At 40.2% G+C, this 71473-nt stretch overlaps 4 protein-coding genes across 6 annotated transcripts in view; 2 read left to right on the top strand and 2 right to left on the bottom strand.

Annotated features, from left to right (window-relative positions):
- LOC311588761 (C-type lectin domain family 2 member F-like) overlaps positions 1-1393 on the bottom strand; it is a 9483-nt gene extending 8090 nt beyond the window's left edge. Inside the window, exons 1-2 of the mRNA XM_084766694.1 lie at positions 1054-1393; positions 490-576 (exon numbers count right to left, since the gene is read on the bottom strand). Of these exons, the coding sequence (XP_084622820.1) occupies positions 490-576; positions 1054-1129 (163 nt within the window). The 5' untranslated portion in view covers positions 1130-1393. The remainder of the gene's footprint in view (positions 1-489; positions 577-1053) is intronic.
- A 7155-nt stretch (positions 1394-8548) lies between these two features.
- CLEC12A (C-type lectin domain family 12 member A) lies at positions 8549-22976 on the top strand. 2 transcript variants are annotated; one of them, XM_084765573.1, is made up of 6 exons: positions 8549-8836; positions 11631-11729; positions 12446-12634; positions 13458-13609; positions 19541-19647; positions 22454-22976. In XM_084765573.1, the coding sequence occupies exons 1-6, from the start codon at positions 8734-8736 to the stop codon at positions 22620-22622; spliced, it is 819 nt and encodes a 272-aa protein (XP_084621699.1). In that variant the 5' UTR covers positions 8549-8733; the 3' UTR covers positions 22623-22976. The 2 variants fall into 2 exon arrangements, with proteins under 2 accessions (XP_084621699.1, XP_084621700.1); XM_084765574.1 differs by lacking the exon at positions 8549-8836 and having other exon boundaries at positions 11629-11729; positions 12532-12634.
- Positions 22977-38571: 15595 nt separating this feature from the next.
- On the bottom strand, positions 38572-48805 carry CLEC12B (C-type lectin domain family 12 member B). Its single transcript, XM_084765559.1, has 6 exons — positions 48426-48805; positions 46748-46846; positions 44661-44876; positions 44038-44192; positions 43639-43754; positions 38572-38952 (listed from the first exon to the last, which is right to left on the bottom strand). The coding sequence occupies exons 1-6, from the start codon at positions 48514-48516 to the stop codon at positions 38802-38804; spliced, it is 828 nt and encodes a 275-aa protein (XP_084621685.1). The 5' UTR covers positions 48517-48805; the 3' UTR covers positions 38572-38801.
- A 12494-nt stretch (positions 48806-61299) lies between these two features.
- CLEC1B (C-type lectin domain family 1 member B) lies at positions 61300-70214 on the top strand. 2 transcript variants are annotated; one of them, XM_084765919.1, is made up of 7 exons: positions 61300-61419; positions 62359-62634; positions 63891-63986; positions 65282-65407; positions 65553-65704; positions 67324-67430; positions 69169-70214. In XM_084765919.1, the coding sequence occupies exons 2-7, from the start codon at positions 62571-62573 to the stop codon at positions 69311-69313; spliced, it is 690 nt and encodes a 229-aa protein (XP_084622045.1). In that variant the 5' UTR covers positions 61300-61419; positions 62359-62570; the 3' UTR covers positions 69314-70214. The 2 variants fall into 2 exon arrangements, with proteins under 2 accessions (XP_084622045.1, XP_084622044.1); XM_084765918.1 differs by lacking the exon at positions 61300-61419 and having other exon boundaries at positions 62347-62634.
- The last annotated feature ends 1259 nt before the right edge of the window (positions 70215-71473 follow it).

The raw sequence follows: 71473 nt of genomic DNA, 5'->3' as shown, positions 1-71473 counted from the left end.
ACTGAGTTAACACACTCTGGAAATGCCACAGAGCTTAAGCCCACTTTGCTTTTTACCTCCACCACCATTATAGCTAGTATGATTTTTCTGACACAAATATCATGCCTACTAAGTTTTCCCTTTGAGTACATGGTATCCAGCCCTTTGTAAAGCTTTTCCTGAGCACCCTGACTCATAGCTCCTTGCCTCCTTCTTCAAACTATATGAGCTTCTGCACATCAATTACTCTACTCTTCCATGGCTGTTTACTTATGATCGTCTATGTCCAGTTAGAGAAAAATTCCTTCCAGGCAGCACATCCCATTTTTGAATGAGGCAGCAGCAGCTGGCACTCTGTCTGAATGCAACAATATTGATTAAAGACTGATCTTGTAGGAGGTAAAGCAGCTGGCGGGCTCAGGCTGGATGGCTAATACTGCTATCATTGTTTTGTTGTTATTTTTGTTTTGTTTTTGTTTTGTTTTGTTTTAGCAGAAACTGATCACTTACATTTTCTAGGAAAACTGAAAAGTCCCCAAAGAAGGACGGCAACAACACCAATTATCAGGAACCAGAGGGACATCATTTTCTTTCCATCTGTACAAGGCAAACAGACAGGTCACTATTTACCAGAGAAAAACAACTAGCAAACAAAACCCACATAATCTCTGTGCCCTACTCTGCGCCCTATTTTCACAACTCAGCCGTTGATCTATTGGGGAAAAGGGAAATTGCACTCAGGTGTGACTTCATCTTCTATTAGAAGGAAGTACTTTGAATCTACCCGTGTCATTTCCAAGAGCTATGCGAAACATTCTCCAGCAAGGCTTGCAGAACTAAAAACCCAGTGCCTGCCTTTTCTGAGTTTGTTCGGCTTGGTTTTAAATGAAATGTCTCCTTTGGCAGGGAGAGTGGGGCGGATCTGATGGAGGAGAAATGTATCTTCTTCATTTTTCCTTTTAGTTTTGAGTCTTTGTTTTGTTGATGATGACCGCTTTCGTTTCCACACCCTCTAATACACAGGCTAAGCAAACACCAGTCTTAGGCTGCAAACAAACCTTGTCATTCCCTTACCAAATGGTATCCTGCGTCGGCCATGACTGGGCGCTTGGTTTGTCTGGGATTCTCTGTGTGTATTTTCGGTGATCATAGAAATGGCTCTCTAGTGACTACAGAAGCTGAGAAAATTCTTAGGATGAAAGGAGAACTGACAAATATATCCGTTGCTTTCAAACGTCTGGACTCTGAGGGCTGAGTTTCTCTGGGATCAGGGCCAGACCAAGACCGGTAGGCGGATGAGATGGCACCCCTCCAGCATGATGATTCAGCATGAAGGCCGCACTTGTATTTGATGGGCTAAAAGACATCTCACTGGCAGTGTCCTCGCTCCTCTGCTGTGAGTAACGGCAGCGGGACACGCCCCAACGGTGTCCTGCAGACAGCCCCGGATTGGCTGGCGGTCACCATGGGGAAGCCTGATTGGCACCCTCTCTCCCTTCTGTTAGCCAGTCAAAGCTGATCACAGCTTTCCAGTCCTGGGTCTGTGTATAGTCTTCCCTAAATCACAAATCTGATAACACTGTGTAATGTCGGAGGTATTTGGACTAATTATAAATCTCACTTATTCTCCTTTAGTCTTTTAGCCCTGCCCCCATTTTTGTTTTGTTTTTAATCTCTCCCTCTATTTCCAACTGTCCCGTGAATCGCATAGAGAAATTTGACAAAGTAAACACAGGCGCTATCCTCCGCACAGAAGCAAAGAATAATAGATTCCTGCAGAAGCTGGAATCTCACCAAAAGATTTCAGTAATCGAGGGGAATTATAACTTTTGTTGACTTTTAGTCCCCCCCCCCAAACACTGAAACTATTTTTCATAAGTGCACTGGGGGCATTTAAAGACAAGTACAGGGTATATATTAAACCCACTGTAACTCAAACATTAGGAACATCGAGACCGCCTGTGTTTTGTACGTGGTGGCTCACATCTGTAATCCTATAGAAGACTGTTAGCTGTCTACATTTGCTTTTCTGCTGCCGTGATAAAACACTCTGACCAAAAACCTTCTCGGGGGAGGGAAAGGTTTATCCTACTCACACTTTCAGGCCGCTGGTCCATTATTAAGGGAAGTCTGGGCAGGAAATCAGGCAGGATTCTGGAGGCAGGAACTATAGAGGACTGTTCCTTCCTAGCTAACTCTTGGCTGGTTTACAGGCTCACATTCACCTGGCTTTCTTATACAGCTCCTGTTCCCCTTGCCTACTGAAGATGTGATTCCCAGTGGGATGTGTTCCTCCACCTCAGTCATTAAGACACTCTCTCCTTGACATGGTCCTAGAGTTCTGCTCTGGGCAATCCCTCACTTGAGACCCCATCAGATGACTATACGATGTGTTAAGATGACAACTGAGGCTACCTGGAGTTGTAGGTGATGACATTCTAAGAATGAAAGTTCATAGGACTCTAAAAGCTAAATGACAACTGTGAGGAAGACAGTGATAAGAGTGTGTAAGTTGCAGCTCTGAAGGGACAGGCTACAGCTCTGCTTAGCTGCTGAGAAGGTTCCCCCACGCGAGTGTTCTGCTCAGGCAGGGGAGTACTTCCCCAGCTTAGAGCTTTGCTTTGAGAGAGGTAACCTCTCACCCCAGAGCCAAGGAATACCACAAAGCCACACCCCACAACAAACTTCACACAAGAGATTTATTGGAAAGGGAAAACCCAGGAAGTTGGCTGCCTCTTCTGCTCTTGTGAGGAAGCAGCAGGGAACTGAACAGAAGGTAGTGGTGGGGAAACAGAAATTTCCAGAGTTATTAAAGATATTTTTTATAAAACAATGTTTGTCTCTTAGTTTATTTCTTAAACTGGCTATCACACAAATAATTGAGACTCTATTATATTTGTTTAGTAATGAGCTTCACAGCACAAGAACAGTGTTTAACCCTCTAAACTAATTCGGCTTCTCCCAGAGTATATCCCAGATATATTTGCACCTTGTAGCTTTCCTGCTCCAGCTCCTCTCCTGATGTTTCTAGGACCTCTTCCAAGGCTTAATCCCTCACTTCCTCCTCTAAATCTTCCTCCTCTGGATGGCAGAAAGTCCAGCCCTATTCTCTCCCTTGCTCTGCGACTGGCTGTAGGATCCTTTACTGTCATATCAGAAAGCAATTGAGGAGCAGTGCTTACACAACACCGAGACACCAAATTTTCAGAATAAGGATTGCCACCAGATCTGGGGGTGGGGGTACAAAAATCAGCATTTGAATTACACAATAATCTTATGCCTACACAAGTTAAAAAAATTCCTTGTTGGAAAAGGGGGAAAATAAAATAAAAATAAAAATAAAAATATATTTCAGTGTCACAAACAACTTTTAAAAATAAAGTGATGTTTTCTATAGATTTTTGCTCATTTATCCAATAAAGGGATGTTTTGTGATTAAACATATATATTATTTTAAGCCTTTATGTCATTCATCTCCTATGCCATAATCATTTCATTTGGCTTATGTTTTACTACAATCAGATCTTGAAATTACTTTGGAATGAATCTTTAAATGTTTTATACACAAGGTAGAGATAGCTTGTTGTTGATAGATACACTGTATGAGATCCATTTTATAATCCCATTTCCTGGAGGTGCAGTAACTAAATGTATGTGATATAATATTCTAACAGGGTCTGCAATAGCTTGTGACAATGATTGGAACTTGGCCTGGAGTAAACTTAAGTGCCTGGGGACATCCTCTTAATTGTCCCCACATCTGAGTACCATTTCACAGTTGGTGGCACATTTGTTCCCATCACATTTCTAGTTTTGTTGTTATTGTTGTTTGCTTTGGTTTTGTTTTTGGGTTCTGTTGGGTTTTTTTGCCTTTTGAAAAGGCAGAGATGATTACAGCTTCACCAAGTGTTTTTTGTATAAAGAACACACATGTTCATGTTGCTATGGCATTGTTAGTTCATCCAACACTGTGGTTTAGATTGTGAATGCCTCTGAAAGGTTTGTGTGTTGAAGCCTTAAGTCCTCAGGGTGGCATGAGTGACAGGCAGTGGGACGCATGAGACAAGCCCTTAGCAGGCAGAGAGACAGTATCCAAATTAACAAAATCAAAAATGAAAAAGGGAGACAGAACAACAGAAACTGAAGAAATTCAGTATATCATTAGGTCTTAATTCAAAAGCTTGTTTTCCACAAAATTGGAAAATCTAAAGGAAAGGAACAATTTCTTGGTAGACTTAACTTACCAGAGTTAAATCAAGATCAGAAATCTATTTCTAAGGAAATTGAAGCAGTCATCAAAAGTCTCCCAAGCCCCCCCCCAAAAAAAAGCCCAGGGTCAGATATTTTAAGGCAGAATTCTATCAAACTTTCAAAGAAAAGCTAATAGCATATCAGTACTTCTCAAACTATATCACAAATTGGAAATGGAAGGAATATTGCCAAATTCATTATATGAAGCCACAGTCACCATGACAGCACACAAAAACGCAACAATGAAATCAAATTTCAGACCAAGATCCCTTATGAACATTGATGCGATAGTACTAGATAAAATTCATGCCAACTGAATCCATGGACACACCAAATACATCATCTACTATGATCAAGTAGGCTTCATACTAGGGATGCAGGGATGGTTCAACATATGAAAATCCATCAATGTAATCCACCATATAAACAACCTGAAAGAAGATCACATGATCATCTTATTAGATGCAGAAAAAGCCTTTGACAAAATCCAACTCCTCTTCATGAAAAAAAAATCTTGGAGAGATCAGGGATACAAGGCATATACCTAAACGTAATAAATGCTATATACAGCAAGCTGATAGGCAACATCTAACTAAATGAAGAGAAACTCAAAGCAATTTTACCAAAATCAGGGACAATACAAGGCTGTCCATTTTCTCCACATCTCTTCAATATAGTACTTGAAGCCCTAGCCACAGCAATAAGACAATTAAAGGAGATCAAGGGGATATAAATTTGCAAGCAAGAAGTCAAAGTATCACTGTTCAGAGATGATGTTATAGTGTACTTTAGTGACCCCAAAATTCTACCAGAGAACTCTTACAGCTGATAAACACCTTCAGCTAAGTGGCTGGATACAAAATTAAAAGAAAAATCAGTAGCCATCTTGTATAAAATAAGGGCCATCTTGTATAAAAACCGCAACTGGGATAAGAAAGAAACAACACCCTTCAAAATAACTGCAAATAATATAAAGTTTATTGGTGTAACTCTAACAAAGCAAGTCAACATCTTATATGACAAGAACTTCAAGTCTCTGAAGAAAGAAATTGAAGAAGGTAATGGAAGATGGAAAGATTTCCCATGCTCATGGATTGGCGGGATTAACATAGTAAACATGGTCATGTTACCAAAGCAATCTACATATTCAATACAATTTGCATCAAAATAACCGCATGATTATTTACAGGCCTTGAAAGAACCATTCTCAACTTCATATGGAAGAACAAACAAACAAGCAAGCAAACAACAACAACAACAACAACAAAAAACAGAATAGCTAAAACAATCTTATACAATATAAGAACTTCTGGAGGTATCTTCATCCCTCATTTCAAGCTGTACTACAGAGCAACAGTAATAAAAACTGTATGGTACTGGCATAGAAACAGACTGATCGATCAATGGAATCAATCTGAAAACCAAGAAATAATCCTACATGCCTACAGACGCTTGATTTTTGACAAAGAAGCCAAAAAACATACATGGAAAAAAGAAACCATCTTCAACAACAGGAAAGATCTTCACCAACCTTATATCTTACAAAGGGATAATATCCAAAATACATAAAGAATTCAAGAAATTAAACACCACCAAACTCAATTAAAATAACCCAATTAAAAATGAGGTATGGGTCTAAATAGAAAAATCTCAACAGAGGAATCTCAAACACCAAGAAGCACTTAAAGAAGTGTTCAATGTCTTTATTCATCAGGGAAATGCAAATTAAAATGACTCTGAGATTTTGTCTTATGCCCATCAGAATAGCTAAGATAAAAAACACAAGTGATAACACATTCTGACAAGGGTTTGGAGAAAGGAGAACACTCCTCCATTGTTGGTGGGAGGACAAACTTATACAACTGCTCTGGAAATCAAGCTGGTGCTTCCTCAGGATATTAGGAACAGCTCTACCTCAGGACTATACAACTCCTGGGCATATATACCCATCAGACAACAACAAGGACATTTACTCAACTACTTCCATAGCTGTTTTATTCATAATAGCCAGAAACTGGAACCAAGTCAGATGTCCCTCAAATTGGAATACCACTCAACTATTAAAAACCAGGAAACCATGGAATTTTCAGGCAAATGGATGGAACCAGAAAATATCACCCTGAGTGAGGTAACCCACACCCAGAAAGACACACATGTAAGTACTCACTTATATGTGTATTTTAGCCATATAGGACAGGATAACCACACTATAATTCACAGACCCAAAGAAGCTAAGTAACAAGGAGGACCCAAGGGAGGATGCTTAAATTGCACTCAGAAGTCAAAATAGAATAGACAGCAGAAGTGGTCAAGGAGAGGGAACATGATAAAAGAGGGAGCATGAAGAAAAATCAGAGTCGATATCAGACCTGGTGAGAGTGGAGGCAGGAGGACAGAGAGGGAAAAAAACTGTGGGCAGGGGCTTCTCTGTGACAAACTGGAGACCTATGACAGGGTAGGATCCAGGGAGAAAATGAGGGTGACTTTAGCTGAGACTCCTGGTAGTGGGGGTCATGAAGACTGAAGAGGCCACCCTCTAACTAGACAGGAATCCTAGTGGAAGGAAGGGAACAGGAACACATCCACAAAAACTTTAACTCCAAACTTATCCTGCCTTCCAGATGTTCAGGAACAAAAATAAAGCAGAGATTGAGGAAATGTCCAATAAATGCTGATCCAACCTAAGACCCACCAATGGGAGACAGCCAACCCCTGACACTATTGCTAATACTCTGCGACATTTGCAGATGGGAGCTAGCATAGCTGCCCTCTGACTGGCTCCACACAGCAACTGACAGAAACACATGCAGAGACCCACATCCATACATTGGGTTGAGTGCAGGTAGTCTTGGCGAAGAGTAAGAGGATAGAAGACTCAGAGGGGATGGGAGCACCACAAGAAGACCAACAAAGACAACTAACCAGGGCCCAGGGGATCCTGTGGAGGCTGAGGCTCCAACCAAGGACCATACATAGGCTGGGCCTAAGCCCCTTACACAGATGTAGCCAACGAGCAACTCAGTCCTCCTATGGATGCTCTAGTAAGGCGAATGGGGCCTTACTCTGATATAGATTCTACTGCCTGCTTTTTGATCATTTTCCTCTGGGGGGTCTACTTCGCCATGCCACAGGAGAAGAGGATGGCCTCAGTCCTGATGCAACTTGATATTCTGGGGTGGGTAGGGTAGGGCTCCCATTCTCTGAAGAGTAGGGGAAGGGGGCTAGGGGAAACAGGCACTGGGAAGAGAGGAGGGAGGAGGCCATGACCAGGATGTAAAGTGGATAATTAATAAAAATACAAACTGCCAACCTACTTAACATGATTTACATGTGTCAATATCAGTAAAAAAAAAAAAAACTCAAAGAAATATTAGGAGAAGGTATTTAAAGAATAGATCTGCCCTCTGAAGCTGCTCAGGCTCTTATTCATGGTCTCAAACCATGGAAACATTTAGTTTCCCTGAACAACAAAAGAAGTGTTTATGAGCCAGGATCACTGAACCATACTGGGAGTTTTCCTGCTTACAGCAGAATCTGTGTTTGATGGCTCTGTATATAGCTCTACAGGCCAGGGAACCCGAAGCCAGACTTTTCTTTTCACAGGAAGGGCTCAATCCACACAAAGTGCTTCAACAAGCCATTGAAAACTGGAAGGAAGTTAGTATCAGCGCGACCCAGGTTAGGTCTTAAATTGTTCACTCGGTAATACCAGTTTTGAGCTCATACATTTACCAGCTACACAAGTAGTGGTGGTAGCATTTCATTTTTTAAATTTACTTACTTACTTATTGGGAATATGGTTTGGGACGATGCCTCTTTATGTAGCCACGGCTGCCCTGAACCCAACTATGTGGACCTGTCTAGCCTGGAACTCACAGACATTACTTGCCTCTGCCTCTCTAGTGCTGAGAGCAAAGCTCCTGTTAGTCCAACCAGAACCTTCGCAGTAGAGAGGAAACATGGTCCCTCCCTCATCTCTCACTCCTCGCATGTCCTCCTTGTGAATGTGCGGTCCAGACAAGTCAGTCTTTCGCTGTGGACCTTGACTGTTCTGTGCTCAGGGCAGCGGCGGCAGTCCACTGTGGGAACATTTGAGATCCGAAGCATTCCAAGTGTTTCCCTGCTGGAGAGTTTAATGTTGTGCTGCATCTGTGCTATGTAGTAGCAGCGAGTTGTGCAACTTGTATGATATTTATATCGTCCAAGCACAAGTTCAAAAATTACTTTGTATAGAAATGAGAAAAAGGAAGAAATATGAGGAAGGAAGATGTTTCCTCTTTCGACCCTTTTCTGTTCTTATCTGAGGTCACAGACTGACTGTGGCTCATGGGCACATACTTGAGAAACTGGCACAGCGGGGGTTTTTAAAAAAGAAATCCTAGCTTGTGAGGTTAGCTTCCACTTACAAGCAGAAGATTAAAGTTCTAGATAAATCCATTCAGCTGCCGTCCCTCTCACCTTCTTCAAAGTAAAATTTGTGGAGCTCTCTTTGAATATTCATCAATGTCTGAAGAAATTGTTGAAGAAATTGTTTATGCAAATCTCAAATTTGAGGACTCTGATAAGAAAGAAAAAACCCAGAAGTCTGACAAATGTGGGGGAAAAGGTAAGATTTTGAGCCATGCCTTAAATATTGTAATTATGCAGTGTGAATTTTTAATTAAGCCTTTCATTTGAACCCAAAGTAACATGGTGATTATGAAGATGCTTCTTTTCTTTAAGGCATAAATCACTGCCTTAGACGTGTATTTTACATTAATGTGATTGTTTTTTATATTAAACTCAGGTATGTGGGAAAGGGTGGTATTTCTAAATGCTGGTGTTTTATTGTAAAGCATGTGTGTGTGTGTGTGTGTGTATGTTCATTATATGAAACAATGACATTAGGGCTATATATTGTTCAGGAAAATAAAGCACTTGTATGTTCCTCTTTTTAGAGTTTTAAAAAGTAAAATGCTTTAAGAGTAGGAGAAAAAAAAAAGGAGGGCAGAACACTTTATGGGGTTTCTTTCCTCATTGCTCATGAAGTTTGCTCTGGTCCAGGTTTCCTTGTTTTATCCTAGCATTCAGATCTCTATTCTTGGCTTTACATTTAGTTTAAAGTTAATTTGTGTATGTGTGTGCATGCATTTAAATATGTGGGGGTGTGTGTGCATGTGTGCGTATGTGTGCATGTATGTATGTGTGCACATGCCACAGCGCATGTGTGGAGGCCTGAGGCCATCTTGAGGAGTCAGTCCTCTCCTTCCACTATGTGAATCACCAAGGATTTAGCTTAGGTTGTCAGGCTTGCACAGCAAATGCCTTGAGCCCCTGAGCTACCTCGTGGCCTCTTATCTCTGTTCTTTCACTGCCTTGCTGTTTTAATAATGTTGAACAGTCCCTTTTAAAGTTACCTTTTTTTTTTTTTTTTTTGCTAGATCACAGGGAGACGTTCTCTAACCTCAGCTACTTGGGATGAGGTAGGAGGATTGAAGGTTCAAGCCCTTCCTGGGCTGCAGAGTTAGTTCAAAGTCAATCCAGTCAGTTAGTGTAGTGAACCTGTCCGAAAAGAAGAAGGAAGAAGAGAGTTGAGGGTACAGCTCAGTGTTGGAGCTCATGGTCAGCATGCGTGAGGCTCGGCTCTCAGTACAGCATTACACAGCGTGGCACACTCAACCCAACACCCACCAATTCTAAGTGAAATTCCTTCACACTGTGCATTCTCTGGGATACATCTGTTTTCCCCTACTCATGGCTGAGCTGGCCTTGTTCTTCTGCTTGTCCTGACTTCTTGTTTGTGTTATTTCATGGAGCACTCCAGGGCTTGGTCCAGGACTCTTGCTCTTGTCTAAGTTTCAAATTCTTATCTATCTATCTATTTATCTATCTATCTATCTATCTACCATCTATCAATCAATCATTTAACAATTTGTTTCTTGTCACTTTAAAATGCATATAAATCACAACATAAACACACACCTTACCACTTTGTTTTATTAGCAGCCACAACAGTGTCTAGTATCTAAATGATACATATTTGATAATTTTTAAACGATTAAATACATACATAAATGAGAAAATAATTATGAAAAAGATAGCCTATGAGTTTTTATTTCAAACTTCAGATAAAGACTGGAACATTTATAGTATTTTCGTTAACAACAATTTTTCTTTTTTTAAAATATATTTTATTAATTTATTCATATTGCAATTTTTCAAAAATTTCTCACAGACCTAGGGGAGGGGAAAGGTTGAAAGAGGGAGGGAGGGGTGAACAGGAAGATGCAAGTAAGGAGATAACAATTGAGATGTAATCTCACTAAATTAGTTAAATTAAAAAAAGAAATCAAGTTTTATATTTTAAATGTAACGTGAGATTTTGCAACACTGTTATGCTATCATCGATTAGTATAAGACACATTTTAAGAACAGAGTAAGAATATTGGATTATTATTCTTGAATTACTTTCTTAAAACATTCTTTTCATAGGTCCATACATGGTGATAATTTAAATCATGTTACACCTTAACAATAATTCACAATATAAATCTTGTAACATTTTTAGGAAAAGGATCTAGTCTGTGACTCATTACTCAGAAAATAATAAAAGCATTCCATCAGCATGTTTTGCTAAGAAATCATAGGAAATATTGGGAAAGTTGTAATGAGGAATACAGATCCAGACTAAGTAAGACACAGAGATGGTGAGGGACACCAGGACACAGTCAAGAAGAGCCTGCATTGGTGTGCAGTAGCCCCACTTTTGGCTTTAGGGGGGTACATAAACAGCTGAAATTGCTTCATTTGTTAAACATCACCTCTACATTCCAAAAGGCTCCTCAGAAAGCTTCCCTAAGTCTCCAGAAACTTACTTACCCCAAATACATCCAAGGGCACAGTCTACTCTATTCACCATTTCCCTCCCTTAGTTTATCAGGCTCTTCCCCGCCCTCTCTCTCTCTCATTTCATTTGTCCTTCCTTCCTTCCTTCCTTCCTTCCTTCCTTCCTTCCTTCCTTCCTTCCTTCCTTCTTTCCTTTCTGTTTTACTTCTTTGTATCTCTTATCAGCCTAAGAGTTAATGTCTTTGCCTACGAGACTCATTTCTCCTTTAAAAGAACTTACTGAATATTTCTTATCCTTTTAAAAATCATTGCCTTGGTATCATTGGTAGGAAATTTAAGACATTTCATGTAAAACGAAAATCTGGTGTAGCATAGTCAAATACCTGAAACTAAGCCTGTGTCTTAGTTATGGTTTCCTATCTGATAATTCTTGGGGAAAAAATAGTCTGTGAGTTTTTAGCAAGATGAATAAAAGAAAAGAAGTGAGGGGGAGGATGAATTAAATAAGTGTATGAAATTTAGGCGGGAGCTATTTCTAAGACACTGTGGGTTTTTTTTTTTCCTTCTTTCTACAGTACCTTCTGCTCCTTCCCATTCTCAGCATAAAAGAGTCTTGACTCTGACTCTTCTATGCCTTCTGCTGTTTGCTGGACTGGGGGTCCTAGGCGGCGTCTGTACGTATCACCCCATCCTTTAAAAAGGAATTTTAAATTTATTTAAAATGTAGTTTCATAGGGTATCAGGGGGAGGTAATCCCCCTCAGGAACAGTCATAGGAGAGGGGAATAAGGGGAAAATGGGAGGGAGGGAAGAATGGGAGGATACAAGGGATGGATAACCATTGAGATGTAACAAGAATAAATTAATAAAGGTGAAAAAAATAAAATAAAATAAAATAAAATATAGTTTCACTATTCCTCCCTTTCCCCCATAATCCTTCTCATCCTCCTGCCTTCTCCCTCTCAAACTCGTAGCTTCTTAGTCTGTAATTATTATTATCATATAGATATGTACATAAATTTATAAATGCAGCCTGCTGGGTCTATTAGATGTTGTATTTATTTACATATTACATGTGTATGTATCTATATAGATATTTTCAGGCTGATTGGGGCTTTAGAACACCATGAGTTGTTGAACCAGTGCTTATTCTTGAAATAAGGCTTTATAATAATAAGCCTCAAAGAAGGCCTTAATCTGTGGGCAATAGACATACACTTGGTCTTGCCCATCACTCCTCTAGAGAAGCCTTTTCATGCCACTTTAATATGTCAATACTAAGAGAAAAACCTCACGAAATTTCCAAAGATGATAGGATAACTGAGAATTTATAAGTTTTAGTCACTACTATGTCTTCTCTACTTTTGTCTTAAAAAAAAAAAAACCTGGAGTTTATACAACTTTGGAAACAGAAATGATAAAATCAAGTCAACTACAAAGCATTAAGGAAGAACTTCAGGGAAATATTTCCCTACAGATGATGCATAATCTCATCAGTTCCAAGAAGATCGGGAATCTCTCCACCATGCTGCAGAACATAGCCACCCAGCTGTGCCGTGAGCTGTATGGAAAAGAACCAGGTAACCCAGTGTGCTCTCAAAGCCATTTCCCGGGCAGCAAATAAGCCTCGGAGCCCTTTAAGAACCACTTTCTTACAGGAGCCAATATTAAATGTGAAATTAAATGCATTTGGTAAATGAGTCATTGCTATTTCCCCAGTTAGAGAAAAAAAAAAAAACAGGAAAGCAGTAAAAACTACAGAGTGTCAACTTGCAAGTTCCGACAGTTACATAACGTGAAACACCTGTCATTACACAGAGTTTCTCTAATATGCAGTTTATTACCATTGTCCTGGGCACAGACCTCAAGAGGTGATGACCAGGGAAGGATGCCTCTTTGCAGTTGTCTTCATTCCTAAATTCCAGCTAGTGCTAGAGGAGTAAGAGGTCCTGGCAAAGAAATGAAGTCTCTGTGATGTAACAAACCAGGGAAATATGTGTTAGCTACAAGTGCTTTTCTAGATTTTGTGGCTAAACCATGTTCCTGTGCTTCTGAGATGCCTCTTCAATAATCCAGGAGCTGAAAGCCAGAGAGACACCTGCTGGGAAAGCCAGACTGATGTGGTTGTGTAAGCCTGGTTTTTATTGGATGGCACATTTGTTGTGATTTTTTTTTAGAGTCCTGAGTGAGATCTCTAATGATAGACAATATGTTGGAAGCTGGCCAGGTACTTGGACTTTTCTGTTTGTCTACATTTTATGTTAGGTTTCTAAGGTGATAGACAGGGATGTAGAGGGCTTATTTTCTTTCTTGTTGACACAAAGAGAAGAAACACTAAATCTGGTCAAGGCCACACGGACAGTAATCGAATAGTTTTCAGCCTGTAAAACTGTGTCTTTCTAGAGCACAAATGCAAACCTTGCCCAAAGGGTTCAGAATGGTACGAGAACAGCTGTTATTCTCAGCTTAGTGGGCTTGAAACATGGCAGAAGAGTGAAATGCTCTGCTCTGCTCGGAATGCCAGCCTGCTGAAGATTAAGAACAAGAACGTGCTGGTAAGTGTCCACGTCTCTGTTCCTTCCCGAAAGGAATCAGTTTCACAGCATAAAATATGGGGTAAAGAGGGGCATACTGGGAAGACATACAGTGACCCAGTCGTGAGTCAAGATTGTTTTCATTGCAAGTGGAGGGGACTGGGACTTCTGCGTTTGTCCCAAGGAAATCACAGCCAAGCTAAAACACACAAGGCTTTAACTTAAGTAGAATCTTAGAAGCTGCAAGATACATGGGTAGATCAGGAATGCCCAGAGTCTTCAGGTCTGCGTATTTCCAAGTTGATGGGTAGAAGCAGGGTTCAGTATGTGCCTTCCTAATAGTTATCCGAGGACAGGATGTGTGATGATCGAGGCTAAGGTTCATCACGCTTAAAAAAAAAACACATAGGAAGATATTGTTTATTGTCATTATATCTTTTATTGAGTAAACAAAAAAAATCTAGGTTAAGCAAGATAGAATGATATATGTGTAATTAAGTGGGCTGGGCTGATAAGAGAGCAAGCAAATGCAAAACAGAAATATTGCACAGAGTTATTAGGACCAATGGAAAGTGAGTTCGAGCATTTATTTGCTTATGTCTAAAATAAGTGGTTCCTCTTAGCCTTCTTAATGCTGTGACCCTTTAATACAGCTCCTCGTGTTGTGGCAACCCTCAACTATAAAATTATTTTTGTTGTTACGTCAATAGCTGTAATTGTACTATTGTAATAACCTCTAGTTATAAATATCTAAATATTTCCTATGGTCTTGGGTGAGCGCAGTGAAAGAGTCATTCAGCTCCCGGTGAGATAGGGACAAACAGGTTGAGAATCGCTAGTCTAAATAATGTCTTTGTATTTCACTCATTAGTCAATAGTTCTGGTCCTTCACGTTGTAATCCTTTATTAGTCTCTGGGTTTTGTTTGTTTTGTTTTGTTTTGTTTGTTTGTTTGTTTGTTTTGAGTCACTCAGTAGCCCTGGCTAACCTTAAGTCATACTAATCCTCCTGCCTCAGCCTTCTAAGTGCTGGAATTACCAGTGTGGCCTGCAGATACTAGATTGTAGTCATCATTCATTTTGAAGTAAAAATATAGCATCTCTGTGAGTTCGAGGCCAGCCTGGTCTACAAAGTGAGTCCAGGATGGCCAAGGCTACACAGAGAAACCCTGTCCCGAAAAAACAAAACAAAAACAAAAACAAAAACAAAACAAAACAAAAATATATAGCCTCTTAATGGCTCAGCTTCTCTACCATAAGAAACATGGCATCTTTTATAGGATAGAAGAATAAAATTGATTATTCTGTCTCACAGACCTTTCTCAAATGACCATTCATAATTAGTTACTTAAAAGACACATCTGGCTTAACATGAAATAGAAAACACCCCTTCTTTCTCTCCTCCCGGTCTCACTTGCCCTCCCTCTTCTCCAATCTCTCCTCCTCTGTTGCTCAGAAAAGAGGATTCCTCTACCTACCCACCCCAGTTCATCGAGTCCCACCTGGACTGGGCACATCCTCTTCCCCTATGGCCTGTTGAGGCAGCCCCACCAGGAGTGGGGGAGTGATAAAAAATCAGGCAAGCAAGTCCATGTCAGAGACAACCCTTGCTCCCCTTACTAGGGGGCCCACATAAAGCCTGAGCTGCCCATCTGCTGCCTCTATTTAGGGAACCTAGGTCCAGTCTATGTGTGGTCCTTGGTTGGTGCTTTAGTCTCCACAAGCACCTCTGGCCCTGGTTAGTTGGCTCTGTTGGTCTTCTTGTGGAGCTTTCATCATTTCCAGATCCTTCTAACCTTTCCCCCACTTTTCCCACAAGACTCCCTATGCTTCCCAGTGCCCAATGTTTTTGTCTATGAGTCTTGATATCTGTTTGGATCCGGTGCTGGATGTAACCTCTCAGAGGAGCTATGCTAGGCTCCTGTCTGTGAGTAGAACAGTGTATTGTAATGTTAGTGTCAAGGGTTGATGCTCTCCCATGGGCTGGATCTCAGGGTAGGGCAGGGATTGCTTGGACATTGCCTCAATCTCTGCTCTATCTTTATCCGTGCACTTCTTGTAAGCAGGGTACATCTCAGGTTGAAGTTTTTGTGGGTGGGTTGGTGTTCTCTCTCCAGCAGGAGTTCTGTCTAGTTAGAGGGTGTCCTCTTCAGTCTGTATGACCCCTGCTACTAGGAATCTCAGCTAGAGTCACCCCCATGTCCTCCCAGATGCCTGCCTTGTCCTATATGTCTAGCTTGTCACAGAGAGGCCTCTGCCCATGGTTTCTCTTCTTTCTGCAGGATGGTCATGTAAAGTAAAGTAAGTAAACAAACAAACAAACAAACAAACATTTTAAAATATCTTATTAAATTATTTGTTTTACATCTCAATTGTTAGCCCATCCCCTGTATCCTCCCATTCCTCCCTCCCTCCCGCTTTCCCTCTACTCCCCTCCCCTACGTCTGTGACTGAGGGGGACCTCCTCCCTCAAACAAATATTTTTAAAAAGGTAAAACGAGGAAAGGAGAAGACTGGGAAAGAATAAAGCTGCTGCTGCTTCTCCTCCCACAGGGGAGTGATATGCTGGGATTCTTGGTTTATTATTTTATCTCCCTGGAAAAGTGTGGTTATTATGCCTTATCCTGACCCAGCGGGCCACAATAAGGCAGTTTCTAGTCTCTCATCTCATCCAGATTTCTTAACTCTTAACATTTTTTTTTGTTTGCATCAATTAAGTTTGTTCTCTGAAGATTTTATACATGAATATAGTGTGTTTTTGGCTAATCTTCCACCACCCGCTTTTATTTCCCTTCCGCCTCTGTTCCATTTTTCCTTTTAAAAAATCTACTTTTTATATTCAGTTCTTGTTTTTGTTCCAGAGAGTAAAACTGAATATAAAAAGTAGATTTTTTTAAAAGCACTGGCTGCTCTTTCAGAGGTCCTGAGTTCAAGTCTCAGCAACCATGTGGCAGCTCAGGACCATCTGCAATGGGATCTGGTTCCTTTTCTGGTGTAGGTGAAGACCTATCACTCATATACATAAAAAAATAAACAAACAATTATTTTAAAAAGAAAGGAAATGTGAACAACCAGAAGGGATGTGAGCTTCTCAGGGGAGAAACTCATCCCTGGGACTGCTTGCTTATCTTGTGAGAATTTTTACGTTTTGAAACGACCAGGGTCAGCCATGGTCCTGAGCAGCTTGGGGTGGTGTTGGTTTTATTGTTTGAACCTTTGCAGGATATTCTGCTGTACCACAGTTCTGTGATTGCATCACCCTCCAGAAACCCAGTATCCGCACAGCAGGCCCTGCTTTCTCCCTGCTAGGCAGGAAATTATGCTGTAAAAAACGCTGAACTCTTTTTTATTATTAATTTATTCTCTCCTATATTACAACCCGACCAAAATTTCTCCTCCCTGCTCTCCACCCTGTCCCTTCCAGGTCCTCACTCCTCCTCTGATTCCCTCCAGAAAATGACAGGGTTCCCAGGGATATAAACCAAACACGGCATATCAAGTTGCCAGAATACTAGGCATCTCTCCTCATATTAAGGCTGGATGAGGCAACCCAGTAGGAAGAAAATTGTCCCCAAAGCAGGCAAATGAGTAAAAGACAACCCCCTTCCCTGTTAGGAGTCCTACAAAAACACCAAGCTACACAACTGTAACATATGCAGACGGCCTAGGTTAGACTCATCCAGGCTCCGTGATTGCTGGTTGGGTCTCCATGTGACACAGTGAGCCCCCATGTGTCGCAGTTTGTTGATTCTGTGGGGTTTCTTGTGGTGCCCTTACCCTTTCTACTTCCTATAATCCTTTCTCCTCTTCCTCCACAGGACTCACTGTGTTATACCTAATGTTTGACTATGGATCTCTACACCTGTTTCCATCTGATGGATTTAGCCGCTCTGATGGTGATTATGCTAGGTGCCAGGCCAGTCTATGAGTATAGCAGAACATCATTAGAATCATTGCATTACTTTTTTTTTCTGTGCATATTTGGTACCATCTTAGGGCTCCGGGCCATCCAACCTCTGGTTTCTGGTCCTCCAGGCAGTTTCAGGGGTGGACTCTGTCTCAGAGGATGGGTCTCAATCTGGACCAGTCATTGGTTGGCCACTCCCATAAATTCTGTGTCATCTTTACCCCAGCATATCCTGCTGGAGGGACTAATTGTAGATTTTGTGGCAGAGTTGGTGCCCCAATCCCTCCACTGGGAATCACGCCTGGACACAGGGGATGGCCCATTCAGGTTCCATATCACTCATTACTAGAAGTCTTAGCTGGGATCACCCTAATAGATTCCTGTGACTTTCCATTTTCTAGGTTTCTACCATGCCCCAAAATTCCCCCATCAGTTCCACTTGTATCTCCCAGTACCCTTTCCATCCACCATCCCCTCCCACACGGATCCCACATATTCTCACCCCCACCTGCCACCAGGCCACACACAATATTTATTCTACTTCCTTTTCTGAGGTTGACTCATGCACCCCCTCAGCAAGCCCTCCTTACCTTAGCCTCTCTGGGTCTGGGGATGGAAGAATGATTAACATTTACTTTATAGCTAATATCCACTTATAAGTGAATACATTTGACATTTGTCTTTGTAGATCTAGGTTACCCTACCCAAGATGAAAATGATTTCTTCTAGTTCCATCCATTTGCCTGCAAATTTCATGGGGCCACTTTATTAAAAGCTAAGTAATACTCTACCTCATTTTTCTTTATCCATTCTTTGGTTGAGGGACATCTAGGTTGTTTCCGGTTTCTGGTTCTTATGAGTAAAGCTGCTGTGAACATATATAGGCATGTGCCATTGTTGTAGGATGGAGCATCCTTTGGGTATATGCCTAGGAGTGGTATAACTAGGTCTTGAGGTAAATAGATTACACATTTTCTGAAAAATTGCCAAACTTATTTCCAAATTGATTGTAGAAGTTTACACTCCCACTAGCAAAGGAGGAAAGTTCTCCTTGCTCCACATCTTCAACAATAAGAGTTGTCACTAGTGGGTTTGGTCTTTGCCGTCTGTTGGGTGTAAGATGGGATCTCAGACTCATTTCTCTTCTTTCTTTCTTTCTTTCTTTCTTTCTTTCTTTCTTTCTTTCTTTCTTTCTTTTTTCCAGACAGGGTTTCTCTGTGTAGCCTTGGCTGTCCTGGACTCACTTTGTAGACCAGGCTGGCCTTGAACTCACAGCAATCCGCCTGCCTCTGCCTCCCAAGTGCTGGGATTAAAGGCGTGCACCACCACGCCCGGCCTCAGACTCATTTCAATTTGCATTTCTCTGGTGACTAAGGATGTTGAACATTTTTCACCATTTGAGATTCCTCTACTTAGAATTCTCTGTTTAGATCTGTACCCCATTTTTAATTGTATTATTTGGTTTGTTGACATCTAGTTTCTTCATTTTATATATTTTGGAAATTAGCTCTCTTTCAGATGTATAGCTGCTGAAAATCTTTTCCCATTCTGTAGGCTACAATTTTGTTCTATTGATGGTGTCTTTTTTGCCTTACAGAAGCTTTTCATTTATTAATTATGGATCTTAGTGCTGAGCTATTGATGTTCTGTTCAGGAAGTTGCCTCTTGAAGCACTGAAATCTTAAGAACTTTCAATTTCTTCCTTCCTTCCTTCCTCCCTTTCTTCTTTGTTTCTATTTATTTACCCATTTTTATTTCTTCTTCTTTTATATGTTACCTCCTGACTGTAGTTTCTCTTCCCTCCCCTTTCCCTAATTTCTCCCCACATACTTCTCATTTCCCCCAGATCCACCTCCCCTCAGAAAAGAGCAGGCCTCCCAGAAACATTAATTAAATTCAGAATAGCACGCTACAATAGGACAGGACACATATTTTCATATCAAGGCTGGACAAGGGAACCCTTTTAAATGACATTGAAAGTGGTAATACTATTCCAAGCTATAATGACATAAACAGCTTATTAAACAGGCCATTACTGTTTCTGTAGGAATTTATAAAGTCCAAGAAGCAACGCAATTATTGGCTGGGGTTATCGCCTAGAAAAGATTACATAGATACTGAAATGGTGAATGAGAAAATGTTCCTCTCTGAAGAGTAAGTCTTTGTTCTTGTTGGATTTTTATGATTACACTTGAATGGAGATAAATGGAGAGGACAAGGTCCTCTGGATCTTGGAAGATTGCCTTCATAACCGGCTTCAGCAGACACCACATCTTTAAAGGCAACTTCCCCATTAGGCTTCTGTGATGTATTTGATTATGTAGAGAGTTACCACACATGTCTTGTCATTAGTTTGACAAATCTCTAACAACCTACAGTACCAAATTATTAAAACCGTTCTGTAATTATTGCTTACAGTTAAGACTGCAGAAGCCAAAATCATTCAATAGACACCATTAAGTACTTAATATTGTGCTATATTCTGGAATTCAAAGGTGAATGAAAGATTGACTTAGTTCTGAATTGGTTAACCTTAGGCTGCATGTATAAGTTTGTACTGGGAGTGTGGTGTGTGTGTGTGTGTGTGTGTGTGTGTGTGTGTGTGTGTGCTGTTATACTTTAGATGTTCCCCACTTTTTGTTTTTTGAGGAAGAAATTCTCACTGGCCTCCAACTCTCCAAGCAGTCTAGGCTGCCAGCAAGTCACAGTAAGATGCCTTGTCTATGTCTCTTCAACACTAGGATTATGAGCATATGCTACCATGCTCAGATTTTATCCCTGGGCTCTGGAGACCAAGCTCAAGTCCTTGTGCTTACTAGGGAAAGACTCAGCTGTTTAACTATCTCCACAGCTCTGAAGTAGAGATTGTTAAGTTCAGTGATTGAAGACACACTGTACAAGCATTACAGTGCAAAGAATAATATGAACTTCCACATAGGTTGCATACATGGCTATGTATGAATTTATAAGTGTATTTAGGAGGGTGTTTATAAATATGGTGCTATAACTGGATTTCTCCATTGTACCTGTTTTGCTTTCTAGTGAGAACAAATGAAGGCTTTATTTGCATCAACATGTGAAAATTCCATTTACATTTATAATCCTTGAAATTTAGGAAATAGAATATGAGACTAGAATCAGAACCTTTAGTCTCAGGCTGCTGGATATTGCTGCAGGCCCCACATCTATCAAAAGCAGCAGGAGAGGCTGTGCCCACAGAATCTATAACAGGGCGTCTGCGCCTTTGAACTAGAGTTACAGGCAGTTCTGAGCTGGGTGATGGGGACTGAATTTGACTTCTGTGCAGGAGCTGTGTGCACTTTAATCACTGAGCCATATCTCCATCCCTGTTACCATCACTTTGTGGCAAAGCTAGAGATTGTATCCAGAATCTTGTATAGGCTAGGCAAAAACACTGCCATCAAGCTGCACGCCAACTCCTTGACCACATGCTTGTTAGTTGAGGCCACATCAGATAGGAAGCCACCCAGGGCCACCCTGCTGAATGTCAACCATCCTGAGCTTAAGCACTGTGATTTCTGCATGCTCATCACTACATGTTGTACCACAAACACTGGCTTCTGTTTCACTTTCTTTTTCCCCTCAGCTAGTGGAGGAGTGTGGGTCAGAAAGACAATGCAATGATGGGACAGAATGCAAGTTAGTCCACGTTGAGCAGAGATGGACGGATGTCCTAAAGGACAGTGAAGGAGTACAGCTAACATCAGGGTGTGGATTAGGAGGGAAGACTAGTGTAGTCTTATCTTTATAAAATAGAATAAGCATGTGATAGAAATTATTGCACAGGGGAAGATAAAATACAAGGTAATAAGAACAGTAGATGGTTGACATTGTCAAACTGTCTTTAAATAATAAGTGTATCATCAGCACTCATGTGATGTGTGTATGTGTGTGCTATATGTGTTGTGTGTGTGTGGTACATATGTGTGTGTTTGAAATTTGTTTTTATTTTCATTGTTAATTTTTTCTGGAGGAGAGTGATGTGATGTTTACCTTGACATCACAGAACATCTATTTTTTCAAAAGTTGTTTTACTTTTTATTACATGTCTATGTGTATGCCTCTTTATATGAGTATTCATACATTATTTTAGGTAGACAAGGAGGCCAGAATCATTGTATACATCGAGCTGGAGTTATAGATGGCTGGGAGCTGGGAACTAAACTCAGGCCCCCTAGAATCTCCATCTTAACCACAGAGCCATTTCTCCAGCTCTCTGGAGATCCCATTCTTGAAAATGTAACTTGCTACATTCCTGCACAGCCTTTGGGGTAGACAAGCAAGCACATACGAGCAAAGTCTGGCCTCTCATTTGGAAAAGTTGAGATGACTCAGAAGCTCAGTATGTTTTTTACATACTGCTGGAAAGGAGCCACGTTCAGTAAGAACTACTGTCTATGAAGGGGAGAAGTCTTCAGGCCACAAAGAACCACAGGGAGAATGTTATGGTGAACATTTTCTGCACATATCATCAACATAGACCAGAGGAGCTCACGTCAATAACACCCTCCCCCTCACTCAGGGCTTCTCCTGAGAAGCTGAGATATTGCTAGGAGGTAATGCCATATGAGAGATGGTGCAAGACTTAAGGTTTTCTAATTTGGGGTTATTTTAGCTTTGGTCATTATGTAAAATGCACGCCGATGATAGTGCCCAAGCTGCGCTACTGGGTAAGTTAAGATAGAGACTTATTACATGGCATTATTTTAAATCACCTCAGCCATAGGAAAAATGGCTAAGTCTGGAAGCAAATGGTAGAAAATATTCTAGATATGGAGAGTCTAGAAAACAGGATTCCATATCACAAATATGCCCCAGTCATCAATTCAAATTAAACTAGACAATAGGCTACATAAACAATAAATGCCATTTTGAAAATTCTCTTTGGTGGCTGCAATAAAAATATAACTTGCCAAGTGTACTTATTTTTCTTTTATAGGTTTGAAAGAAGCACATATGACTTAAGTAAGATGTACTGTGGACATATAGATGGGATATATGTTTCTTATGCAAACTGCAATCAGAAGAAACGTATCATGTGTGAAGAGACAGCCAGCAAGGTGCAGGTGGAAAGTGTGCTGAGTCACCTTCCAGAGGGTGACATGTAGCTACTGTAGCTACTATCCTGCCATGGTGGTTTGAGTGACAATGGGCCCCATGGACTCATATATTTGAGTATTTGGTCCTTGGTTGGTGGAACTGTTTCAGAAGCACAGGAAGATGTGTGCCTTGTTGAAGGACTTGTGTCACTGGAGGCAGGCTTTGAGTGTTCAAAAGCCCATGCCATTACTGGTTAGTTCTGTTTCTGTCTCGTGTTTGAGGATTGCACTGTGAGCTATCAGCAACTGCTCAAAGCCATGTCTGTCTATCTGCCTGCCTGCGGTCATGCTCCCCACCTCAATGGTTATGGACTCTAACCTCCCAGAACCAGGATCCACAAATTAAATTCTTCCTTTTGTAAATTGCCTTGGTCATAGTGCTTTGTCACAGCCATTGAATAGTTGCTGCACATCTGTCACTCAGAGGAACTTTAGGCAGTGGGTATCTCCTACCTCATATAAACATAGTAACATCAATGTGACTACAGTTCTGCTCTCTCTTAATGCTTCTCTCTATATTTCTTTGCCTTATTTGCTGACTGTTAGGCTACTAAGTCATGGCTAATATCAATGTTTTTTCAGACTACAGCATGCTGAACACAAGATCATGCAGTCCATTTTTCTTCGTTTTCCAAAGATAGACTAGGCAAATTTCAACCTCAAAGAAAATTAAGTCTAGAAATATATGGAAAGAGTAATATGATATTGAAAAATGTTATTAAGATTTATTTATTAACATTTTCACAAAAAAAGATGTAAAGGAAACATAAAGTTTTCAATTGACTGTAGGGATCCATGTTTGGAGTGCTTAACAGAAGCAGGCCAGAGTACTTATGGTCTTGGCTTGCAAACCCTCACACAGCCTTGATAAGATACTTGTGTTGGCTAACTTCTTGGATAAGAAAGTTTATCATTAATTTCAGGTGAGGATGTGAACTTGATGTGCTTCTTTGGCCTTGAGATGAAAGAAGTCTGAGTATATAGATAACTAAAATAAATTGGTAGCTTTTATTTCTATTCCAAGAATCTTCTGGTTCACACGGATGAATACTGTATAAAAGCTCTGAGAAAAATAAACAGGAGGTTACAGTATTTACTGTTATTTTTCTTTTTTCTTTTTCTTTTTTTTTTTTGCCTCTTTTGCTGTATCTTTTCTATCTTTTTTATTTCTCCATCCTCACACCCCCATATCCAGATACTGGTCAATATTGTCCAAAGCAGGCTCTGGAAATTGATGTAGCAAAGCATTTGATGAATACTTAATTCCCTGTTATAATAAAGCTTAGGAAACTAAGAGCAGACTTCCCAAATATAATCAAGTTGTGACATGAAATAAACAGCAAACAAATAAGCAAAAATTCTGGTTTCAGTTAACACCAAAGTTTTAGTAAGAGAAAACATATTCTGGTTTTGAACAACGTAAGAATGAACTTTGTCAATTATTTCATCCATCAGCTTCCAATGTCTGTTAGAAATTTAGCAAAAAAAAAAAAAAGCAAGAGAAAAGCACATAAAATTTTGAAAGTTTGGAAAGGCTAAAATAAAACATTTTCTTTGTTGACAATATAACTATATACATAAGAACCAGGATAGTTTTTGAAGTGAGTATTATCAAAATTACTGGATAAAAATGTTCAGAACTCAAAGATATTTCTGCGTATTAACGATGAATAATTAGAAATAAACCTTGAAATGAAATCTCATTTTAACAGCTTCCTCAAACGTATGATATTAATAAAACTACTTAAAAAGTTAGCAAATATTTACTTATAAAAGGTATATACAATTTAATCCACTTTATTTCCTAGGAATTTCAATATCTGTAAGCAGACATCTGGTTACAGAGTTTCCTATTGAGACAAACAAGCGCGTCACTGAGAATATATTCCTGGCCAATTTGCCCTTTTTTTCCTCCTCCATGAGAGACTGGATGGAGAAGCATACTTTACATAGCCCCATGTAAGCCAGGGTCCGTCAAAGGACATTTTGCAAGGGCTCAAACCTATAACAATAACCAATTAAGGATGGTCCAAGAAAACAGATGCTAAGATGAGATTATGGGCCTGAAACTCCTGCTGCCCAATGGGTAATGAAAAATCTTTCACTGTATTAGAACAGAAAATACTGTGGATCTAGAGATTAACAGTATAATCATTTTTAAAAGACAAGCAAACCTTCACCAGTGGAGGGTGATGAAGTTGGCGAACCAGTGGAGTCAAGCATCTATCAGAGAGATGCATTGGGTGTTTGAGAAACATGGGTAGAATAAAAATGAGAAGGACAGAGAATTTGGGAAACTATTAGCAACCATCGTACCTGATCCTATATAAAAATAAGTGGAAGGACTATTCATGTGTAATCAGAATAGAGATAAAATTCCCCCAAAGGTGAGGGCTGCTATGATGTTGAGTGAAAAAGTTCATATGTCATTTAATGGAAAAGTGGAGAAAGGTACGAGTAATTCATGGGATTTAATAATGTGGAGGGTAGAACACCAGTGAATGGTAAAAAACTGACCCTGGACAAAGGTCAGAATCAGGCCAAAACTGGGAAGACAATGACTGAAGCATTTTTTGGTGACCCATCCTGGCCAGTGAGGCTAAGTGAACTGAGGGAAATGCCAAAGAGCTGTGAAAACACCAGGGGGCGCCACACATTTGGGTTCAAGCACAGCACAAGCAAATCACATCTCTTCTTTATTATTAAAGCAATCAAACCATAAGGTGACATTTACAGTTAGTTAAAGCAAAGTACAGTGAGAGAATACACTTGATGTTATTTATTATCGTCTTCGGTCATGTGAAGAGAAAGAATATTCTTCCTAGGCCTTTGCCTTTCCCACAGAAATAACGTGGCCTTGACAGGGAGTTCCCTTCATGTTCTTGACTTCAAGGGCACCCACCCACCTATCAGTTTCTGTAATTCTTTCCAGAGGGTTACCGTGTGGAAAGAACATTCTGTACTCTGCCCCATCTGAAGTTCACCACAAGTTCACAGCTTTCTTACACAGGGTCCCACGGTCTTTTGGCTTTTCTTAATGACCTCCAACATCTTGAGGCACAGAATTTTTTTTTGAGATTTCAGAAGAGAATTATTCCTTTCTGCTGATATGTAACACTATCTTTGCTTGAGGACATGGTTTGGGCTTTTCACTGTGAATCAACATGCATGTCCCACCCCCAAATCTTCACCAACCTAACTTCCCCACCACAAGTGAAATAACTAGATCACAGGCCTAGCCAATGTACCCCACAGAAAACAGAGAAAATTCACATGGGATCAGACCTGCAGAGAATGAAAGTGGGGAAAAATAAATTGACTATAAAGATGGTTGGCTTAGGTGCACTCTCTTGGGCTTTGATACTCCAGTAAGACATCTGGAAGTGGCACAAGTCGATAGCCATGTGCTGCATTGCTTACATAGCCTGATGCAACAAGATGTCTGACAAAAGCAATTTTAGGGAGGAAGGGTTGATTTTGGTTTATGTCTTGAGAGTGCAGTTCTTATGATGGGGGAAGTTAAAGCACCCTGTTTCTATTCAAACATGTGCCACAACACACCCTGAAGACAAGAGACATGTGTCAATCCAGCCTGAACTGGTTTGATCGCGTGCACATATAAAGGGCGGTGTGTCCTCTATGTGAATTTTCACAGTCCCTGCAGCGAGGCCCTGAGAAGTCATCGCATGAGTCTTTGAAGAAAAGCATAAGTTTCACTGGCGACTCTGGAAGTCACTAGCTTATGCAAATGAGTTCTCAGGCTTCCAAGTACATGATTGGAGGAGTGGTGTACACAAAGTCCATGCCAAGACTGGTCCTGTGTTGCTGAACTACTTTTTATGCTCTTCTGCCTCAACTTCTCCCTGAAAGACTTTTCTCTCTAATTCATTAGGGGGACTGGAAGGTTAAAAGTCAGTCTTCTTGGAAGTGCTTTGTGTTGAATAGGGTGTAGATATGAACAGGGCAGAATCAGTCTCTTTTATTCTGTCAGAGAAGTTATTATATTTCCTGGATCCCCATTGGACAGCATCCATTAAATTTCATAGCCTACTGGTCCACAACTATTGTTTCTGGCTATGGTCACACGACAAGGAAATTATAATAGTGGGAGCTTGAAGTAGCTCGTCACACTGCATCCATAGAAACACAGTGTTTGGGTTCATCTTGCTTTCTTGTCTTCATTCACCTCAGGACCCCAGCCCATGGTGTCTCCCACAGTTAAAACGGGTCCCCCTATACCAAGTCACCTAATCTAGAAGAATCTTCACAGGAATGCCCAGAGGTGGGTCTCCTAGGTGATTTTAGACCTTGTTGAACAGACAGATATTTATTACTATCAAGAGGAGTGAAATCCACAAGAGAGATATGCTTCCATCCAAAACAAAACAAAACAAAACGTTAGCCTTCAGGAAAAAAAAGAGAAGATAATAAAGTCTCAAAGATAAGAAAATATTGCAGAAGAGGGTCAGTGTACTGAAAACTCTGGGTCTTTCTTTAGCTCTGTCCAAAACTTACATGAGTCTCACTCTGTCTTACTCTTGGTTCATAATTACTTGGAGAAGTCTCTGGAGGTTATATGGTTGTCTTAAATTGTAAATCAAAAGCCTCGGGGTTCCAATGTTAGAGTTTGTTGTCTTGTGTCTAGAGAAGACAGGAGTTAAGAGCATGCACAGACTTTTATGTCCTTACACAAGCATTGAGAATAATAAAAGCTTTGCATTGGCTATTATTTTCTGCTAAGTTTTGCAAACTTTAGAAGAAACAAAAAAGTCAAGTTATTTATTTTCTCCACATGCATATTAGCGTTCTAGTACTGGTGTGTGTGTGTGTGTCCTTTGAAACTCATGAGACTATTGACACTTGATTCCAGGTGAAAACAATTTATAAGCATTTGCCACCGTGTACAGCGTTCTGTAAATGCACCTTACGACAGAGAAACAGAACCTTGGTCTTTTTAAGTCTAGACTTTTGAATCCACAAGTTTTGGATTCTGTTCTTAAACTAGTTCCCTAAAGCAAGTTTTAGTGCTAGCAGCTGCAAAACTGTGGCAGGAATGAGTGCTTTGGCAGAAGATCTGTCATGGAATAGAATCTGGAATGTCAACCAAAAAACCTTCACAAGGCTGGAGGAACCAGTTTTCTCCCTGGAGGATACTGCCCCCTGGTGGTGGTATGGAAGAACTTCCTCTTGGTGTCTTTTTAACCTTTGTTTTGTTTTGTTTTGTTTTGTTTTGTTTTTCGAGACAGGGTCTCTCTGTGTAGCCTTGGCTGTCCTGGACTCGTTTTGTAGACCAGGCTGGCCTCGAACTCACAGCGATCCGCCTGCCTCTGCCTCCTGAGTGCTGGGATTAAAGGCGTGCGCCACCACGCCCGGCTGGTGTCTTTTTACTAAGGAAGTCTTTAGCTGGAATAAAAACATAGGCCTGGTTCTGCTGGAAACAGAAGACTTGGTCTCCACATGCAGAGTCGTCATCCCCCTCACCACCCCCCCACCCCCACGCCCACTCCCTGCACAGCCATCCAGTCCAATCTGACGTGGAAGGCACTGAATAATATTCAACAAAGCAGGGGTGGTGCACATCTATACTCTCAACACACAAGTGGCTGATGCAGAGTGACAGATGAGTTCTGGACCAACCTCCCTCAAATGGAGCAAACTGGGACCTTTATTGGTCTTCTCAGATTTATTATTAGATCTCAGTCATTTTTGCACAGTCTTTCCTGATGCATTTATGAACTCTGGGGGAGATTTCCAGCCCTCATACTTTTGAGAAGCTATATTTAATTTAGTCATATGGATCTGACTTACATCCTTAGATGAAACTACCTTTGGGTAGGCAGAGAGAAAACAGTTTTTAAGCACAGCAGCATAACTATGTCTAGGGCACAGTGGCCAGTCACCATGTTTGTCATGGAAGTGGAGGCAAGAGAATGAAAAGTTCAAGGTGACCCTTGCCTATATAATGACCTCAAGACCAGCCTGCAGCACACGGAAGCAGGCCTGTCTCAGAAAAACAAAAAGCAACCCAAAAAGAAAAAAATTGAACTCCACTATATAGATGGCGCTCCACTGAAGTAGAAGTCTCAGTATGTTTTGTGTTCTTTGAACAGCATACTTTGTAAAAACAAAACAAAACAAAACAAAACAAAACACAACAACAACAAAAAAAAAAACAAACCAGCCAAACAAAAACTCATAAGTTTCAAATGAATGTAATCCCAAAGAACACATGTCTAAAAAGCTAAGAGCATTTCTGAGGCACGATCCGGATTAATAAGAGAAAACCACAAGAGCTCTCAGAATATTAATACAGAGATAGGGAATTACAGAGTGAACTAACAAAACTCCCCTTTCATTTTTCTCTCGTTAAGTATCCTTTGTGTATGTGTTCATGAGGAGGCCAAAAGAGGCCATCACAGTCGCATCTACTTCCACCATGCCTGTGTAGGAGGCCAGTCTTGACAACTGGATGCTGCAATCCTGCGTGCATTCCTCATGATACTACAGGAAGCTCCTTAACCTTTACACTTTTCCAGCCCTGTCTTTGATCTTGTTAATTATGCTTTAATGGCAGAACCTTCGGTATGAGGATTTAATAAATTTGTAGAAATGTTTGACTTACCAAATTAAAATTGTTTGCCTCTCTTATGTTGCCTGACCTTAAACCCCACAGAAACTGAGGAAAGCAATGATTAAAGTTTTCCAGCTTATGTTCAACAGTCAATTGGTCTTGGACCAAAATCCAAAATATAATAAAATCAGACCCCAAACTTGTTTTAGAACATGCTGTTGTCATGAAAAATTACATTTCTATTGCTCTCTAACTGGATGTCTTGTGATCATAAAAGCAGTCAGGGATATGTTAGAGAGCTTTTCTTCCTAGAATCTTCCAAAACACAAGTTATGGATTTTTTTCATTAAAGAAAAATGTGCAACTTCACCAACTCAATTAATGATGGGAAAACATACTGAATGCATCAATGAAAGAAAAAGATGGGCATGGTGAAGAGAAAAGAATTGAATGCTGGTAGAGAAACTAAAAGACTTACTGCTTGGGAGAACAATGAAGTAAATTCTACATTTACAAAAAGAAGGTAGATGCTACTCCATTATGAAGATGTCTTCCATCTACTGATTTTACATGACACACATCACACAGTGGTCAGGCAGTGTTCCATCTCCAGAGAGCCGCATATCTGGTGAGACTCGCCAGGGTAGGATTAGTTGTGTTGATACACAAACCATTTCTGTCCGTGGTGGTCTAATTTTATTGCTGTTGTATGCCACTGCTTTTGTCTTAAGAACCCGGTTTGTACCACAGTGATGTCAGCTGTGTCCTTAAAGACCTTCACTTTGTGTCTGACTTTTTCCTTGTGTGATATTACAATATACCCTAATAAAACCTGTTATTCATTTATTATTAATTTTTGAAACAGGATTTTGTCATATAGTCCACACTAGCATCAGACTTGTATGTTTCTGACTGACTCGAACTCATGGGTTCAAATAAACCTCCTGTTTATTTGGAGCCTAACAAAAGCTTCTCCTGAACACAAATTACCATCAAGTAATTAGAGCAGCTAAGTCATGCCTAAGAGCAGACAACAAAGACAAGAGAAAAGAACACAGAAGCGGTTTTTGGAAGACACCCCACCCCTCTCTCTTCGCCCTCTGTTTTTAGAAATAAACAAGTCGACTGAAGTATTGTATCAAATCTAAGAGGTAGATGATTTCCCACAGGACTTTACTCGTGGGGGTAGTTCAGTCAGAAACACAGTTGCTTAACTGACTAGGAATGATGGCTTTTTTTTTTTTTATCAGTTCCTCCAAGGTTTGCTTTTGTTTCTGCAGAGATTTCATTTTCAACTGAGAAAGAATGAGCAACATGAACAGACATGGACGCTAGCTTTGTCCACTTCGTTTCTGGCTACCATCTCATAGCGGACACAGGAAGTATAACAATAGTCTGCGATCGGCAGCCTCAGGTCTAGGAGTTGCCCAAACAGACCTCTACCTGTGCTGTCTCTTAGTCCCTGGTCTTTCATCCAGCATGAGCATGAGCTGGCGCATGGAAAATGTCTTTCTCCACACTCTGTTGATCTTCCTAGAACAAGCAGTAGACAGAGAAGTAAAGATTTGTCCTAATTTGCTTTCTATTTCTATAGTAAAGATGCCATGGCCAAAAGGTCATGGTTTATTTCCCCTATAGATTTCAAAACCCAGAACAGGAACTTGGAAATAGGAAGTGAAGCAGAGCCCTGCTGAGAGCCACTTACTGGATTGCTCTTTGTGGTTTGCTTAGCCTGCCTTTAATACAACCCACCTGCCCAGGAGCGGCACCTCCTGATTGAAATGAGGCCTTCCTCATCAAACATTACACACACACAAAATGCCTCACAGACTTCCCTATACAGGCCAATTTTATTAATGCAATTTCTCACCTAAGGTTTCCTTCCCAGATGACTCAAGTTTGGGCCAAGGTGACAAAATAAAATAAGATGAAATAAAATACCCAAACCAAACTTAACCAAATAAAACAAAATGTTGAGCACAATGTTGAGCATCTCCATGTAGGAAGAGCATCAGTGGTGAGAACCACGCAAAGAGCACTGGGGGTTGGGACACAGACCAGAAGGACTGGAGGGATCTGTCGTTCAGGTACACACAGGGAATGGTGCTGGAAATAACAGGTATACTTAATTGATACTCACTCAACACCTCCTTTGTACACACACACACACACACACACACACACACACACACACACACACCTTGCCAGGGAAGAGAGGATTTTAAAATTACACATATACATACATATATACATATGTATGATTATATATACATATATATATGATTATATATATATTATGATTTTTGTTGACTGACAGAGGTTTCATATATCTGTGGGGTACTTCATATATTTATCGTTTATTTACATTAAGAACATTCAAAATCTCTAGTAGGTGTTTGAAATTATAGAATTTGTTACCAATCCTTGTTATCTAATGTGCTATTGAGTATTAGAAGTTATGGTTTTCAATAAATTACATCAGGTACCTACGGCCATCTTTATTCTTCTTCCTCTACCCTCATCCACAGTCCTGGCAACTTTTCTTCTACTCTTTACTTACAGGAGATAACTTTTTAGTTTCCACATGTAAATAAGAACACGTGGTATTTGCCTTTTTCTATACCTAATTACTTTAACATAACAAACTTCATTTTATATAATGCTCTAGTTTCTTTTTTAAATTAATTTATTCAGGTTATATCTCAATTGCTATCCCCTGACTAATGCTCTAGTTTCATTCATGTTAACATAATATTCGTGTTTCATTCACTACAAATGTCATTCTGTGTATGTACTATATTTTCTCATTTGGTTATTTATAGGTGGTGTTTTGTTTTGAAGTTAGACAGTTCTTTACTATGGTGCTAAGGCTTGCAACATGAAGTTGAATTATTTTATATTATATATAATATACTTTTATATATACACAATGCTAGGCTGGTCTCAATCTTGTAGTGACCCTCCTAGCTTACCTTTTTTCTTTTTTAAAAATAGTATTTTTATTAATTATTTGAGAATTTATAATGCTATTTGAACATATTCACCCCTGCCAAATCTCTTTCCATAGCCAAATTATTCATTCTCCCCTCCCTTCTCACAAAACTTTAACTTCTCTTTCTGCCCCTTAATGCAAATGCATTTTCTTCATTCATATATATATATATATATATATATATATATATATATATATATATATGATGTTTTTATAATCAAATTATTTACTTAATTTTGCTATTGAGTTCTTTGTACATTCTTGGTCATAATCCTCCTTTAGATGGGGGTATTCTCCATTCTGCGGGCCTCCTCTTCACTCTTCACTCAGTTGGTTGTTTCCTTTGACAGATAGTCTTTAAACACAACAAAAGTCCATCTATCCCTTTAGTCTTTCTTACCTGTGTTTTTGGGGACACATCTAAGACTCCTTTCCAGTGAACAATGTGCTGAGCCATTTCTCATATGCTTGCTTTCAGTAATTTTGGATCCTAGCCTTGTATTTATTTCCTTAATTCATTTGGGGTTGGTTCGACTATAAGGAGAGGGAAATTTATTTTTCTTGATTTTCATAACAAAATAAAATATAAGATAAAACAAAAACCAGCACAAGGAGAAGAACCCTAAGAGAAGGTACAAGAATTAAAGACCCACACGTTCACACACTCAGGAGTCCCACAGCAAGCTGAACTGAAAGCTATGATATATACACAGAGGACCTTGTATGGACCCATGTGATACAAGCCCTGTGCTTGCTGCTTCAGTCTCTATGCATTCTGAGCTTTGTTCAGTTGGTTTCTTCTTGTGTCCTTTGTCTCTTCTGGCTCCCACAGTCCTTCTGCCTTCTCTTGTGCATGGTTCCCTGAATAAGAAGTATTTTTTTTTGCTAGAATTGCAGCTAGAGCCATCTACTTTGACACTAGCACTAGTAGTTTTGTCTGTGGTGGGGTTTGGATGAGAGGACTGTCCCCATAAGCTCAGGCATTTGAACGCTTATCCCCCAGGTGGTGACACTGCTCAAATTTGGTATCACAAGTTAATATACCATTCTTTCTAGATGATAACTGTGAAACTAGCACATAATTAAGTAAGGAAAACACAAAACCATATCATTCGTAACTATTGTGAAGTCAATAATTTTGCCTCAGAATGATTTCTGAAGCCTGGATTTATATTATTTAGTTCCTGTCAGGATGTGGGGAAATTATTTCAGTAAAGATGTCTTCAAATAATACTTAGTATTACTCAGAAGAAAATAAAATGCCTCGTGATGTCTCAGCAGTCCTGAGCACTTCCCGAGCAAAGATGTAGATGAGCACTCGAATCCCAGTCCTTCTGCAACAAACCCATGTGGTCAGGCCCATGCCTGTAACCCAAGAACCTAGTGAGCAGAAACAGAAAGATGGCTGGCAATGGTTGCTTCCAGCCTAGCTGAAAAAATAAACCAAAGCTTCAGGTTCATGGAAAGACACTGCATCAAAGAAACAAGGTGAGGAGTGGTAAAGGGGGGTACTTGATGCTTTCCTGTGGCCTCCATATGTATGTATCAGCATATGTATTTATTCATGTGCACCTACACACACATACATACATAATACTTACACTTATATACACATAGAAGAGAAAATTAAGGCTTTAGGTTTGGATCTCTGCCCACTGCTTACCTGCCTGGGTTTGGATCTCTCTCCACCTGACCACTGCTTACCTGCCTGGCCCATCGGGGACACTGACAATAAACAGGCAGACCTGAGTCAGGCTTGGGCTACAACCCACATTAGCTGCCATCCGGAAAAGGACTGTGGGACACAGGAGCAGCTTTGAGCTTGGATCTCTCTCCACTCCCCTGATACTTACCCCTCTGCCCCATCTGTGACACAGAGAGCTAACAAGCAAAGGTGAGTCAGGAATAGGCCACAGCTCTCATCAGTTGCTATCCTAAAGAGGCCTGTGGGACACTTGAGCAGCTCTGGGCTTGCACCTCTCTCTCTGCTCACTTCTTACCAGCCTGACCCATCTGGATCACAGAAAGTGATCCATCAGAGGTGAATCAGGTTCAGATCACATTATCTACCACACGAAAGAGGCCTGAGGGGCACCCAAGCATCTTTCCGCTTGCTTTTCTCCCTCCTGACCCAACAGGGATACAGACAGTGTACCCACCCAGAAGAGCTGAACTGGTTGCAGGCTCTAACACCCATTGTCTACATCCCTGTGAAGCCGCTGGGGAGCCCTAGCAAACAGTCTTCAGCTTGGAGCTCTCTTTGCTTGCTCCCAACCTGCCTGGCCTGCATGGAACAATGACAGTGACCCCATTGGAGGAACCTCCAGGCCTGCTAACACCGTAGAAAACGAGATGGCTAGAGGCCAGCACAAGAACACACGCAACAAAACTCAGAGCCGTATGACACCACTGGAAACCAATGATCCTACCACAGCAAGCCCTGGAGACACTAACATCCATGAAGCCCAAGAAGAAGATTTAAATCTGAGGTGATGAAAATGATAGAAGTCTTAAAGGAGGAAAATTAGTCCCTCAAAGAAGTACAGGAAAATACATCCAAGCAGATGAATAAATTGAATAAGTTCTATAAAGAATGACGGGAATAGTCTATCAAATGGGGGAAAGAAATGACAAATCAATAAATCTATTTAAGACATAAAAATAGAATTAGAAGCAACAAAAAACACAATCTGAGGCAATCTTGGAGTTGGGAAACCTAGGGAAGAGAACAGGAACTGCAGACACAAACAACACAAAGAGGATACAAGAGATGACAAACACCTTCAGCAAAGTAGCTGGATACAAAATCAGTTTTTAAAAATCAGTAGCCTTTCTGTATACCAAAGACAAACAGGCTGGGAAAGAAATTATGGCAACAACACCCTTCACAATAGCCAAAACAAACAAACAAAAACCCATAAAGTATCTTGGTATAACTCTAAACAAGCAAGTGAAAGAACTGTATAAAAAAACTTAAAATCTTTGAAGAAAGAAATTGAAGAAAATGTCAGAAGATCTCCCATGTTTGTGGATTGGTAGGATTAACATAGTAAAATTGGCCATTGTACTAAAATCAATCTACAGATTCATGCGAAAGCCATCAAAATGCCAACACAATTCTTTACAAATATTGACAGAACAATTCTCAAATTCATTTGGAAAACAAAGCTTGAATAGCTAAGAAAATCCTGTAAAATAGAAAAAAAATTCTGGATGAATCTCCATCCTTGATCTCAAGCTGCAGTATACAGCAACAGTAATAAAAATGGAATGGTACTTGCATAGAAACAGACAGGTGGATCAATGAAATTGAATTGAAGACCCAGAAATAAACCCACACATCTATGGATACTTGATTTTTTACTAAGAAGCTAAAACCATACAATGGAAAAAAAGATAGCATCTTCAACATATGGTGCTGGCCCAACTGAATGTTGACATGTAGAAAAATGCAAATAGACCCTTATTTATCACCATGCACAAAAAGCAAGCCCAAGTGGATTAAATATCTCAACATAAAACAAGACATACTAACTCTGTTAGAAGAAAAATTGGGGAAGAGCCTTGAGCTCATTAGCACTGGAGACAACTTCCTGAACAGAACACCAATAGCATTCTGCCAATTAATAAATGGGACCACATAAAACTGAAAAGCTTCTTTAAGGCAAAGGACACTATCAGCAGGAGAAAACAACAGCCTAGAGACTTGGAAAAGATCTTCACTAACCCTACATCTGACTAAGAGTTAATATCCAGCAGACTACTAAGAAGAGACTTGATACTCTAAGGGGATATCGGGGGGAAGAAGTCCCCCTCAGTCACAGTCATAGGGGAGGGGAGTAGGGGGAAAGCAGAGGGAGGGAAGAACGGGAGGATACAAGGGGTGGGCTAACAATTGAGATGTAATATGAATAAATTAATAAAATATTAAAAAGAGTTAATATCCAAAATATATAAATAACTCAAGAAATTAAACACCCCAAAACAAATAATCCAATTAAAATGGGGTATAGAACTAAACAGAGAATTCTCAACATAGGAATATTGAATGGCTGAGAAACACCTAAAAAAATGCTGAAATGACTCTGAGATTTCATCTTATACCTATCAGAATGACGAAGATCAAAAAGTCACATGCTGGTGAGGATGTAGAAAAGTGGAACACTCCTCCATTGCTTGTGGGAATGCAAACTTCTATAAGCACTTCAGAAATCAATCTGGCGCTTTCTAAGATAATTGGGAATAGATCTACCTCAAGACACAGCCATACCATTCCTGGCATATACCCAAAAGATCCTCCAGCATACAACAAGGACATTTGCTCAACTATGTTCATAGTAGCTTTATTCATAATAGCTAGTATCTGGAAACAACCTAGATGTTCTCAATCAAATAATGGCTAAAGAAACTGTGATACATTTATACAATGGACTACTACTCAGCTATTAAAAACAAGGAAATCTTGAAATTTTCAGACACTGGAAACAACCGAAAATAAGGAACAGGAAGGGAGCTTACCTTAGAGGTCCTCTGAAAGACTCCACTCAGCAAGGTATTCAAGCAGATGCTGAGCCTCACAACCAAACTTTGGGATGGAGCTCAGGGAGTCTTATGGAAGTTGAGGAGTAGAAGGACCTGGAGGTGTCAAGAGCTCCCCAAGGAGAATGATAGAGCCAACAAATCCAGGCAGAGGACAGTGTACTGTAGAGACTGATGTGCCAACCAAGGACCTAGACCCTCTGCCCAGATGTAGTAGATAGGCATCACAGTCTCCTTGTGGGTCCCATAATATGGGGAGTAGGGACTACTTCTGACATGGACTCTTCCCACCACACTTTGATCACTTCCTCCTGGCGGGGCGGCTTTGCCACAGAGGAAGAGGATACAGACAGTGCAGATGAGATTTGATATCCTGAGGTCAGATGTTAGAGGAGGAGTGCTCCCTTTTCTGAGGACTAGGAGAGGGCAGAAGGGGGTACGAGGGAGGGAAGGAGGAGACAGGAAGCAACGAGACAGAGCTACAGTCAGGATTTAAAGTGAACAAGTAAAAATTAAAATTAAAAAAGAAAATTAAATAGCATATTAATCTTAAGAGAATAAACATTTTATTATACTGATAATACCCAAACTGCAAAATCAATAGCAAAATGAATATTATTAGTTTAAATAAATGATCAAAATATTAAGACACTGTATAGGCATTTTAATCCAGCAACATGGTTGCTCTGGCAAAGCATCTCATCCAAAGACATTCTAGGTCTTTGTGATCTGGCTGGAATGTAGACACACTAGGAATCACAGTATCATTTGGCTCGAGTACAGACATGCCCTTAGTATACACCTCTAATCCCAAGCAATTAAGATAAAGTTAGTTTATAGAGGGAAACATTCATGTTTAAAAGTGACCTCTAATTGAGAGGCAGACAAAGTGATGAATCAGAGAAATATTTGATAGAATAAGTCAGAGATGGGATATATCCTACTCTCACAAGAAGAGGACAGGAAAGGCAAGCTACTTAAGAGCAGTGCAGTGAGAGAGAGAGTTAGGTTTTTTGTTTGTTTGTTTGTTTTTTTACCAATAGTTTCTTAACCAGGACCATTTTGCAGAGACATGTTCCAGAGAGAACAAATTAGACACAGGTGAAGTCAGAATGAGCCAGAGAATGAAAAGGAACCAGAAGATTAAAACACATTGCCAGACTTAGTTTGAAGTCAGGCAGAACAACTCAGTCAGAAGCCAAGAGAAGTCAGTTTAAATCAGCCAGCTTGGAAAGGCATTTAGGCCAGAATAGCTGAGTGGATCTAGCCAGAGAGAGATTAGAAAGAGCTAGAAAGGCTTGGAACCAGCTCTTTTCTCACTGCTTCATCTGAGGAAACAACAACATTTACAAGACACGGTGTCAGTCCTATTTTATGTGGGCTATACGTTATAAGAATTGATAATGTAGTTTCATAGGGAGACAACAGAGTTAGTCTGAATATGGAGGCTGACATTTAGCTGGTAAACAGGGCTTTAGACAGGCACTCTCAAAAATACTAAAATATTTCTAATTCAGCAATCTAGCTCTGCTGTCCCAGGTCCTTTATCTTGGGCTTATTTAGATCTGTACATCACTGAGCCGCTTTATAACAGGGGTTTCCTAGAACTTGCTCCCATACTGTGGCCCTTCTTGATCTGGTGGTTAATATTTAAATATCACCCAGTCAGCTAGGTGTGGTGGTCCATGCCTTTAATCCCAGGACTCAGGAAGAGAGAGGCAGGCAGATCACTGTGAGTTCGAGGCCAGCCTGGCCTACAAAATAAGTCCAGGGCAGCCAAGGCTACACAGAGAAACACTGTCTTGAAAAAACAAACAACACCAACAACAAGTTACCAATCTGTGTATGAACATGTAAGAATAAAACAAGAAACAATGTTTATTGAGAGACAAACAGGGATGACGCTTTCCTCCCTGGGTACTCAGGATCATTTTAAGACCCAAGTAATCAGAACACCAGGTCAGAGGGAATCAGACCATGAAGTGGGAGAATGTTCTGTGAAGTTCTGTGAAATATTCTAACTTCCTCCTTTCTTGCATGAGTTTGCAGTAGGCCCTTACTTCTGGATAAATTTAAAAGAGTCAGATTAATCCAAATCTTCGATCTTCACCAGGGAGGCTGTCTTCTCACAAATCCAAGAAATTTCAGCACTACAGCGAGAAATGTAAATATTCCCTCTTTCAAAATAAGCACAACCTCTGGATCCATTGAATATGGCTTGCTCCTTATCACTAAATCTGTAAGAGAATTAATTTAAAATTAATTAAAATGACTATATACGAGTTTCAATGAGAATTTAGTGTTCTCAGTTACCCTCAGGGGGAATTTATACTGTTGTGAGACTGCAGCATCTACAAACTTCAGAATCTGTAATGCCAGCATCTCTAAGCTCTTTGTTTCAGGTCAGTTAAGATATTTAGTAAGACTTTTCTTTAAGAAGAACATATTTACCTCTGCATGACATTCTGATGCAATAGTGGCACAAAAGTTGAGGAAATAACCAACCACTATCTGATTGGATTTAAGGCCTACTCCATGAGAGAGAACCCATGTCTCACATTTTTTATTGTCCTGTTTGCCTTCTAAAGCTAGAGAAAAAGAAGGCGTGGAGTTAAATGGGTGGGCAGATGGGGGTGAATCTGGGAGAAGATGAGGCGGGGGAAGCCATGATGAGAATACACTATATAAGATTCCATTAGAATATATAAGTTCTGGCTTGGGGGATTATTCCCACCTGTAACATGGAATTTCACTACTGGAATTTAACTGGTGCAGGTTAACATTAAGACTGATAGATTATTTTTATATTTCAAATTCTAGTAAGAAAACTAGAAAAAAATAGTCATACCATGTAAAAAGTTATTACATTTTAATAGGCAAAAATGTAATTATATATGCCTTTATATATGCTTGAGAAAACAAGATAGAATTAGAGTGGAAAGGAGTGACTTATTGGTGTGATCAGGTAATTGAAAAATTGTGTCCAGCTTCTTGGTTCAGCTTTAATGATCGCCTTTAAATGCTGGCCTTAAAATTTATGCATGCTTAGCCTAAATGTGTGTCACAAGCACTCATTTGTTCAAGTGATGAACAATAGGATGCCACATTATTTTTTTTATCAATCATAGAAAAGCCTATTAAATATTACTTTTAAAAAATATATCTTGGTCAGAGAGAACTTATTCAGGACCCAAGGAAAGGGCTGCATAAGCCTGACGTATAGTCTCTCCACATTGGTCATAGAGAGCTGAGTTGTCTGGCAGCTGCATGACCGAGGGTCATCACCCCTAATCTCTTCACCACAGCCATGGGCCATTTCCTCCACATGTTCACAGGAGCCAGTAGATGAGTAAATGACTAGCGTTCATAGAGAAGAGGCGAAATATACGTTCTACCCCAAGAACTGTGCTGCGTTTACATGGTGACGTGGTCCCACTCCTGAAATCCCTAACAGCCCTCCTCTCCTGGAATCAACTCTGAACACTGCCCCACCCCAGATTATTTTGCTTTTAAAAAGAATAATTGTCCTTTTTGTCTTCACTGTCTTTTTTTTTCCTTTTTCCATTTTTTTTATTATTAATTTATTCTTGTTACATCTCAATGGTTATCCCATCCCTTGTATCCTCCCATTCTTCCCTCCCTCCCATTTTCCCCTTATTCCCCTCCCCTATGACTGTTCCTGAGGGGGATTACCTCCCCCTGTATATGTTCATAGGGTATCAAGTCTCTTCTTGGTAACCTGCTGTCCTTCCTCTGAGTGCCATCAGGTCTCCCCATCCAGGGGACATGGTCAGAGGTGAGGCACCAGAGTATGTGAGAAAGTCATATCCCACTCTCCACTTTACTGTGGAGAATGTTCTGTCCATTGTCTAGATCGGTAAACCTTAAACCCCTACCCAGGTCTTCACTGTCTTGAGTGAGCCTTCTACCGTCATTTCTAGTGTGAAAGTAGATTAACTAAGTACAGCCAACAATTGTGTTAAGAGCCTGGGAGGTACGTATTTGAATAGGGAAATGTAGGCATAAGGTTATTGTGTAATTCAAATGCTGATTTCTGTAGTCCCCCACCACCACCCCCATATCTGGTTTCAATCTTTGTTCTGAGAATCTCCTGTCTCAATGTTGTGTAAATATTGTTCTCCAAATGTCCCCTGGGTATACCAATAAAGCAGCTTACAGCCTGTCACTGAACAGAGGAGAGAATATGGTTAGACCAGGGGAGGGGGAGTTAGAGGAGGAATTAGGGGATTCAGCCTTGGGCAGAGGTCCAGGAGAGATCAGGAGAGAGGAGCTGGAGCAATAAAGCTATAAAGTTCAAGTATTTCTCAGATTTATACTGGAGGGAAGCCAAACTACTTTAGAGGGTAAGACGAATAGAGTAGTAACTTCTCAGTATTGTGTTGTGAAGCTTAAGAAACAAATAATATAATAGAGTCTCAATTATTCCCATAGGTTGTCCTCTGACCTCCACACGTAGGTGCCTGGTACCATACAACTCCAACCTCCCCAAAATAAATAATAAACAAATACAAAAATATTTTGTGAACATGAAAGTTAAAACAGAACAAATTTTGTTTGTTTGTTTGTTTGTTTGTTTTTAGAAAATAAGGACTTATTCCATGGTACCTTCTTGTAGATGAAACCAACACTAGTTTTCACCTCCCAACCTATACCATACGTTCACTGGCTTCCTCTCTGAGCCCAGCCTGACTCCACATGGTACCCGGGCCTCTGGCTTCCTGTGAGTCTGGACCTCTTTCCTAAGGAGTCTTTTGAAAAGTACACAATATAGGAAGGATAAAGAAAGACTTTGAAAGACACATTTTCATTTCGATTTCTACTTTTGTTGTAACTTTAAATAGTTTCAAAGCTTTGATTTGTTGTGGGGTCCTTTTAGCGCTGTCATCGAGACTCTGCAGCAGTAGATTTTGCTTAGGACACTTGCCATGTAATATAACTGGTAGTTCTGAATCTTGAAACTAACTTACTTTCTGTGAGAAAATGACCAAAACTTACATAATATGAGTAAATGTGGTTGAATGTGTGTTCTCATGAAAAAACACCACACTTGGTGGCTGTAAACACTGGAAAACAGAACATCTGAGTAGAAGAATAGGTGACTTTAAATGTCCAGTCTTGATTTGCTCATATTTGAACTGGACAATATTAGGCAAGTCACTGAATCTCTCTGTGACAGCATTTTTATTATGTAGTGGGGGTTATAGAAGCTTATATTTACAAAGTAATTTGAACATGCCATTATATGTACATGGTTAATGAGGAAAACAGCCAAGAGGCACATGAAGCTCAGTACACTGGCAGTAGCTACACAGCATCCGCAGGGAACAACATAAGAGTGGTTCTCTGTCCTTCCTCTGAGTGCCACCAGGTCTCCCCCAAGAGACTTGATACCCTATGAACATATACAGGGGGAGGTAATCCCCCTCAGGAACAGTCATAGGGGAGGGGAATAAGGGCAAAATGGGAGGGAGAGAAGAATGGGAGGATACAAGGGATGGGATAACCATTGAGATATAACGAGAATAAATTAATAAAGGAGAAAAGAAAAGAAAAAAAAGAAAAAAAAAGAGTGGTTCTCTGATAGGACTCTACTGTGGCCAGGCCCTTGGAAACCCCTTCCTACTTGGCAAGGACCTATGGTAAATTTTGATGGCCTTTATGATTATTACTTACATTGCATGTGCTACAAGCTCTCCTTGATTTAGCTATGCTGTTTATACTCATAGCAATATTTTATTTCAATTTGTCGCTCATGAGAAAGTCTGGAACCATGCAGGCTGAACGTCCTGGAGATGATTCTATTTCTCTCAACACTTTTTCCAGTGGTAAAACTCTCATTCCCTCTCTCTGTCTCTATGGCTTCTCCAGATGTGATCATCAATCCTTGGTATTTGGGGACACGTAATCATGTCCCTAGAGAAACAATTTCAGTTACACTGAGTAAGGCTGTGGCGGTGGTGAACAACAACAGGCCCTGCTTGCTGATTGTTTTGAGGAAGCTGTTTCCGATCAACAGAGACTGAAAAATGGGGGAAGCTATGTCTGATCCAACAGAAACTTAGAAAATGTGGAAGTTATGTCTGATCAACAGAGACTTAAAAAATGAGGAAGATGCGCCTGATCGATAGAGACTTAAAAATTGGTTCTTGGAAAAACGGTATCAAAGACTGATGGATGCATATCAGGAAAAGTGGCTTGGTACAATGGGCATGTCTTTGTCTACACTTAAAAAGTGCTGTGACAGAGGGATGCTATTTCACGGATGGACTTATACCCACAAATGGTTAACCTGTGTCTCACCTGGCATAATTATGCAACTATATGTGCTGTCAGCTGGGTATGTGCTCATGTCCACAGAACACGCCTGGCTAGACATTTATTTTTGGATTTCCTAAAGTGTGCTTTATAGTACAAAACATGGTTGGGGGTGATTGACTGAGCTGAAGAGCAGAAGAAGGAAGGAAACCATTGGGAGCTTTTTGTAATAAGGGGGCTCATGTAGTGCTAATGTTAGAATTTTTTTAAAATAGAGTAACCAATGATGTCACTGCTCAAGAGAGCAGGCTTGTGACTGTATAGATAAAGATGGCATAAGCTGTTCGAGGACCACTTGCTTGAAAGTCAACAGGTAATCAGTGTCTTCACTTTGCACCAGTGCTCCCTCCCTGTCTCAGGATCTGAACCTTGCAGTCAGAGCTGGTCTCCAACAGTGCATTGCTCCACATTTGACAACTACATGGAATTATTTACCAGCCTCAATGTGTTCCCTACCAAAGCTCTCTCTTTTTAAACAGTGTACCTTCTTTTTCATATCTAGGTTTACAAAGTTTTTAATTTTATCTCAATTTTCTCAGAGTCCTATGGAAACCTTGATCTTTCCATCACAGCAGTTAGATACTTACAGGGCTGGAGAAAGAAACGAACCATCCTCCCACAGCCAGCTTCTGCTAGTTGAGTCCCAGAACAATCCCAGCCAAAAGAAAGAAAATGTGAGCGTCTGCTGTAACTGAAGAAAATCCTAGGGGAGAGAGAAAGCAGAACTCGTGGGGGGCCCACCTGCCAGTTTGCAGAGGTAAAATTAAATCATTAATTCATTTGATGGTTGGGGATGTAACCCAGTGGGAGATCCCTTTCTTAGCATGTGCTGGGTCTTGGTTTCATACTCAACTCCTTAATTTATTTATTGGTTCTCATTCAAAACCCACTATCCATTCCCTGTCATGAAACAGAAACATTGCACATTTATTTTTCATTGTGTGGTTAATTTCTATATCTGGGGGAGAAGAGTCAACCATACATACCCTTTCTTTAGTGCTGTCAATCTTCACCAGAGTGGCATTTTTGTCTGTACAGTCTTTTCTGCTGTCCCACCAGGATTTCTCTTTGTTGATTGTGAAATAATAGCAACTGTTTCCATGCCACTGCCATGTCTTGGGACAAGGATTGCATTTATGGTCTGCAAAGGAAATTATACGCAAAAGCACGAAGTCTGAGGGGTGACTGGAGAAGCTTTGGAAGTGAAGTCATGCAGACAGACAACAGATCTGAGCTGAAGCACCCTGAAACACATTCTGTCAGGACCCTCTGGAAGCAGAGTAATCCCGGTTGGGGTTGGACAGTGGGGATTTTCTTTGCAGGTCCAGCCTTTTAATACTTTTTGATGGCCAGACCACCAAGAAGTAGCTGATAAAATGAGAGGCTGAAGTATTCAAGCAGATGACAATTTAGAAATGATTACAAAACTCTCCTGTGAATTCCAAGATATTAAGGAAACACCTGTAATTCTTTGTTCTTTGTACACTCCTGGTGGCATGGCCAAGGAATCGTTGAAGGGCATAACTCCTAGGTGCCATGTTGCATGTAGGGACTTTGATCAGGGTGTCAGCTTTGATCTGGCCCCTTTTGCACACCTAAATCAAATTACCGGAAGTGTAGGTGAGGAATTCCTTGCAGAGCTTGGTAGCCATCTGGCCCTGCCTCTCCAGGAGAGCAGAGATCTGGGACTGGAGAGCTTCCTCTGTGCAGCCCTTCCTGGAGCTGTTCACTGGGTCAGACAGAATCTCTGGCTGTGGGTGGTTGATTTTCTGAAGTTGACTCAACGTCCCTGAATCTGAGTGAGTATCGTTAGACATCTGCAAAACTGCAAGACAACGAGACAAGGCATGTGACCAGCCACTCTCACAAGGCTGCCAGGCTGACTCAAGAGTGTGGTCCTCTGCACCAGGAATTCTCACTCTTCCTCCTCCTCTGGTCGTTCCTCCTGCTTTTCCTACTTTCTTATTTCTCTTCTCTCTCCTCCCTCCTTTCTTCCCTTTATCTCTTGCCTTTCTTTTTCTTTCTTCATCATTTTACTCCTTTTTCCTCCTACCCTCTCTCTTTCTTTTTTACCACCCTCTCCCTCTCTCCCTCCCTTTTAGAGAGAATGAAGTCCTGCTTATCCTCCAGCCTGCCCCCCTCCCCTCTCTCTCATCCTTGACAGAGTTTTGCCAATAATCTCAGACTGGTGTTGGGCCATTCTAACCATTACTATTTCTGGATCCATGCATCTATTTTAAAAACCTTTATTTTTATTAAATTCTTCCACTGACTCATTGGCACACTGCATGTAACAACTACTACAGCAAAAACATTGTGCTTTTAAAAATTACAATGTACTGCACGATGAGTCAACATCATTTCACTTTAATTTATATTGAGTTGTGCATCTTTTAGAAGGTAAGCCACTTATTCTCCTAACACCATCTAACAAATATCCATCAGCTCAACAGGAATATCAGATTTATTTCCAAAAGAAGAATAAAAATCATTAGTGTGCGTTTAAATGGCCAAACTATAGCCATCAATGATTTCTATCATACAAGAAAATAAATGTATAGAGCACATGAGACATTAGTGCCTGTGATGATTGATCTGCACCATTAGTGTGACAGGGTTTAGAATCACCAGCAGACAAACCCCTGGATGTGCCTATGTGGAGATTCCAAGAGAGGCTTCACTGAAATATGAAGACCCATTGTGAGTGTGGGCAGCACCATGGGACCTAGCCTGGCTATAAAGGAGGAAGCAAGCAGAAAATGGCATTCACCTCTGGTGAGCAACTGTCATGTATTCCAGTTTTCATTATGTCCCACCATAAGGGGCTATATTCTTTCTTAATTAAACCATGGACCAAAAAACAAACCCCTTCCTTCTTTAATCTGCTTTGTTATTGTTGTTGTTTGTCACATCAACAAGAAACAGTAACTCATACAGCCTTTTCCAATAAATGTTTTTGACTACACGTCTCCTGAGAGTGAGTGGCGATCAAACCAATACTCTTTATTCTGCATACTTAGCAGCATACGTATCCCCAAGATGGCTTTCCACTACAATAAATGCAAAATGCTCCACCCAGGACACCTGCACCACAAAGGAAGAGAATAGTCTCTCCGAGTCGGCTAAAGAACGGCTTCCACTGTCAGACACCGATCGCTCCGTTCTGTCCGTCACGTGGGACCTAACTCCCACGCCTTCTCTTCCTTATCTAAGAGATTCTCCCCACTGACGCAAGTCAGCTTGTTGTTGCCACTCAGATACTCTCTCTGTGCCCCTGGAAGGTCATGGGTGAGCAGACAGAGCTAGCCTTCTGCTAAGTTTCAAGGTAAATGAAATGTCACACCCTTCTGCAAATACATCTCCTCCTTGGCCTCATGTTTTTCGCTAAGAATAACAAATGCGTGTGTGTCTGGCTAGAAAAGAGCTTGTTCATTTCAACCAATAACTAAGGAAAGAAAAGTCCTCTCAATGTGATCTAGCTCCTCAAAAGACAAAAAAATGACTGTGGGGCAGAATTCCTATAGCAGTGAAATGGGGCCGTTGTTGGTTTGCTTTGAAGGTGTGATGGAGAACGGGATGGATCTGGGGTAGCAGAAGTGACTTGAGAATCCTGCATGCTAGTACTGATCTTCCTGAATTTCCATACTAATATCCATATTTCTAATCGATTTTTTTGTTTAATGCAAATGTACTTACACATCATCCCCAAGGTAACCAGTCCCATCACCAGCATCAGGCAGAGGGTTATCAGGCTCAAGGCAGCTCCTCGCCAAATGGAGGATTGAGCTGGGTGTCCTGGGGACCAACAGGGGAACCACAGCATCCTGTTACTTTGGGAATTGTTTCACCCACCCAGGAACTTTCTAGATATTAGATTTTCCCGTGCTTTCTTAGCATGACTGTTTAGAAAATTCCTTATAAGAAGCTCGACCAGGTCCCTCCCTCCCTTCAGCTCTCTGTTTCCCCCACCCTCCTTTTAAGAGTGAATCACTCTTAATTTGCTTTTTGTTTGTTGGTTTTACATTAGTGCTCATCTTTCTTTTTACAGGCCACTGATTTCATGCATGAGATGTGGAAATGAGTTCTCTGGAATGATGCTGACAACTAAGGAGAAACCCTGAGTTTTAAGACACAAATCTCCAAAAGGAGATTCTTCTACCTTACTTATAAAGGTGGAGTATACTTTTAAAAGCAGTGTTATCCTGATAAAATAATCTTATGTCATTATTTACCTATTTTCTGTTATAAGTAGTAAATTTATACTGGATGAAAATGTGTGGTCTAAACTACAAATAGCCCGGAGAACCAGCATGCAACTCTTGGACCATGTTTGTCATAAAAAAAAAAAAAAAAGTCTGTCACCTCCCTTTCCTTTATTCACACAATGAGTACAGTAGCACCTGTAGGTTGTGACTACACAACCCCTTTCCTCAAAGGTTAGGTTTGAATGAGAATTACAAGGCAGAACTTGATAGGTATGCATAATCACCTCATCCTTAGTAAACATTGCAAACTCTATGCTCAATATTGTGTTGTGTATCTTCCTCCAACACACACACACACACACACACACACACACACACACTCCAAAGCAAATCCAGAGAGAAAAAGAAATCAATTCATATGATTCAGGATAACAATTCATACTGTAATGGAACCTTGAAGTGAAGGAGAGTCTTATACATTGAACTGATGCCTGGCCCTAGACAGTTGACATTTCTGCCGGGTGTGCATAAAGGAATGAGCTGACGTTGGAAGGCTGGCTCCACTGCACACTTGTATATATGTGGACACACTACCTAGACTCAGCGTTTCCATTTACATAACTACAAAAGTGGTGATTTACTTTGTTTTCTTACAACTACACTTCAACAAAGATATGCATACACAGAATTTATTATTGATAAGTACTCTGAATTGTACTTAGTGTCTCAACGATGTAAAGTTAAAAACAGCACAGGAGAAGAAGCTATATCATGCTCATTTCTGAATTAACTGTACTCTACTCTTTCCCTTCAGTTAGTTATGCCACACCCCAGCAAACCTTCCTCTACATAGCTCAACACCCTGTTTGGCTTCTAGAAGAACAACTCTCCAGCGCTGCTAAAGAGGCGAAGAGATTTCACTCCCAGACACGAGCCCTGATATACTCACTAGATTTTTCCCTATAGTGGAGAGTTACTTGATTCTTGAAAGCCCCACATATTCTCTTCAGGAGACTTACTCTGCTAACCTGTCACAGGACCATTTGTCTCTAACTTAGGAGTTACATTGCACATCATCCCTCTTCCCCTTCAGTGCCAAAGCCTGCATCCTGAAGCACTTAGCCCCTGTCGTTTCCAAGGTTACAACATTGCTTTCTCTGAGCTCTTACCGTCTTTTCCTAGGTTATTTCCATCCTCGCTGCTTCTCACTCTTGCAGAATCCTGAAGCATAAGCGTTGCATAGGTCACTTCAGCAGACATCGTAGGAGAAAGTGATTCTATAAATTAATGTTGCAATATCTTCAGGCCCGGTTCAGGCAGTTTCTTCTCAAGGCCAGATGCTTTTACCCAGACAGATAACTGACACAAGACACTCCCTACTGTGTCCTTTGTAAGGACACAATGAAAGTCAATTTCCCTGTAGTGAAAGTAAAAAAATAAAACAGAAATGCCTTGGGAATTAGAATGTTGCCAGCTTCCAACTGTACTGCATTGCTGTAAAGCCAAGATGATGTGTTTGGAGGCAAGCAGGAGTTAAGACTTCATATTGGAATTCCCATGATCCTTGGGGAACTCTGAATGTTTGAAGAATGAATAGGCAATCCATTTTTCTTCTCTGCACGTGTGTAAGGTTAGTTAACCCTATATTGGATTTAGTCTGTCCTCAGTCATACAGATACCAAGCAGAGTCAAGCTAGGAAGAGCTGTGCCATGTATGGCTGGATAGTGCAGTAAGAAGTGTGTTTGTGTGTGTGTGTGTGTGTGTGTGTGTGTGTGTGTGTGTGTGTGTGTGTGTGTGTGATGAAGAGAGACACACAGAGACAGATAAAGATGGACAACTGCCAGTAAGGAGGTCTTGAAGCATGGAAAGAAGTTGCAGAATGCTTAAACTGGGAATGGGAAGGAGTCCCCTCCCTGTTGCTGTAGTTGAGTAAAAATGCAGCACAAACTGTTCAAATAGTGCTTTGGTTTATTAAGGGCCAAGAGCCACTCTGTTAAGGAAGCTCACTAGGCATGTGGGCTGTCTAGGAGGTGATCCATTATTCACATGGTCTGTACCATAATGCACCCCCAGAACTGCTTCTGGCCTCTGGCATGCTTTCAGGAGCCATTGATTTGGGGAAGGTCAGTAGGCATGAGAGACCTCTGGAGGTGATCCCGTATTTGCAAGGTCTGTATTGTGATGTACCCTGGAATTGCTTCCAACCTCTGACTACCCTGTCAATTGTGCACTGCTGTATCTTTCTAAAATCTGGAATTAGAGCTGGGCATGCTGGCACATGCCTTTAATCCCAGGATCCAGGGAAGCAGAGGCAGGTGGATCATTGTGAGTTCAAGGCCAGCTTGGTCTCCAAAGCGAGTCCAGGACAGCCAAGATTACACAGAGAAACCCTGTCTCAAAAAACCAAAAAGAAAAAAAATATATGGCATTGATGTGAAGTGTTACTTTCTGGGTATTGACCAGCTCTGATTAAGCAAACTTCCTATAGGATCTTGTTGAAGATTTACTGTTTGTTATTCAGATGAAGTAATCCCTGATTATGGAATTCCTGATTTGATTCAAATAGTTTTAAAAGTTAAAGTTAGTTTATGGCTGCAATAAATACCATTGTGGACCTCCAGATTCCTCACTAGGGATAGCCTTGTGGCAGATTTGTGGCTTGAAATAAGCCTCTACTCTAGATGGCACCAGAAATTTTGGTATTTCATCATAAATATAGGCAAGTTGGTTTAGACTTCACGGGAACCCAAGGTAGAATGAAGCTACCTAGAGATGTCTGAATTTACTCTGTTTCTTAGAATGAAAGACAGATAAAATTATTGTCCTGAACTCATTATGGGCTAAGAGCTGGATAGTGTATAGTTAGGTCAGTCCTAATTGATAAGTCGTATATTCTTTTAACTTTTAGGGGCCTTGTCCCTCTGAACTCACTGTGAACTTATGTAATGGATACCTAGATAAGAAATGTTTAGATTTAAAACATGTAATCTGTTGTGTTTTAGAATTCATCTGTTTTTGCGATTAATTGTCTTTTTTCAACTATGAGGTAATACCCTTTTCTCAGAAGTATAAGTATGGTCGTCTACAATAAACACTGTTGAAATTGGGAAGCTTAACTTCAGTTGAAGTTAAGATGCCTGACTTCATTCATCCAACCTTTTCTCTTGAATGTTTGTGTTGAGATTGGGAAACCTGACTTCAATTGAAGTCAAGATGCTTAATTTCATACACTTTTTCTCTTGAATGTATGTGTGTATGTGAGTGGTTTATTTTCTATCTCTCTTTCTTATTTCTTATGTCCCTTTAGATTCACAATAAGTTAGCAGGCTCAGGGCTTTACCATCAGCCTTTTAGGATTATCCGGCCTAAGTTTACACTAGCTTACTGGAGATCTCCACAAAGAGGCCTATATACAGCCTCCTTTTCATGACCCATGCAGTATCTGGCCATAGCCACTTTTACAGCCTCAGCCATAGGAAAATTGTGGTCAATTTAAGTTCTCCTTTGCTGCAATATAGCCAGTCCCTAGAGACGAAATCTTGGGCTTCCTTTCCTCTTTCTTCTTTCAATCCTGATCAGTTACCTGAGCCATTGGCTCTGACAACCCAAGAGATGAAACGAACTGGAAGGGCATCCGCATCCAGCCCCAGAGACCCTATCCTGGACCTCTTCAGAGCCGCAGCTGGGCATTAACAATTAAGAGTGATGAAAAGCATGCCAAATGAGGCACAGACATGCTGACACTTCTATTTTTTTTTTCTTTAGCTTGAGGGTATCTCACAGTTATTGTCCTGCAGTCCTGCAGGACAATCAATTTTCTTACAAAAAAAAAACCCAAAATAAATAAATAAATAAAATAAAATAAAATAAAATAAAAACACATTATCTTTTAGGCATGAAAAATCAGAGGGTAAAGTCTGGCATGTCCACAGCCATAAACAGGGCAGAAATAGTCAGGAGTCTGTGTATCCTGGCTACAAGGATGTCCATATGGTGAGAACCCAAAGCCTCTTTAAGCTACCACTCATTTATATTTCTTTTTACAAAGCTTGATAACATAACTTATCTACTTTCTCTAGCTTAGACATATAATGTCTGGATTTTATTTCCAACAAAACTGAAGTAAGGCCACTGTACAATGACTTAAGTTGCAGCACTAAATACTTTGACGATGGAGCACAGAAAATAGTCAACAATAGTGGGTGGCAATTTGGCGATTGTGTGGAATTAAAACAAAAACCTATCTCATATATGCATGCACATGTGCGGGCACACACACACACACGCACACGCACACGGTCATTTATTTACAGCAACCGTCATTTTTGTCTGCTTTCTCTTTCTATAATAAAATAGTATGACTAAAAGGAAGTTGGGAGGAAACTGTTGCTTCAAGTTCAGGCTCAGGGTCCATAACCAAGGGAAGTTGGGACAGTAACTCAAGTTAGAAACTAAAATTAGGAACCGAAGACGAACTCATGGAGGAGTGTGGCTTACTTACTTTCTCTTCACAACTTGCTAAGCCTGCTCTCTTATACATCTCAGGACCAGCATCCTAAGGGTGGCACTTCCCACCGGGTCCTGGGCAACCTTACATCAATCACTAACCAAGGAAATGCCTCATAGATTTCCCTACAGGCAACTGATGGAGGGATTAGCTCAGTTGAGGTTCCCTCTTCTGGGACAAACTAACCGTATTAACCACAGAACTCACAGAGGCTTAAAGGCAGTGTCTATTACTAACTCTCTCATACTTTAAAATATAAAACTTACTATTCTATAAAGTAGAATTTTATATTCTATTCTATAAAGTAAATTTTTATTAGAAATTTGTGGTAGGTCGAATATCCCCGAAGGATGTCTTTCTGAATGTGACAATTTATAAAAAAAATGTAAGAAATTATATTGTATTACCTGAATGTACTTAATGAAATCACAAATCTTTAAACATCTCAAATACTGAAGAAATTTTATTAGATTATCAGTGAGTTTTATGAGAGTATTAAATAAGTTATTGATTGACAAAAGAAAAAGGTGGTCAGAACACGAAGAACATGTGCTAGAAGGGATGTAGAGAAGCAGATTCTCCTCAGAGATGTACAAAAGGAGTACACTCCTATCAATAGCCTTGACTGTTACCAGCAAGACCCAAGTCAGACTTTTGTCTACAGAACCGTAATACATTTGTGCTGGTAATCTGCTAAGCGGGAGGTCATTTGTCAGCAGTAGAAAGTTAATACAGAACCTGTCTTAATCACTGTTCTGTTGCTGTAAAGAGACACCATGTCCATGGCAGCCTTTCTAGAAGGAACTGTTTGGCTGTGGCTGGCTTTCAGTTTTAGAGGTTTAGTCCATTATTGTCATGGTGGGGAGCATGGTGGCCCATGGGCAGACATTGTGCTGGAGAGGTGGAACAATCTACCTCTAGATCTCCTGGGGGGAGAGAGAGAGAGAGAGAGAGAGAGAGAGAGAGAGAGAGAGAGAGAGAGAGAGAGAGAGAGAGAATGAGAGAGACAGAGACAGAGACAGAGACAGACAGAGACAAAGATAGAGAGACAGAGAGACAGAGACAGAGATAGAGAGACAGAGACAGACAGAGACAGAGAGAGACAGAGAGAGACAAAGAGAGAGACAGAAAGAGACAGAGACAGAGACAGACAGACAGACAGGAGACACAGAGACAGAGACAGACAGAAGAGACGTAGAGACAGACAGACAGACAAAGACAGAGACTGGTGTGAAATCTTAACACCCACTCCCAGTGACACACTTCTTCCAAAAAAACCACATGTCCAACTCCCTCTCAAATAGTGCCACTCCCTAATCAAGCATTCGAATGTACTAGCCTGTGAGGCCATTCCTCTTAGAACCACCACAGAAACCAAGAAAATGCTGTTTCTTCCCATTACTGACCAGGGACTTCAGTAGGCCATCCAAGAGCTCTACCACCCAGATAGAGCCCAATCCCTTCTAAGAAAAGACCGAGGCATCATACCTGAGCAAAGGGACTAAAAATAATCCTGTCTAAAATTTTCGTTTATGCAGAGGCATGAGGATATTAGATAACTGGTCTGTACCAGACATTTGGTATATAAGTATATGGTCTGTATATGGTCTGGGTTTTATATTTTCAGATGACTCAGGGGTGATCTAAGTTTTTCCAGGATCTGTGACTAGTCTCCAGAATGGGCTATACCAACTCCCCAGAGGATACAGGAAAACACAGCAACAGTGTGCTCTTCAGTAACATTTCTGTATAGTCTCTAGACATGAATGTTCAGACATTGCTCATTCATGCCTTTTTCTGTATACCATTAAAATCGATGGAGTACTCAGTCAAAGTGTCCGGAGGTTCCAAGTTTCATGATGGAGGTAAAGAGGTAGCTCAGTCTACAAAATCTTGAATTACAAACACAATGACCTGAGTTTGGTTGTCCAAAATCACATAAAACCTGGTGTGTGGTGGTGTGCACTTGTGATCTCAGTACAGGGGAGAAAGAATCAAGAAGTCTCATTTCCAAGTAAGAGGCCTTGTCTTAAAAAGAACATTCAGTGATGACCTTTTACCTACTCATGCACACACACCTACATACACACACCTGCACCCGCACACAAGAAGCACACATACAAACAAATTATAGAACACAGTTCCACAAACTGCTCCATCAGAAACAAGTAAGAAATCGGTTTACTATTCTAAGTAATAAAAAAAAAATTAAAAAAAAGATAATGGCAAAAAGGAGGAAAGTTACATAAAATAAGTGACTATAGATGCGATATATGAAACTTTTTCTATCTCTGTTCTGCTCTTTTATTTTTGTTAAATTTTACAAAGATTGAGTATATTTCATTTACACAATTCTTTCACATACCTTAAAGTTGTCAGAGAGAAGGTGAACACTTCCATTATCCTACATGGAGTAACACTGAGTAAACCGATGAGCAATCTCCTTCTTCCTAGTAATTTTTCCCAGAAAGACAATGAATCCTGCCTCCTGCATACACTGTATTTTCATGGTCCCATAAATCCATATAATCTATTCATGGCTTGCCATTTTATTAATTTCAGAATTTCACACTTTTCTAGCCAACACATTTATTTTGAGGTATTGTAAGCATTTTAAGGGAGCAGCTACTGCACTGAGCTATATCTGCTGCCCTCCTTATTACCTCACCAGATGCCTGAAATCCCCAGTTGGCCTTTAACTACTCTCAGGTCACTCAGTAATTTTTTCGATGTCTATGGAGATGATAACTCAATACTCTGGGTCTTATCTGCAGTAACTTCATCCATAACCACAAATCAGCTGCCCACTAGAAAGCTACCCCTTAGATCTGTGTAGGCCACTGCTGTCTGATCCCCAACTCCTGTCTCTCCAGCCCACCCCATAGCAGTTTTACGGCCATGGGATTTGATGCCTGTTGAGAATAAACACTGCGTCTTAACTTTGCTTAGACATGTGTCAAGATTGAGGCTAGTAACCATTTTCTTATTCACAGTGACAACTTCCTTGTTCATTTCCTCTTTCATCATCAGCACCCAGACAAGCAACTTGCCTTTAACCTCCTCTCTCTCCACCTCTCTTGCATAATAATGGCCAAATGAAACCACACTAACTGCTGACTGTAAAATTCTAATTTTCAAATGCTTCTATTAGTTGGTGCTATATTCGCTAAGAAAATTATTCACTACTTCTATTTCTTAATTAACATATGTACTTTCTTTCTCCTTAAATTTCACTGATAATCTACTTTGCTATTATCCTAAAAAACTCAAAAGAGTATTTCCTTTCTTGTGCTAAATATGCCAAAACATCTAAATCTGTGCAGAAGATGGATTCCTTCTAACAATGGTTAAATCACACCAGCTCTTATTTATGAAAAATCTTCATCTTTATTTTAACTTCCATCCCACTTACCTAGTTATTCAAAGATTTTGAATGGAGCCATGCAGTGGTGGTGCATGTCTTCAATCCCAAGCAACTGGGAGGCAGAGGCAGGCAGATCTGTGAGTTCAACCTGGTCTACAGAGTGAGTTCCCGGACAGCCAAGGCTACACAGAGAAACACTGTCTCTAAAAGTCAAAGATTTTGAATGTCTGGTTTTTCTCTGTGAGTCATCATTCATAATTCTTGGTTTTTAAAAATAGTATCTACTGGTTCATTCACCTTATCCTATATGCATAATGCGTTTCATCTAAACAAACAAACAAAACAAAACAAATCTCATCCAAACTTTCCACATCCTACCACATCATGTCTCTGATGTTCTTAACCACAAAAGGGTTCACCGAGCTATTTTTGCTTTCTTTCTCCCTCTCAGGATTCCTGAATTCCTTATATTATTATAGAGATTAAAAACTGACATCAGTGTGTCAGTCTTAACCTCGATATAAATACATTCAGTGAGTATTTCCTGGGACAAATTTTACTAATATTATAGGTAGCATGTAGTAAAATTATCTCATTTAAAATACTGTCTCCTTCAAATGTATTACTGTCCAGACATCATTCGATTGGTTTCCTTTTTAGCCCACCCACTCCCAGTCCCCACACTGGATTCACCAGCTCTTCCTACTGTGGTTTGAAAGTGAAATGTCCTCCACAGCCTCATTTATCCTTGCACTTAATTTCCAGCTGATGGCAATGTTTGGAAAGCCTATGGAATCTTTCAAGAGCTGGAGCCTTGCTGGAAGAAGCATGCCATTGGTGGAGGGCTTTGAGTAAGACCCCACTTCCTGTTTGTTCCTTGCTTCCTGTGCCAGCATTCAGCTCTTGACCCTCTTTGTCTGTGACACTCACCCTTAGACGACCTTCAGACCGACAATGAGGGATGGAACACCCAATCATTGTCTATGTCCTGGTGCATTTCCAGCAATTCATTGGCCACGTCTTGGTTCCTATATCTAAACAAGCCTGTCCTGGTGCATATCTCCAAGTTGGATAAATATATTAGATCCATTTTATAAGATTTAAAACTTAATGCCTCAAACATGAGTGACTCTCCCCGGTGTCTTTCTTCACCTCAGTAAACAGGAACTCTATGTTTACATACCACCAGCCAAGATGGCCACCACGGTAATACGGTTGCCCCTGGATAAACTAAGTGGGTCACAAAATGAAACAAAGAGACATGAATTTGGGAAGGGGCCTGTGAGGTTGATTTCAAGGCTGACCAGGGTGAGAGGGAGATAATACAACGAAGGCGTTTGGGTGCTTTGGATGTATGGTATACATGTATTAGATGGGAGGGGCAACGGTGGCTTTTAATCCCTGCACTCAGGGGGCAGAGGCAGGCAGACCTCTGTGAGGTTGATGCCAGCATGATCTATAGAGAAAGTCGCAACCAAGCCAGGGCTACACAAAGAAACCCTGTCTCAAACTAAAAATAAATAAGTATTCAAAGAAGAAATTTTTTAAAAAGTCTGGCCCAGGGCCGGAAAGATAGCTCAGTGTTTAACAGCACTTGCTGCTCTTTCAGAGGACCTGGGTTTGTTTCCCAAATCCATGTTCTCTGGTTCACAATTACCTTTAATTCCAGTCTATGTAAATCTGACACCCTCTTATACACTCCCAGGTACCTGAACACATGTGCACATACATACAGGGATATACACAACACACATTAAAACTCTGCCACAGACCCCAACCAATCAACCCGGAATCACCTTTGACTTGTCTTGCTTCTTTTACATAAATTTAATTCATCATAAGGTGCTACTCAATTCATAAAACAAGAGAACATGGGGGGTAAATATAGAAGTTGATTTGCATTAAAATAAATGCTGAGCTTAAGTGATTGGAAGTGCCTCTCTGTGTTCTTCAGCATCAGTCTACTCCCACATATTGACTCTACAGCAGAGGACACAGCTGCAGAACAGTCTAGAGTAGCTAGTGCCCAGGCAGTGTGCACACTAATCCCGAATTATATAAGGAAAACTAAAGATCAAAGCCTGCCAGCCATACCGAAGACCCAAAGGAGACACAGACAAAAGAAAATCAGAAAGAAGTAGAAATGGCCACAAGGAGGAGACAGAGGATGAATAGAAGATGGAATTTAGTTAGAAACCTAATTGTAACTGACTTGGTTTAAATAAAATATTATCAAGGTACATTCAGGAATCCTGACTCAGTTACTTATGCTGTAACCTTTTGTATGCAAATTAACTTTTCAACTCTGTGCAGTTTTGTTTTGTTTTGTTATAAACACAGCCTCAAGGTGTAGTCCAGACAGCCCCCAAATGTATTCTCCTGCTTCATTGTCTACACCCCCCAAATTACAGGCATTCACTACCAAGTCTGTCTAACTTTATTTGTAAAGATTGCATACATATAATGCCTCAGCAAAGATAACTGATTAAAAAAAAACTATAGAAGCAGCCATCACTTCCCCTAACCCTCCCCCACACCCCCCCCCCCCGCCAGCTCACAGGTGAAGTAAGTTTGAATCAATGTAGATAATTCTTAAAATGAAAGAAGCCTATATAGTCGATGAAGTGATGTGAAACCTGAGGAAACCAACCCAAGCAGCTCAACGTTTTACATTCTATTACACTGATTTCTTCTCCTTCAAGGAACTGTGCGTGCTGTGTCATGTACGGTACATGCATGTGTTCATGTGAGTATATGTACAAGCATGTATGCATGTATGTACATACAGGTGAAACCCAGGGATCGACATGCAGCGTGTTCCTCAATAGCTCCCCACCTTATTTTTTTTTGACCATCCTGTAGGTCCAGGATTGTCCACGCTGTAGGGATGTGCCTCTCTCATGCTTGGCCTCTTCTCCACTTACCCAAAGACCTACCCACAGCTCCTGGGTTCAAAACTCAGGTCCTGCTGTTTGGGCAGTAGACACTTTACCCGCCGAACCACCTCCCCAGCTGCCTTCACAGCAAGATGGAGAGAGCGGAAATGCTCTGCGTTCTCTGTTTCTTTATCAGTGTGCTCACCGCCCTCCACACACAACCTGTGTGTCCTATTTGACCCGAGAAAACAAGATGGTGCCTGGGACATTCACAGTAATGAAGAAATACAGGTTTGGATAATGCATTGGTTAATTATTTCTGCAATGCAGGTTTAATTGTGACTTAACACTTTGTGTTTCAATACAGCCTGCCGTGTAGCACCACTCAGAACATGCTTGACCACAGACTTTTTATTCAATGACATCATACTTACTCAGGCTCTTATATGTTTATCCAGATGTTTTTCTTGTCTGATAATCATTCTCTATTCCTTTATATACTTTGTATTTTTGCCTTTCTTTGGAATTCTTGTCTACCCCATTTGACTGTCAATTAACATTTTACATACATATAATTTTTAGGCACATTCCAGATAATGTGAGGATTGCAGGTTACTGAATTTTCTTCATTTCTCTGTTATGTAACCAAGTGCTCTCTGCCTCACTTTCCTGAAAATTAGTGTAAATTCAGCCACTTTTAAATAAAACTCACTTTTTTTTTAAGTCCACATGTGTAAGAACCCAGGAAATTAAGAAATGGATGTTAATTATGCTTTGTTTCCCACACAGGAAATCCTGTCATTTCCCCAAAGATGATCAGCATTTCTTGTGTGTGCACAAAGTTAAAAAGCCAAAGGTGAGCTAACAATTTTAATTCTGGAGGCTAAGGGGTGAGAAGTGGGGGCTGGGGGTACGGCAGGAAGTGGACGAGAATGCACTGGTTAACTGCTGTTAGCTTAGCAGTGAAAATATCTGATCATCAGCCACAAAGTAGTCATTTTGTTTTCAGCTGGAGACAATGTAGCAATGTACATAGTGGCAATCTCTCCCCACAGCCCCTTGCTGCTCCTGGGTCTTGGTGATTATTATCCACGAGGTTACTTCTCAATCTTCCCTTCATATCCATACCTTGTCACAGGGATCCTGAGATCTGCTCCCCACTCTTCTTCCTTAAACGCAGGTGATGCATCTGGACCACAGTGAAACTTGAAAGACATCTTAATGAGCTGAAAGAATTTGAAACCTGGGGCGATGCTGCCACCTTTTAAATGAAATGTGGCCAAAGAAGCCCCTCAAATTCTTAAAGAGTTTTCCATGTATATAATCTACGTATTTAACAAATATTGACTGAGTGGTATCTGTGTGTCTTTTGCCAGAACACATTATTCTGGGGGATAAATAGCAACAATGTAAATACGTGATCAGGAGATGAGACACCTTGCTTAGAGTGCTGGACTGGTACTCACAAGACTCTGGAGCTGGACTTCCAACAAAATTAAAAAGAAAAAAAGATATTAAATGAAAAAAACTATATAACTATGTATGGGTAAGGGACAAGACTGTGAACTGCTGTGTAGTGCATTTGAGAAAGACATCAATGCCAAAAATAAAGATTATCTAGCCAAACTACAAGTCTGTGCTCCCAAGGGCCAGTGTTAAACTGTCTCCAGGAGCGCTAAGAACCCATGCCAATGTCTTGTAGATAATCAGTGTGGGTTAGCAATGTGATTGAAAATCAATAAACACAATTTTTTATAGCAGGGTTTATTAAATTCTGAAAATAGGTTAGTGTTTATTCCAAATTTGAATAAAAGAAAAATTGGAGGATGAATTTTGTTTTGTTTTGGTTTAGTTGTTTTTTTGTTGTTGTTTGTTTATGTTGCTTGTCTAATTTTTGTTACTTTTTTGGGTGAGGAAAAGAGGAGAGAAATATTCAAATGAAAATAAAAAATGTCTGTGGGGGATTTGCAGCGTGGTTAAGAAATATCTAATCATACTCTGAACTTTGCAAAAGAAAGAAGAAAAATTTGGTTTATCTCTTTTCTCTACACTTCTTTGTTTTATTTTTTTCCTACATAGCTTAGTTTACATTTAGTATATGTAATAGAATAAAATTAAGACTAAATGCTATTGGAGGATTTTAACCCTGCAGTTCCCCATATTTTTGCTGTATGATCATAACACCAAATGGTATGCTTGAAGGATAGAAGACACATAAAGGCAGATATGTATTTTGTGGACTACAGATCTAGAGAGAAGAAGGCTGTGGCTGGAGTAACTGAGGAACCAAATAGTAGTGACAAATTACAAGGAGAAAGAAAAAAAGAACCAACAGAAATATCTTAGTCCAGCCTTAGGAAGGGGTATTGTTCTATACTCTGAGGCTCCAGGTTACCCACCCAGATGTGTCTTCTAATGCTAAATGATTCTGTGACCTGTAGTGTAAAGCAAGCCTGGACTCTTGGTGATTTACAAGAATAAGTAGGACACTTTAATAATTAATCCAGCTGCATGAGACTCAGAAAATCTGGAAATGTAAAGAAAAGCAAGGTAATTATTATGTTTAATTAGTTCTTTTTTAATTTTTATTTATTTTTTACTTTTTTGATTCTTGATATTTTTATTATATGTTTTTCCATATACATTTATATTATTACTCACATATACAATAAAATACCTACAGCAAGAAGAACCGTGAAACAATCAGGAATTATATATATGTTACATTCATAGTGTTTTGGCTATTTGTATTTGGCAGCTTTGAAGAAAACATCTTTCCTATCTTGGTGAGTCTAAAATTCTGATGGTTTACACTGGTTAATAAGAAAAATGTACCATTATTCCCTATGTCCCTGGAGCTCTCAGTCACACATTTTCTAATGGAATTAATTTTATTTCTAAGAAAATGGAGTAAAACTTTTTTTGGAAAAGGTGTCTTTAGAATTATAAGCTCTGTACACCCTTTTCTCTTCATTAAGCTGAAATTCTTTCAATTTTACATTGTATTGTTTTTGTATATAATTAAGTAAAAAAAAATAACAGTGAAATAAGGCCATAGGGGAAGAAAACATCTTTGAACTCAGTTTGTAAGTAGATAGGGGTAAAGGAAGGAAGAGGTCAAACTGAGGTCAGACTTTGCTGGAAAACTGGGTTATCACTCTGCCAGGAAGAGCAAGAGTCTTGTGCTGAGATAGGAGCTGTGCAAACAAACAGCAGCTGTGGGTGAATAGTCTGCTAGCTTTGGGAAATCATTTGACGTGCTTGAGGTGTGAGAGAAAGAAAGAAAGAAAAAAAAGAAAGAAAGAAAGAAAGAAAGGCGCAATCCTTTCAGGATGGTGACAAAGCACTCAGAGTGAAGTAGAGAGCAAGGAAAAAAAGAAATAAAGCCACGTAAAAGACACCAAGGGGAGCACAGGTAAGCAAAGCTGCCACCAGGGCCTGGATGGTCCCACACTGAAGTGCGGAAACTGGATTCTCTTAGCAGAGCAACAGGGCAGTTAGGTGGCTACTCCTAAGACAAATGCCGAGTGCCACAGGCTTTGAAGGAGATTTGCTTTACTGGCCATGTGCTAACTTAATGACAAGAGAAGTCACACCCAAACCAATATTCCCATAATAATCACCTTGACTAGCTCTGTGTGGTGCTTCAGAAGCTGCTGTCAGCATAAGCCAGTGTAATTATTTAAAGGCCATTTCTATAGTTGAATGACGGAGTGTGCATTATGTTGTGATTAAAAGAAAACCAGCACCCCGTCTCCTGTAAAAAGCTCTTTTGCTGAGCAAAACCACACTCAAAATTAAAGAATGTCATTAAAATTTAGATTTTTTTAAATGCAAGAAATTCATTTTTTTAAAGTACGAATACCTAAGAAAAATATATTATCACTAGTTACCTATTTACTTGATTCTTTTTTCCTTCAGTGTCCAAGACTAAACAATCTGAGGTCCATCTTATGAGCAGTCTTCAATTTTCTTTTAAGTAAAATGACTTACGTTTGATGCAAAAAATTTGAGTAAATTTTGGGCCACAGTGAGGAGTGGTCCATTCTAATGTAGGATTATAAGCATCTAACTTAGCACCAGATCTAATGAAATGATAATTAGATTTGAAGTCATGATATATGCTGTATATCTACTGGTAATTTTACCCATGAGTTTTTTTTTTTATAAGGAATCAGTCCACGTAAATGATCTTTTTTGAGTTCTCCTAGGGTTAAGATGAAGCGTGAACTTTTGTTCTTTGACAGGATACTCACATTGGAACATCCCTTCACTCCGAGTTGAAGATAAGAAAGCAGGAAATGAGCCCCACATCTACTCTTTCCCCACAAGTTATTATTATTTTTGTTTTTAGGTTCAAGTCCACATATCTCTGAACATCCATGAAAGGGCTTCCTGGAAAATAAGACAAAACAAAAGAAAACCCAAGTGCCCGATGCACATGGCTCCGCACCACCGGGAGAGGAGGATCCCAGGCTGACAGGCGCTAAAATTATAAGAGTGACAGAGGGGTGAGTTCTGCAGAAGTCACGGAGCTCTGAGCTCACTTGCAGTTCGAGGGGAGCCATGCAGGATGAAGACGGGTATATCACCTTAAACATCAAGCCCCGAAAACCAGCTCCCAGCTCAGGTAAGAAGGGTCATTCAGCAATTTGGACACCAGTGAAATAGGACACCCCTACTCTCTGTCTCTTTCCTAGTGACGGGGTCCTTAAATTTACCTGTGCTTTCCTGGATGATATTCCTTTTCTAATGCATGCAGGTGGGATGGATCTACAGAGGCCTCTGCTGACGTAGTTAGAATGCAGTAAAGACAGAAGGAGGGACATTGTACTACGACTATTAGAATGTAATGCTGGGGGCTTAGAGGATAGTGTGACAAAGGGAAAATTGAAAACTCAAATGTCTGACAAATAGCTTCCCATTTTAAATTCTATTGGCCATTCATATAATAGGAATTGGGCATGAGTAGTCCCTGAACTACTGAATTTGTTGCACTTAGAAAAAAAAATGAAGTTTTTTTTTTTTTATGTTCTAGAGGGAAATATTTTATAATCTGAAATCTTTTCTTTCTTTTCTGTTTAAAAGGATATAAAATCATTGGGTTATAATGTTGTTCAATATGTAAACAGTTTGTAAGTAAACATTTATGTAATACAAAAATAGAACATTTTTCTTAGCCTTTAAAAAAAAACAACATCAAATTTCTGACCACCAAAAGATATAATTCTTTACTAGTTGCCTATGAAAATAATTGTTGATGTGGAATGTGGATGAAAAAAAACACCGACCAAGAACCCCAAATTCATGTAGCCTTAGAATGGACAGAGAATTCTCTATGGGAAATGGATATGGATGAGTGGTGTAAAGTAGGCAAATTTTATTGAGGATGCTCACCAAGGGAATGCAGGCAAGATTTCCACTAATACTGGTTGTTGTACTTTTAATTCTCCTCTCGTGTGTGTGTGTGTGTGTGTGTGTGTGTGTGTGTGTGTGTGTGTGTGTGTGTAAGCAGGTGTACATGTGCCATGGTGCCCATGCAATACTCAGAGGACAGCTTTCAGAAGTTGGCTCTTTCCTTCCTTCCACTCTGTATTCTAGGAATCAAACCCAGGCTGTTGGGCTTATGGCACTTTACTTGCTAAGCCATCTCACTAGCCTGAGTTTTGCTGGGTTTTGAGACAGGGTCTCATGTAGCCTAGACTGGCACTGAATTTGCTCTGCAGCCAAGGCTGGCTTTGAACTCCTGATCCTCCTGCCTCCGTGTTCCAGGTACTGGTAAGTTTGCTCTCTCACACAATGCTGTATATGATCGAAAAATCCTGAGAAGCACAAGGTGGCCTGACGGTCTCCTCCTTCACGTCTTTATTGTGTTCCCTCCCACAGCTGATTCTGCCTCTTCCTGGTGGCGTGTGGTGGCTTTAATTTTGCTGATCTCATCCATGGGGCTGGTTGTTGGGCTCGTGGCTCTGGGGATCATGTGTAAGTATTGGCTCCGTGCCAGTGTTTTGATCTGAGGAAAGCAATGCCCGAGAGAGTTCCTGGTGTATTGTGTTATACCACACTTCCTGTCTCTGTTCATCTCTCTGTCACCTACTCTGATTGTCCTGGACAGTGCTATTCAGAAGGGATAGCCCCCCAGGCCGATTTGAATCACTTTTAACTTTTCCTTAGTTAAAATTACGTGTCAGAGTGTACCACTGGCACTTAAGATATAGATGCAAGCTATCTTTCTTTCTCCAAGTCTGCGTTGCTTAATCTGCCGCCGAGGCAATGTAGACCTTTCCTAATTTCCTTAATAAAGCTTCTGTCTTCCTGTGTGAAATCTTGTTTGTTCTAGTCTCTATACTTAAAAATCTCTTTCATCTCATTTGGTTTACTGACATATTGGTTTTTTGTTCTTGAATATCTAATCATAAGACTTTGTAAGGTCATGACATAATTTGTGTTGCAAATTTGTTTATTTTCCTGTTTTTAGTATATTTTAGAAGACTTTATTCCTTATATTATGTTTACATGAATATACAAGTATTTTAAACACCACAAGATATATTATGCATTTTTCACGTTTTAGTTACTATATTATGTTTTAATTTAAAATGTTTCATAAAGAATAAGAAACCATGCAGAAAAATTAACTAGACTTAAAGTCTATGCATATCAATAGACTTCTATACAAGTGTTTCTTAACCGTGTAATGGCGCAACTCTTTAATAAAAACCCTGTCTCAAAAAACCAAAAAACAAAAAACTATTTTTGTTGCTACTTCATAAATGTAATTTTTGCTACTTTTATACATTATAATGCAAATATCTGATTTCAGAATATCTAATATGCTTCCCCTGTAAAAAGGTCCTTAGACCTGAGAGGTCATGACCTACAGGTTAAGAACCGCTCTCCTATACCGTTAGAAAAGCCATCTGAAGGTACATTTTAAAAAATGAATTGAGTCATTGTTGTATGTACTGAACATAATCAAAGCTGCAAGGTTTCTCATGTCTGTAAGACCTGCTTAGAAACTTGTGCAGGAAATATCGGAACAGCGTCCCCAGTCACGTGTTCTCGCCTCAGGACTTTCTCATCACCAGTCAATTCGCATGCTCTTTGGTGCTGCCCTACATATATATATTTCCGTTTCAGTATTCATTGCTTTTTGTGTATCCCGTGGACTCTTCAGCGATTGGCAGGTTTATAGAGATGAGAGCTCACTGAAAAATCCTTCCATCCTCTTTCTGACCTTGAGACTCAGGTATAATTTAGCTCCTCCCTCCATCTAGCAGTCACAGAGCAAAAGTACCTCCTAGCCGAGAAGGAAAATCTCTCAGCCGCTATGCAACAACTGGCCAAGAAAATGTGCCAAGAGTTGATTAAACAAGGAGAGCTCCAGACAAAGAGCACTTTTGGTAAGTCTGGCTTGGAAACTTGATCTTACCAAGCCCTTCGCGTCAGCCATGGTAACTGGAGAGAGACCCACCAGAGCGGGAACACTGCATGTGGGGAAAGCTTTGGCCAGACTTTTACAGCCCCACAACTCGCTGTCCCTTTCAGAGCACAAGTGCAGCCCCTGCGCCACAAAGTGGCGATACCACGGAGATAGTTGCTATGGGTTCTTCAGGCATAACCTAACGTGGGAAGAGAGCAAGCAGTACTGCGCTGAGCAGAACGCAACTCTTGTGAAGACCGCCAGTCAGAGCACTGTGGTAAGGACGGCCCGTGCCGCGCATTTGGGAACTCTGAAGAGAAAGATCTCAGGGGAAACACTGAATCTGCTTTAAGTTTTCATGCTTTTCTTTATAGCTTGCACTTTGTGGACCTCTGAGAAATTTGAGACGCTTGGTAACAAATACAGACCTTAAATACCCAATCCCGTCACATCTCCAAAATATCACTAGAGTGTTTCGGTGAGATTGGATTGTGTGTGTACCACCCTAATGGAGAAAGTGGACCCTAATCAGACAGGCTGAGTCAGCCTGGGATGCTCCCATCACACTTACTCTAGTTTGCACGATTTTCTGGCCCTGGTTGCAAGCCCAGGTTCACAGAGAACTGTAAAGATTAAATTAGCTAAATAAATTTACTGTCAAAACAGGAGAGTGTACAAACATGTCAACTCCATTATAAAGAGTTCAACGGGAGATGTGAAACATACCCTGCCTCTCATCGCCCGAGGCTGATAGCTCTAGAAAATCTGCAATGTAACAAAAGGATAGTATCAGTTTTTTGAGACGAAATTAAAGTTAAATATTGGTTGAGTTTTTCCATTAAGTCATACAGAGAGGCAATGTGAACAGTATACATATATGTCTATGTGGATACGTTTTAACAAAAAGATCAGCAATTAAGGGATCAACCGAAAGGTGGGTGGCTCCTGCTTTAGGTAAATGAGGCTCACACACATCTCTTGTGGAGTGTTATTCTGAGTGTCACATGTCGTCCCCAAGCTCAAACAAAATGTTAATGTTGCTGTTGTTGTTGTTGCCTTCCAAGAGTGGATTCTTATCTGTTCTTCCGGGATGCACGAGGGCATAATTAACATATAACTTCCTTTTGCTATTCTTTCCAAGAGCATGATTGCTCATTCACCTAATAGTCAGTCTGTATGTATATCCCAGAACCACTGCAGGACCTGAATCTATGTACTTATTAAAACTGAAACCTCTTTAAAAGAAAGTAAATTATATAACCAGGAAGGGAAAAGTAAGCCAGAGCCAGATACAGTGGCGCATGCTTATGAAATCATAGCTGAGGCTAGGACGACTCGTTTGAGGCCAGCCTAGGCTACACAGTGAGAATCTACCTAAAAATAGAAGGCATAGAAAAATGTAAACTGGGAACAGTGAATAAATGTTACTTACTAACAACTTTGAGGAAGACATCTATAGATCTTTTTATTCATCCAACTAAAACAAGTGAACATTTTCGCGTATAGGACAATCAGTAAAATCTAAGAACTTAATTTCAGGGATTGTGAAGTTTATAAACAACATATCACTTCTTGCCATCTATGGTTGTAGCATCTACCCCCATTTAAATATTATTTAGATGTCTCAAATCTTCAATTGGCAGGAAATATAAATACACTTTATAAGCATCCTAGGAAAACTATAATATCACTGTTTAATACAGTTTCCTATGTGCTCTGTACATTCTTTAACATCTCAAAACAACTCAAATCTTTGATGTGAAACATAACCCATTAGTACCAACACAGATGCATAATTCCAGTGGTTTGCCTGAGGCTGTACTATGAAATTGTGTATCGGTCATCACACAGTGCTGTGGCGGCACTTACCATTGTATGGATGTGTGTTTGCAACAGGAATACATCAAAGACAGAGTTGCTTCAGACCGTTGGATTGGATTATCCCGCCAGAACTCTCGGAATAACTGGATGTGGGAAGACAGCTCAGTTCTTAACAAGAATATGTAAGTCCCTGGAACCTCAGCTAGAAGCAGTGCTCAAAGCTCTGACTCCCACATCCTTCTTGTTGAACACAAATTGCCTGAAAGTTGACGTGTCTCTCTCCCCTACTGTGGGCTGTAGCTGCCAGTCATGTGTCCTCTGTTCCTAACCAGAGAGCACTGGTGGGCAGCGCTACTCTCTCCTCCTCTTAGGTAACTAATGATTCATTTTTATTACCAGCATATCCCCCATTCATTTCCATGAAATCTCCTCCTCTCTCTCTCTGTAACTTGATTGGATTCTTTTGTGTTTTGACAATACATTTATTTCTTTTGTTAATTAACGGAGGAAATGATTACCATCAGGGTTACGTTCAGTATGTTTCTATCCTACGGGTCTCCATAAGTCAGGTACAATGTAAATCAAAAGGAAAGTGTAATTCATACAATAAGGCTCCATTCTTCTAATGCCATTGTAAACAGAGGACCTCATTTAATATGGCTGTCTCTTTTTAATTTTTAAATTTTTAAAATTTATTTGCTGTATGAGAGAGAGAATATTCACATGCTACAGTGTATGTTGGTAAGTCAGAGGAAAACTTAAAGGAGTTTTTCTCCTTCCATCATGTGGTTCCTGAAAATCAAATACAAGTCATCAAACTTGGCAACTAGCAGCTTTACCTACTGAGCCAACTTGCTAGGCCCCAATACGGCCCTTTAACCACTAATTTCAACGTCTTTTATTTGTCCTACAAAACACTGCACTCTCTTTGCCCATAACTTATGGCCAAAGGTTATACAATTCTATTAAAATAACTAATTAAGCCAATAGGTGTTTATTGTGCATGTTGAATAGGATCCCAGGACATGCAAATAACACAAACCTCCTGCAAACCTTGGCTCTTATCTCTTATCGAGTTCTGGCTTGCTCTCAATACTGCAGGAGATGTGTGTTCTCACTAAATTCTCAAGAATCCAAATTCCCCTTTTCCTCCTAGGCTCCATGACTAACTCTTGCACGTTGGTCAAGTCCAGTTGAAGGCTGCTTCCTTACTGAGGTCAACTATAATGGCATACACTAAATCGCGTCCCTTTCAGCACGCAGCTGCTCCGTTGTCTCTTTGTGCCATTTTCCTGTCTGCTTATCTGTGTCTTGCCAATTTCTCCTCACTGGAATTTGGGATAGAGTGTGTTTTTCTCTTCTTCAATCATTTGATCACTAGTTGGTATCTTTGGGTAGCTGTCTAGTATGTTAAGCATATTTTCCTTGTCTTTCATTATAAACATTGATGAGGAGAATAGAGATGAACTTGCAGACAATAGTCTGGAGCAAATTATTACCCAGTGCTGTTACATCTCAGCTCTACAGTATTTAGCCACCTGACTTTTCCTTGAGAGTTGTCCTGTGTTGCGCAGGAACTTCCCACTTCCTCTCTGCTGATGTCAAACCTCCTTTTTTTCACTACTGGCCCCAAATGAATTGTAGATAAAGCTCTCCTTAGCATGCTAGGTCATGAGGTGCCTCTTCCTCTGGATTCCCATGTACTTAGCATGGACTTTCTTCTTGTATTCAATTGTTACTGGGCTTTTTATGTGCACAGACTGCATACTTACGAGTAGACAGGGACTTTGTCAAAGATGAAACTTCTGTTTCTTTCCTCACCCCAAGCCTCTGGTTTGACGAACAAAACATGCGTGTCCCTTGCTTTCTTGTCTCTGTGTACCTCTGAAGAACATACGATCTGCATTTTTTCACTTATAGGGTTGATATTTCTGGAAATGCGAAAGAAAACATGAATTGTGCTTATCTTCATAATGGAAAAATCAACCCAGCTTCCTGTACGGACAGGCATTATTTTATATGTGAGAGGAAGGCTGGCATGACAAGAGTGGACCAGCTGTTTTAAGGCAGAAGGATGCACAGGGTGTCAGATAAGTGCTTGGTTGTGTAATAAAAGATCTGGACAAACAAATTCTGCAGTCATAAAACTGCTTATTTTTTCTTATATCATCCTTTTATCATATGTCTGATTCTTTTTCTGAGTATTAAAAAAAATAACCAGCATGAGAGTGGATTACTAGCTTTTCAGTGTTTTGCTTTCCATTATCTTTCTTTTTATCCCCCATTCCTAATTTTCTTAGCATGCTGCAATCCACCTCAACTTCAAATATACATGCATTAAATTAAAATTAGGTAAAGGCACAAGTGACTTAACAATATGCAAAGTACTTAGGCTAAGAAAGACATTATGGAAAAGTAGAAATAATATAGATTGGAGCATGTACAATGGTTTAAACAGTATGACCCAGGCCAGGCGTGGTGGCGCACACCTTTAATCCCAGCACTCGGGAGGCAGAGGCAGGCGGATCGCTGTGAGTTCGAGGCCAGCCTGGTCTACAAAGGGAGTCCTGGACAGCCAAGGCTACACAGAGAAACCCTGTCTCGAAAAACCCAAAAACAAAAATTAAAAAAAAGTATGATCCTTAACTAGCAATCATGAACCAATCCTCTATCTATCTATCTATCTATCTATCTATCTATCTATTCATTTATTTTTTGAGAAAGGAACTCTATCTGTCCTGGAACTCACTATATAGATCAGGTGTTTTCCTCTGCATACCAAATGCTGGAATTAAAGGCAGGTGCCTGGCTAATGAGGCAATTTTGTATTGTTTGGTGGCTGAAGGATAAACCAAATGTGTATGTATGTATGTGTGTATGTATATGTATATGTGTGTATACATATATGAATGTGAAAATGCTAAATAAATATGAACTATATGAAAACATATGAAGCATATTTTATATAGTTATATGAAAATCCAAAACAAAGTAAAATGAGATGATATTGCCCTATCTTATATACCTCACTCAAACTAAACTGCAGAAGGAAGGAATAGCAATAAAGCTGTAATCTGAATTAATTAATTACATAGTAAAAAAAATAAATAAATAAAAGAAAATTTCTGAGTACTAACTATACCAGAAACTCCATGGAAACAGGCCCCCCCCCCCCCATGATTTCATTGTTCATTGTCTGTGGCCAGCATCAAGCACATCCCTGAATCTTGGGAAACCATGTTTGTTTCACTCCAAGAGACAATGACTCCCAGTCCCCAGTTCAGCTCTCTTCCACTCAACAGTAGTCACCCTCTGTACAATACAAGGAAACTCAATTTGAGAGAGACCTCACAGGGTTTGTAAAACCATAAAATATTTCTTGACAAAACAGAGTGCCCAGAAGGCAGAAGAAGAAGCAGACGTGCTTTATCTGGCTCTTTTTTTTTTTCCTGACAGTTCTATGTTTGGAGTTTGCTGAATAACCCAGAAGTTATTTATAGGGTCTGTGCACAGGCACCTCTAACAGGATAAGAGGAAAAAGTCATACTTTCTACCCGCTCTGGCCCTCACAGCTTCTTTTATTTAACTATAGAGAAAGCAGGATCATGAATACATTTCATCTCAGCTGAGGTCTTTGTGGAAACTGAACGTTCAAGCACAAACATAGATGGAATTCAGATAGATGGAAAGATACGGAAATCTTCATTTTTAACACGCACTCCCCGTGACCCTGTTGTAGGCAGGCTGCTCTTGGTATTTTTCCATAAACGTGACATTAGCACTTACTCCCTGTGTGGTTTGGGGAAAGAAGGCTTAGTCTCTTTTACACTGCTTCCTCGCCTATCCAGTGGACCCATTACCCTATCTAGAAGAGAACTGTGATGAACTCTAATGCAATTATATAAAATATTGGTCAGAGCATCAACTGTGTGATACTCAAAGATGTTAGTCTTACAGCTCTGTACATGAGGTGCACCTTGGTTTATTTTAAACTGTCCATAAGGAGTAGATTTCTGAGCTACTGAAAAAAAAAATAACAGAATTTTTTAGGCTTTTTTATTTTAAATTCCAAGATCTTGGCCTTGCAAGATACAAAGTCTTGGCTTTTTCTCTTTTTCCTTGGAGCTGGGGATTCAGGGCTGAACTTCTTGTGTGGAACTATTTTCAGAACTATTCTTTTTTTCTATTAGTTAGTTCTAATAATGAACTAGTAGTTCTATCGGTC

Source organism: Acomys minous (assembly GCF_964271855.1).
Source record: "Acomys minous genome assembly, chromosome: 17".
Taxonomy (NCBI): Eukaryota; Metazoa; Chordata; class Mammalia; order Rodentia; family Muridae; genus Acomys; species Acomys minous.
This window is presented reverse-complemented; position numbering and strand designations above follow the sequence as displayed.

Coding starts and splice junctions, on each gene's coding strand:
- CLEC12A (XM_084765573.1), top strand. CDS start 8,734: ATGTCTGAAGAAATTGTTGAAGAAATTGTTTATGCAAATCTCAAATTT. Junction 8,837..11,630: donor TGACAAATGTGGGGGAAAAG/GTAAGATTTTGA, acceptor TTCTTTCTACAG/TACCTTCTGCTCCTTCCCAT. Junction 12,635..13,457: donor GCTGTATGGAAAAGAACCAG/GTAACCCAGTGT, acceptor GTGTCTTTCTAG/AGCACAAATGCAAACCTTGC.
- CLEC12B (XM_084765559.1), bottom strand. CDS start 48,516: ATGTCTGCTGAAGTGACCTATGCAACGCTTATGCTTCAGGATTCTGCA. Junction 46,847..48,425: donor AAATAACCTAGGAAAAGACG/GTAAGAGCTCAG, acceptor GTTGGTCCCCAG/GACACCCAGCTCAATCCTCC. Junction 44,877..46,747: donor GGTTACCTTGGGGATGATGT/GTAAGTACATTT, acceptor GTTGTCTTGCAG/TTTTGCAGATGTCTAACGAT.
- CLEC1B (XM_084765919.1), top strand. CDS start 62,571: ATGCAGGATGAAGACGGGTATATCACCTTAAACATCAAGCCCCGAAAA. Junction 62,635..63,890: donor AAAACCAGCTCCCAGCTCAG/GTAAGAAGGGTC, acceptor TCCCTCCCACAG/CTGATTCTGCCTCTTCCTGG. Junction 63,987..65,281: donor CGTGGCTCTGGGGATCATGT/GTAAGTATTGGC, acceptor CCCTCCATCTAG/CAGTCACAGAGCAAAAGTAC.